The following is a 64,715-nucleotide window of genomic DNA, read 5'->3' on the forward strand; positions in this document are numbered from 1 at the left end:
CTTCTGTTGCTTGGGCGATGTCCAGGCTACTCGTCATGGTTGATACAGATGTCATCCTGCACTCCTTAGTTAGTTAGTTAGAGGGTTCTTTAGGTTGCGCTGTTGATGTTCCGAATGGTGAAAGAGACCGTTTTTATATGTATTGGTGCAGTCCTCTAGGAGGTGTCGTTACCGCCCCTTGGGGTTGGGCTTGTTTCAGGTGCCCTCTGAGATGCAGAGATAAGGTGTAAACAAAACAGTGATGCCATGTTTGGAGGATGGTCAGTAGAAAGTGTAATGGCATGATAAAAGGTGAAAGTGGCTCCGATGGACCTGACACCGCCGGCCCTCTGCCATAAGATAAAGGAGACTGTTTGTATTGAAAACTATGGCAGTACAATTGAGATGCTCTTGATAAGGATGACCTCTTCTGCTGACTGTAGGGGGGTCTAACTGTTGCAGAGTTAAGAATCTGAAGTATCAGAGCAGGAATGCCTGCTGTTTGTGGTATTCTGTTTGAAACTATTAACCTCTGTGTGTTTCAGAGCCCTAAAGAAAAAGCAAAATACCCCTAAAACTAGCTAAATTAAATGCTGTGTGTGAATATGTGTTTTTAGAAGGTGGAAAAAACTTTCTGTTTAAAAACTATTAGCCTCTGTGTGTTTCAGAGCCCAAAAGAAAAAGCAAAATGCTCCTAAAACAGTTAAATTAAATGCTGCGTGTGAATATGTGTTTTTAGAAGGTGGAAAAACTTTCTGTTTAAAAACTATTAGCCTCTGTGTGTGTTTCAGAGCCCTAAAGAAAAATACCCCTAAACTAGTTAAATTAAATCATCTATGTCTAAATAACAGAACTCTGAGACCTATACAATCCTTTAAAAAAGAGTTTAATTAAAACACATAATGGTTTCATTAAATAAAACGCTATTAAACACATGTAAACATACGATCTCTGAACTCGCAAGTCCGTTCGCGCGCACATGCACGCGCAAGGTCCGTTCGCGCGCACATGGACGCGGAGGGGGATAGGGGAGGGGGTGTGGGGTAGGGGTGGGGGGGGGGGGGGGGCAAAAAAGCTACAGGTATATTACTACTAAGACCTAATCAAACCAGTCTGAACAGCATGAGAGGAAGTAAACGTCCTCTACTGTGCTTGTTCTGATAACCTCACTCAGTGTGGGTGTGTCTGCTTTACAGCAAGAACAGATGATGATCTATGAGGTCATTCAGACAGGAAAGATGTGTTGAGCAACACCCTCCACATCTGTATAAAAGGCCCCAAAGTTAATAGGATAGTTCTACTGGTGTTTATAAGTTTATATAAGTTCATTTAATATTCAGTCTTCTCTCAGTTTGGGCCAGCCCACCGTCCAGTGACATCATCCGGTTAGTAAGGTGGGCAGTTTAATGTCGGATGCGCAGTGTCGGTCCGGAGGGGGTGCACTGATTCCTGGGGAATGTTATGTGTGCGTGAATGACAAGCGAGTATTGACCTGTGCTGTATTTTGCCTTTGTTTGTGTTGGCATTGTAATGTGTTTACCATTTAGGAGCTAATATAGTCCATAGTTGGAGCAGGGGCGGATCTAGAAGGGTAGCATGGGGTGGCAAGTGCCACCCTAAAATGATCCCTTGCCACCCCAAGTGCCACCCCAGTTTTGCATATGACAGTGTTGTTTATTAAAATAAGATAGCATTAACAGTTTGAGCGTAGTTACAGTCAACAGTGAATATAAATGCTAAAACTGAATATATTGCATAGTGTTCCCCCCCTCCACCATTAACAAATGGTTCAGCCCATATAGCAGAGACCGGCTTTTTTCTTGTTTTCAGTAGCAAGCGATGTTTATGATTGTGCCAGAGCACATTTTGAACAACACCATGGGAATTTCAGATTTTACACAGGTGGTTGGATGTTACGCTCCGGAAATGGAAGGAAGGTGAGTGTTATTAACCCTCTGTGGTCCACGGACACGCTGCACCTCCAAATCACATGACTGATGTAAGCTGACATAGCAACAAGCTGCAGCCGCTGAGTCTCTATTTCAGCCCACATTGAAAGTTCGGACTTCAAAGTTTTTAAATTTTAATTACAGGCCAGTAAATCCAGAGTTATGATAATATATATAACCCACGCTTTTTTCTAAATACTGTCATCACGTTTTTGTGTGTGTGTGTTTTAAGCGTTTTCTAAGGACAGCGCGAAAACAGTAAAAAGAGGAAAAAAAGCCACCGCTTTCCTATCGGTGGAAAAATGCACCATGTCGACCAATTAAAAAAAAGTCAACACGTGGGATTTGGTTGTTTAGGAAGAGGGGAAAGTTTTGGGAGTGACAGTAATGGCAGCGAGACGGAGCGAGCGAGTGAGAGAGAGAGAGAGAGTTTTTAGATGTGGGAGATTTGTGACATTTAGTGTGGAGTGTATACTTAGTGTGTTGTGTTGTCTTGTGTAGTTGTTCTGTTGTGTAGTCGTTTTGTTTTGTGTGTCAGTGAGGGCACTAATGAATGTCACAGAGGCACATTTGCAATGTAAACACTGTCACTAAGTAGAAAACCAGCGGAGTGATACACCTCCTGTTGTCAGGCCTGCAGGTTTGTCCCTGTGCTGTTCTTCTCTGTCTTTTGGCGGACAAACTTTTTTCTACTGGCACACATCATTTGTGGGGCATCTCATTGCAACACCTGATTGTTCTCTCATTTTAGTTTTAGTAATATTTTTAAATGGTTGTACAAAATGAAAAAAACAGCAGGTGTATTGGCTGCATTTTTAGATAAATAGTTGTATATGTTTACAAAATGTACAATTTATATTTACTCAACATGTCTGTGGGGTTTTTTTACAGTAAAAAATACTACTAGGATTTTAAGTTCTTTGTCTGATTTCAGATCAGTAATACTAATGCAGTTTGTCAGTGAAAAAAACAACTAAATTCAGTTGAGCTGAAAAGAATGATACCAAACAAGCCAAGGGGAAAAAAAATAAAATGAAACAAATACAAACGTAAACTCAAAAGGAGTCAAAAATGGCCGCTTGTATTTCAGACCTCAGTGGGTTAATCCAACAAATCATGAAAAATTAGGTTTAAATTTTTGTTCATGACAGTGCAGATTTCTGACATTTTGTGTAATTTAAGCTGTAACAATGTGATTGTTTTCTAAAAAAAAAAACAATGTGAAACTTAAGTTAGACTTGTGTTTGTAAACGAACCGCCCCATGTTGTGTAGCTTTCTGGATTTTATACTTATTGGGCTACATATTTATTTATTATACAGGCTATACAGTACATAGAATCAAAACTCACATGTTTTATGTAACTAAAGTGTGTAATTATGTGGGCTACAGACAATAATTAAGTTATAGACTAGACTAGACTATTTATATGAAAAATGTGTATACTTACTGCATTTGAATTATTTTAACCATATGTAACCACCTGCATATGTGTTTGAAAAAAAAAGCCTTGATTTTGCCACCCCATTTGATTTCTTTGCCACCCTCATGCCACCCTAAGAAAATTTCTCTAGATCCGCCCCTGAGTTGGAGCGGTAGCCCACGCATGCAACGCGTGAGGTCACCTTCATTTCATATGCTAATTTATGTTGTTAGCTTACCCCGGTTTAGCTTTGTTGACGCATGTACGGTCGCTCGTATGTCCATAATGTCATTCCTGTGGTATCAGACCTTCTCTGTATGTTGTATGTGATAATGGTGATTGTTTACTTTAAAGTACGGAGTTTGTTGCGGACAATTAGGTACGAGGATTAGTAAAATAGCGATCGTAGTTTGACAGGAAGTATCGCGTTCCCGCTTGCCTTTCACAATAAGAGCATTATAGCGGATTATAATGGGGACGCTTTTATTTTGTACAACTGCCGGAAGAAGTTCCTATGTCCCCACGGTAACTTAACCTCGCACTAATGCTGTTTAGTTGCATAGTGTGAGCAGTTTGAAGTGTACTAAATTGTTCTGATCTTTATATATGATTATGTTAACTATATTGTATTATGTTTATATTTGAGTATTTTACTTGTCTATTCTCTTTATTTATCGTTATTTCCCTTGTTTATTTCCTTTGTAGAAAACGTCTGTGAAGGTTCTCAGTCATCCAGGTCATCGTAGTCAAAGGAGTTTGCAAAGAAAAGCGTCTGGACTTCTTTAAGTTGCTTGAAGACGTTTCACCTCTCATCCGAGAAGCTTCTTCAGTTCTAAGGTCAAATGGCCGAGAGTCCCAGATTTAAACCCAGTGGGAGTATCCCCCCAATGAGGGACAAAGGACCCCCTGGTGATCCTCTAATCACATGCGCCAAGGTGTGAAAGCGGGTGTGGGACCTAATCAGCCAGGGTTTCGGGTGAGCCCATTGTGAAACCTGGCCCCACCTTGTCATGTGAATTCCTGAGGTCAGATGGCCCAGGATGTGAGTGGGCATTAAGGCGTCTGGGGAGGGAACTCAAAACTGGATTATAGTACTTCAGACCCAGCAACACACTCAGACACAAACTGGTTCACCCGAAAGACAAAACTCCAAAACACAGACTGAACAACGTGGTGTATGCTGTACAGTGCAGCGAGGAATGCCCAGACCTCTACATTGGAGAGACCAAACAGCCACTTCACAAGCGCATGGCACAACATAGAAGAGCCACCTCCACAGGACAAGACTCAGCAGTCCATCTGCATCTTAAGGATAAAGGTCACTCTTTTGAGGATGCCAATGTTCACATATTGGACAGAGAGGACAGATGGTTTGAAAGAGGAGTGAAAGAGGCCATCTATGTCCACTGTGAGCGACCATCTTTGAACAGAGGCGGTGGTTTACGACACCAACTGTCTGCCATCTATAATCCAGTTTTGAGTTCCCTCCCCAGACGCCTTAATGCCCACTCACATCCTGGGCCATCTGACCTCAGGAATTCACATGACAAGGTGGGGCCAGGTTTCACAATGGGCTCACCCGAAACCCTGGCTGATTAGGTCCCACACCCGCTTTCACACCTTGGCGCATGTGATTAGAGGATCACCAGGGGGTCCTTTGTCCCTCATTGGGGGGATACTCCCACTGGGTTTAAATCTGGGACTCTCGGCCATTTGACCTTAGAACTGAAGAAGCTTCTCGGATGAGAGGTGAAACGTCTTCAAGCAACTTAAAGAAGTCCAGACGCTTTTCTTTGCAAACTCCTTTGACCTTTGTAGAAAACCACACACATGTACACCCGCAACTGTTTTTACAGCCCCAGAAATTGAGTGGTGACAATAAAGTGCCTCAAACGGAACCTCAAGCTCCTTCTTCTTTCATACTCTGGGACAGTTTGGCCTTAAGTGGTGTTCTGGCCGACACACCGGGGTGACCGTAGTGCTCAAAGACTGAATCAGTGCCACAACCGTGCCTATCTTTGATATCTCCACTACAACATCAGGAGAAAAACAACTCTTTCTTTGGCCTGCCTTAAACTCTGCCAGAGAGCAGAGTTTAATCTACATTTACTGAACACATTATCAGGTACACCTTGCTGCTACCACACTGAAATTCAGATAAAAAGGATGGAAAACTGGGCCTGTTTTCCCCATAAAGCTTAGAGATTATGATACAGTGTGAATAACATATTCCACATTTTAAAAAAAGAAAAAAAAACCAGACAAGACTCATCATGAAATCAAGAACTGTAACCAATATTTGTTTTCCACATTTCTTTACAGGGGTCTTGACTGTGTTTTGGCCACATTTACAGTGCAGTAGATAAGTAAAGAAAATTAAATGGATACAAAAGCCAAAACATGTGTGTTTGTTGACATTTCATGAGTTCTTCATGTTTCTTGAGCCATTGAGGGTTTGGTTTTGGGGTTTTTTTTAACAATACTAATAATAATAATAATAATGGATTGGATTTATATAGCGCTTTTCAAGACCCTCAAAGCACTTTACAATTCCACTATTCATTCACTCTCACATTCACACACTGGTGGAGGCAAGCTACAGTTGTAGCCACAGCTGCCCTGGGGCAGACTGACAGAACGAGGCTGCCATATCGCGCCATCGGCCCCTCTGGCCAACACCAGTAGGCGGTAGGTGAAGTGTCTTGCCCAAGGACACAATGACCGAGACTGTCCGAGCCGGGGCTCGAACCGTTTTTTTGTTGTTTATTTTGTTCTTTTGTTTGTTTTTAATCCCATTAGCCACTGGACCATTCCAAGTTGAACACCAGCTCCTGCTTAAGAAATATATGTGCCAGTATTGTTTTGGTGCCTGCACTTTGTTAACAAACTGCTTTGTTTCAGATTTGTTCATCAGGATGGGGGGGGGGGTTATTCTGTTGCTTCTTACAAATCACAAGTGTAGCCATCACAGCAATAACTGACAGAGCTGCTATCAGTCCAAAATGTCCTCTACTGAGTCCTTCCTCTTTCCCTCCATCCCTTGTGTGTCCTTCTGGTAGACCTGCAGATAAAAGTGAGGTATTAGCTGTCAGACAGTGTGATGGTTCATACAAATAAAACCTGATGTTTCTCTCATAGCCTTTGATCACACAATCGACTGACTCACCTGGAGGAACAACACTCAGGTATATGGTGCTGATGGGCTGTACAGCTCTCCTCTTATGGTTTGTTCCTTTCCTGAAGATGCGACACTCGTATGTTCCAGTGTCGTTAATCATCACATCCCTCAGAATCAAAGACACGTCTCCATCCTTCATCTGTCTGTCCTGCAGATCCACCCGGTTCTTAAAAGATGGATGCTGCTCATCTGGAACAAACAGCTCAACTCTGTACAAAAGGACATATTCTGACTCCAGGTCAGCTCCACGGCACAGCCAAGATCTGGTCATTATTAGTTGGAGCTCGACATGTCAGAGTGATGTTCTGTCCAGTCTCAGTTGTGATGGTTTTCTGGTCTGAAAGAAGAAAACATTCAGAGCAGAGAGCAGAGAGGTTAAAGGTTAAAAGAAACCATAAATGCAAATCAGAGTGAGGCACTACAGAGTACGTAAAGCATCTGGTACACTAAATATAACACCTTTTTAAAAAAAAAAAAAAAAATTGAAATAAATATCATTAAATATCAGCCTGTCATTGAAAAAAATAATAACTAACCAAGAAACATGACTAATGATCTACAGGTGAGAAGCTGATGAAATAAAAACAGTGACACAAAAAAGCTTGAAAATTCTTATTTACAAAAAATCAAGCTGCTTCATGAAAATTAGTCTGCGAACACTGTGAGCCTTTAAGTGTCATTTCAGGGTCATATATCATGTCGTCATTTTCCCATCACAACCGTGTGTGTTGCATTACATTATATTCATTATATTTTTTACTGAATTTCGCAAAGGAACCCACCCGAGGGATTAATAACGTTTTATCGAATCTAATCTATACCTACTTGATATAATTTGAAACTGACAAAAGAATATAGCTGGTGTTTTTCAACAACACGTTAAGCTGTTGACTGGTCAGATTCAAGATTTTAGTTTATTATTTATACCTTATTTATTTAAAATATAGTTTTACAATACATTTGTTTCGATCTGACAGAAAAATATATATATATTTAAAGCTAAATTAACCCATCTTCATTGAGGAGTAAAAAGGGAGCTTTAAGCTTCACAGAAACTGATTCAATTTGTGTCATTATATATATATATTGATATCAACTGATATTAAAAAAAAATAGAATAGAAATAATATAAAATTTGCATTTTTTTTGGGTGGTAAAACTAAAAAAATGTCAATGTTTACATAAGTTTTTTCCCATTTGGTTCCATAATTTGTCTCTTCTCGTCCTCCTCTCTCCTCTCACTGATTCCACTCTCATGCTTCCTGTGCTGGTTCCCCAAGGTCATACACTTGCTGTACAATGAGCCTCTGACAGAGGTGTGTTCACTGGCTCTGCAGCAGAGGGATGATGCCAGGTGGAGGGGATTTCACTGATGAATGCTCCCCTTTTTGTAGTGACATTTGTCATCTGGGGGAAGGGTGGTTTTTCTGGAGTTTGCTTGTTCTGCATGGCCATGTTTAGTTGTTCTTTTTTTTATAAAAAAAAAAAAAAAAAAAAAAAATTCCCATGTTGAGTGTTTTGTTTTTGCTTTTATTGCATCTCTCTGAGGACCAGAGAGGTAGTGTGTGTTCTCATTCCAAAGCGTAACATACCGACACTATATGAAAAAGCGTAGGTATGTTATGCTTTTGGCCACCTAACAAACCTGGGGCCCGTTCTTCGTACCTCGCTTACTACATCCAAGATCAAATGACACATCCAAGATCAAATCATTGCGCTAACTTTGAGCTCGCTAATCCGGTTCTCCGAACACACCTGTTGTTGACGATTAGTATAGCTGGATGAAGCAATCTGAGATCACTGGGTGGCTTAAAAGGGGCTACGCATCGATAGTAGAAACATTGATCGGCAACCCTGTGATTGGTCGGCGAAGATGTCGAAGGAGTGCGCTCAGTATTTCACGGCAGCAGACCAAGAACTCTTGATTGAGGGATATCAGGAGTTTCAGAGTTTAATTAAAACGCAAGGGAACACTGCAAAGGCTGCAAAAGCAAGGAGAGAGGGCTGGCAGAAAGTTGCTGACAAATTAAACTCGTAAGTGATCCATGATATTACATTATATCATGTGATATTATATTATACCACATTATATTATATTACATCATATCCTCTTTCACATTAGAGCCACAACAGGACCCACTAACATGGGAAAAAGTAAAAGTGAAATATAAGAATATTCCACAGAATGGTAATATTTATCACTTATATTGCTTTTAGTCTATGACAAGAGACCCTGGAATAATCTGTTTGTTTGTTTATAACAGCAACCAAGAAAAGGGCAGAGCAAATAAAGACAGGTGGTGGTCCTGCACCCCCTCGTCACACCCCTTTTTGTACTGTGACATTTATTGACATTGTGGGTTTTTTTGTGTGTAGTTTGACATAACACTCCATCACTTTTACCTGTTCCCAAGGGGTGACTGAAGCATGCACAGTAAGTTGGGAGTAAGTATATACAGTACAGTAAGTATATATATATATATATATATATATATATATATATATATAGAGAGAGAGAGAGAGAGAGAGAGAGAGAGAGAGAGAGGGGAAGAAAGTAAATAATACCCTCACGGGAAAATCGATATCTCTCTATGAGCACACCGTCGCGCCGAGCTAAAGGATCCTGTCTATCCCGCAATATACGCTAAATTCTGTAAACTCTCCTTATCAATCTTGCACCTTCCGCAATGGGTTGCTCGCGTACAAACGGACAGGACATGGCACGACAGACTTCCCAAATCCACCTTCGCTTTTATAGCCGTGGTCTCTCATCTTGATTGCACGTAGTAATTTACTATTACTACTCTAAAATATGAATTACATCTGAAATAATCAAATACATGTAATAGAATGATTAATAGTACATTTCCCTTTTTTTCGGAAATGATCTGTATGTATCTGTATGAAATCAATAAAAGAATCAAATACTGCATTATCTTTAGTTACATTGATAATATTTATTTATGGTAAAACAGTGGCGAAATATCGCTGATGCTTTCATATAACTGCAGCGGACATACCTGAGTGGCCGCGATCTAATCCTGTTTACATAAAGTAAACCTGCTCCCGAGCAGGTTTACGCTTACGGATCTGTTGCTATGACAGCAAGTCCCAGATGAGCTTCGGAGAACCGAACGATCCAAGATCACGCGAAGTCGTCAACATTCAAATCCGGCTAACTTACTTAGCGAGGTACGAAGAACGGACCCCTGTATGTTATGTGTTTGAAAACATGAGAACCATTTGGAATGAATCCACACATGTACATTTATTTTGCTTTCACATGATGAATCGCTCAGGAAAACACTATTTAATACGATTAAGCTTCTGGTGAAGATTAGGATTAAGTTTAGGCTTTGGGCTGGAATTCACGGCTGGATCATGTGTTACCGCCAGGAGCGTCATTCTGTTGGAATCCATCCACAATCTGGAGCATATCATAGGGACGTGGAAGGTTTCCTTTCGTGTTACTATTAGACACCTCGGGAGCTCTTTGGCTGAGCTGCCAGGATGAAAAGCATCTAGTATTTGACACCCTGTAAAATTAAACCGTTGCAATACAGTGGAATGCTGTATGGGGGTATGGTGTGTCACAGAGCCATTTAAACTGCTAAAATCTACTTAGTGCAATCTTTGTGTTAAAAATTTTAAATATAAAAGACTTTAACCACTTAAACTTATCCCAACAAGTTGATTCTGTTCATCTGGACGTAGCGTTTTCAGTGGGAGAAACGTTTCATCACTCATCCAAGTGACTTCTTCAGTCTCAGCTGACTGCAGGTTTCCCCAATCTTATAAACAGTACATTTGCATAATGACTGAAACCAGCACTACTGGCGAACAGTTGTGATTGTAAGTGACATCTGTTGTTTTGTTTTGTTAAATCATGGTGCTTTTATTTTTAAGGTCAAGCTTGCCTAAACAATCATGATGGCGCTGCTGCTATAGTTGCGCAAGCCACCCGGCAAGCAAGTAGCAAGCATAAGCATGCAAGGTGCTCGTTAAAAAGTTAAACTAAGAGCTGTACTTTAAGTGGACAACTATACCGAAAGCTTAGAAGAATGGCGACTAATTCCCTTTGCGCCAAGTAGCCATTAGTTTAATTGTTTTTACTCCAGTAAATGCCATTTTACATCCTGTCTTATTTGATGTGAACCGTATTTATTATTCCTGTCTTTAGTTTTCGAATAAAATAGTTTAAAGAAAACAACAGGTGTTTGACTGTACTTTGAAGGAGTTACACACTTAGACTGTTAACTGATATGCAATTTGAAACACACAGACACCGTCCAGTAACCTTCCTAAATGAATTAAATTTAACTCCACTCGCTTAAAGATGAAACTTTTTTAAAGGTTTAAAAACATTTAAATAAAAGACCTGGGCACTCACCTGCACACACAGAAAGTAGTGACAAAAAAAGGAGAAATCTGACAGAAGCCATCTTTGACAAGCGAGAGGAGAGAGGAGAGCAGCCTCACCTGATCAGAAAGAAGCAGCTCACATTCCAAACCTACCAGCCTTTATTGAGGGAGGGTTATGTTTAAACCGAAACTATTTCAAATAACATCCACATCCACCAGAGCGTAGAAGCAAGTATAACCCTCACTTTAAGTTAATGCCATTTCAGACAGAAAAAAGTCAACAAATCAATAGCCCCCCCACCCAAAATCTATATTTATCTCCTATTACTTCAGCTTAAAGTTCCAGCTCTTATTTATGTGCATCTGAAAATGAAATTGGCTGCACTGAGAGCGCACAGTGCGTGATGTCGCCTGATGTGAACGTGTTCACAGCTGCAGTTGGTCTCATGTCTGATTTATATGCGAACTGTTCTCTGACAAAGTCTCAGTCTGAAGTATGCAGTGCTCAAACAGTATGTTACGGGCGCAGGAAGAGGAAAACAAAACACCTATTTGAGTGGCACGAATAGACGTAAATTTTAAATCCTCACAGCGACTCTCACTGACCTTTTGTTTTTTATGGAGCCAGCAAACAAAAGATGAAACCCGCTCCGGAGTGCCTCCACAGTCCGCGTCACACTGTGTGAAACTGGTGGACACGCCCACACAGAACCGAACGCAATGGCGCAGGTTTATCACACATGGATCTCATGAAGGCAATTCTTTTTACTACAGAAAGTTCCTGTAAATGCCCCACAATAAAAAGCCTCAGTAAGAAATACAACACAACTGTTTGCAGCAGGGTTTTAATAGTTTTGCAATTTTCATTAGTTTTTATTTTTATTTCGTTTTGACTTCAGATTTTCAATTTTATATTAGTTTTAATTAGTTTTTACCAATTGTTTGCTAGTTTAGTTTAGTTTTTATTTTTTGGAAAATCCTTAGTTTCAGTTTAGTTTTGATTAGTTTCAGTTATAGTTTTAGTTGTGTTTGCAATAAAGTGTAACAAAATCCCAGTTTCATCATATCAGTCATTCTCTTCTGCTTATCCTTGGGTATGTTGCTATTCCAGCTACCATACCCTGCACCCTGGACAGGTCGCCTGTCTGTCGCAGGGCTAACATGCAGAGACAGACAACTCACATTCCCACCTATGGGTTCTTTAAATAAATAATTGTAATGAGGGAAGGCTTTAGGACCCACGGGACCCAAGGGAGGGTATAAAAGAGGAAGTAGCAGCAGGTGCTCTTCATTTGCACTGACAGCGGCTGTGAACAATGGTTGTGTGAGTAGGTGAAGAGCCTGAGAAGTTTTAATTGTCTTCTACACACAGTTGTTTTAAACCTCTACAGCAGAGGTTCGAGGTACAGGCTGTTCTTCCTTTTAATGCTTTTTGTTAAATTTGTTGAAATGTATTTGATGTTTATTGTATTTTATGTTTTTAGTAGTGATTTTAGAAGATAAGCCAAGATAAGCCAGGTGTGCAGCAAACACAGTTGTCTGCTGGAGGTATGTTAACTTAATATATTTGACATTAAAAAAAGTATATTTATGCACTATAATCTAATTTATATTGTATTGCCTCCTGCAGGACAGGCTGCACATGTGAATTTGTCACTGTTTTTTCCTCCTCCTCTTTTTGTTGCGTTTTTTGGTTTTAGTAGGGTCACCCTTTAAAACTGTTTTTTATGCCGGGTTTGTTTTTATTTTCAACGGGCTGGTGCAATATTAGTCGGGCAACGTGCAACCCCTGAACTGGGCTCTTACCTTAGGGGAATTAGGTCTTTTAGAGGTGCTCTGTGTGGATTTGCAGTGAACAAGTTTTATTAAGAGTGATTTTAGTGCCACCAATCATTGCCTGGACTACAACACTTAGTGCATGCGATAAGTGTTCTGTTGGGCTCGTATTTATTTGGGGTGGATTTGTTTCTTTTAAAGTAACGAGCATCTGGGACCACTGGGGTAGAGCAAGCTCTCAGGTGATAGTTGCATTGCTGGCAGGTTGCACCAATAAGACTATCTTGTGGTCGTTTGTGACCTTTTCCGTTTTGATGTTTTAGTCCTTTTGCAAACCCTTTGTGTTTTTTTTAAAATAATAAATTTTAACATATCTGACTGATATTGACCCTCTTGTTCCGTTTATTCTGGGCTCGTTCCTGTGAGAGCTTTGGGCCTGAAAGTTTGCACAAGTCGTATAGAGGCCCGTAGCGAACACTCGGTGGCTTTTACTCGCTACATAAATAAAGGCAGATGAACAACCATTGATACCAGGCAACTATAAAATGTATATCTTGGCCCCAATGAGACTATTAACTCTTGCAGCACCGGGTGTTAAGGCAATTGACTCGCACAGTTATGTAGATATCCCAGTCCTGTTGTCTCGGGATGCATCACGCTGCCTTGCCTGGGGTTAGCTTCTGTTTCTGGGGATGAGGGTTGAATGTGCTCCCTTACCTTCTCCAGGTAAGCTAGGTTAGCCTTCTTGTGTGAGCTTTTCAAGTGCACTTTAAGGTTTGTGGGATTTTTTTCCCTTTAGAAATGTCCCTCATAATTTGTCTCTTTCCACTACAAGACACTTGCTTTCTCCAAAACACAGTCATATTCAAAGTAATCCCAAATTGGAAGCTGGTGCTTTCTCCAGACTTTTCCTGACATGATTCTGCGCGTGGACGGAGCAGCAACACAGACGACTCGACTAACGTACTGCCACCTGCTGGCATAATGAGACACAGCAAGAAAAAAACCTGGAAACTAAACTTCATTTTCACCCTTGACTATTGTATGACACATACACATCAACGAAAACTAAACGCATTTTTGCAATAAATTCAGTTAATTTTAGTTAGTTTTGTCAATACTCATTACAGTTTTAGTTTTTCCTTTTTTTGTTTTCCTTTTTATTTCCGTTAACGAAAATGTTTTTTCACTTCTAGTTTTCGTTATTTCGTTAGTTTTCGTTAACGATAATAACCTTGGTTTGCAGGAATACTTTTAATTTTTAACAAATGCCAGAAGTGCTACTTTTAGACAAAAAAGCATTTAGCTAGTAGCTACTTTCCGCTCTTCTCTAATCAAGAGAGTTAAAAAAGAAAACTAATTATGTTAAGGTAGTCACCAGTCTCACGTTGTGGACTTTTTTTCTTCTTAGCTGTTCTAAATGTTCTCTTGTTATCCAAACTAATCAAAGTACTTTAAATATCAACACGACAGCTTTAACTTTATGTTTTTGTGTGAACGTGATGCTCAAACTGCACCAGCTGAATCTGGTCTCTCACTTTAAGGGGAAGTGAAGTTTGACCCGTCAGCAAACACTTCAGTTTGTTCGGGATTCTTTGGCTGTGCTGGTTATTCCGATGTCACATTCACTGAGCTGCAGATTGATGCTTTAACACTTTCAAGCCTCCAGGTGGCAGCAGAGCAGCTTGAGTGACAACCAGGATCATCATAGAAGACACAAATATTCAAGATTCAAGATATGTATGGTCATATACACTGCAAAACACAAAGGGTTATGCTGAGCAATTAAATTCTTACTTTGTGAGTTCCCTTCACACAACTAAATAAACAACTAACTAAATAAAGAATAAACTTAACTCTAAGTATAGAAAATAATAAATAAAGTTAGATGAAAAGTCTTCAGTTAATCCAAAATGCTGCAGCAAGAGTCCTGACAGGGACTAATTTGAGAGAACATATCTCCTGTTTTGGCTTCCCTTCATTGGCTTCCTGTTAAATCCAGAATTGAATTCAAAATCCTGCTCCTCACATACAAGGTCTTAAATAATCAGGCCCCATCTTAATGACCTTGTAGTACCATATTGCCCTATTAGAGCACTTCGCTCTCGCTCTGCAGGCTTACTTGTTGTTCCTAGAGTATTTAAAAGTAGAATGGGAGGCAGAGCCTTCAGTTTTCAGGCCCCTCTTCTGTGGAACCAGCTTCGTTTGGATTCGGGAGACAGACACTATCTCTACTTTCAAGATTAGGCTTAAAACTTTCCTTTTTGCTAAAGCATATAGTTAGGGCTGGACCAGGTGACCCTGAATCCTCCCTTAGTTATGCTGCAATAGACGTAGGCTGCCGGGGATTCCCATGATGCATTGAGTTTTTCCTTTCCAGTCACCTTTCTCACTCACTATGTGTTAATAGACCTCTCTGCATTGAATCATATCCGTTATTAATTTCTGTCTCTCTTCCACAGCATGTCTTTATCCTGTTTTCCTTCTTTCACCCCAACCGGTCGCAGCAGATGGCCCCGCCCCTCCCTGAGCCTGGTTCTGCCGGAGGTTTCTTCCTGTTAAAAGGGAGTTTTTCCTTCCCACTGTCGCCAAAGTGCTTGCTCATAGGGGGTCATATGATTGTTGGGTTTTTCTCTGTATTTACTATTGTGCGATCTACTGTACAATATAAAGCGCCTTGAGGCGACTTTTGTTGTGATTTGGCGCTATATAAATAAAATTGAATTGAATTATGTACACAAGGATAGGGTTTAGTTAAACATTCATAAATATTCAAACATTATCATAAATTAAATCCAAATCAAAGAGAGTTTACTTTCCAGTTAAACACAAAAAATGTCTCCAAATGATCTTCACACAGTCAGAGGTCTCAGTCACTGTGTAAAGATATTCTCGCGTGTTTGTCAGTCATTGCACTTCTCGAGTCAGCATAAAATTGTCATAATCACACTTTTATAATCTGTCAAAAACATTAAAGCTTCGGCTTTCCTTTAGTTTGTGAGAACTGCCACTGAAATTAAATTGTATGATCACTGAGTCTGGTAGCATTTTTTTTTTTTAACTTTTTTACTTTAAATTAAGCTTTATGAACACAAGTGCACTCACACATGTATTCACACAGGTGTACAACAGGTAGTCAAACACTATTAGTAACGTGATCACCTGAAGTTAATGTGTTCATTTCCACCTTCATGTCTTTATTCTTAAAGTCTATTAGGACAAGTTTATGGTCCCCCACACTGTGCAGATGGGATAGATACATAGTAAGCAAAAGTTTATACAAATATTAGCCCTCAATGTGAAATATATGAAGAACATGTGGTATATGCCAGCCAGTCCTAATCAAATATATGTGTGTGTGTGTGTAAGACAGAAGCAGACAACTCTAATCAATCTATAATAAATAGTGATGACGTCACCTTCTGCTGGGGTAGCAAACACTCACAAGCAAGGATTAGGGTTAACCCTTAATCCTTAATGTCCACAAGAGGTTTCTGTAGACCATAAAATGGTATCCAAGGTTGCCAATACTTTAGTAAGACAGAGGTGGAAAAACGATCCAGAGTTATAGAGTAAATTAGTCCTTTTAGTTTTTCTCAATACAGCTGGATGTAATTACTGCAGGAGAGTCAGGAGGAGCTGGAGGCCTGCAAGCTCAACAACTTCATCTCACAAACACATTTGTCATGTGGTTTTATAAAGGGTCTCTTAAAAGTTGCACATTATGACACAAACGTTGTTGGTGAGAATAAACGAGACTCTTGAACTGAACATTTTTGAACTGAGACTTAAACATACACACTGTTTCTCCTCCTCATTCGTGTGCAGCCTTTCATGACGTGTAGATAACCTTAATGGTTTTCACAGAAACATCACAGCTATCACAAATCTAATGTGCATTTCTTCTTATGGAGCCACAGTTTGTTCTAAATCTAAGATGAACACTGACTCCCTCATAGAAAAGTTGTATCAGTATTGTTTTGGTGCAGTGTGAACAATTTCTCTGGAATATAAAGAAATCTTTCCTCTGCTGAGGAAGAGCTGAAGAGGACATGTCAGCTTTCTGCTGGTCTTCATCACTTTAATGTCAGACTCTGGTTGTTCTTCTGCTCTCACAGAAAAGTTCCCAGTTTCCTGTTTCAGACCAGATGTATATAAACTAGTTCCTCAAGATGGGGAGGAAGTGGGAGTATTCTTCTTCTGTTTCTTGGAGATCACAGCTATCACAGTGATGATCACAACAAAAGCAGACAGAGCAGCTACCAGTAAAAAGCGTCCTCTGCTGACTCCACCTGTCTCCTCTCCATCTGCTGTGTGTCCTCGTGATGCACCTGCAGATTAGACAGATGTGAGACATCAGCTGTGTGTCAGGTGATGACCTATACTTTTACTGAATATTATGAAGTAAAAGAAAATGCACTATAAAAACAATGTAATAAATATAGCCTTCTATTACAAAACCTACCCTTTAATAACTCACATGGAGGAACAACACTCAGGCTGATGGTACTAATCCTGTGGTTTGTTCCTCTCCTGAAGACGCGACACTCATATGTCCCATTATCAGCAGCTGTCACATTCTTCAGAATCAGAGACACGTCTCCATCCTTCATCTGTCTGTCCTGCAGATCCACCCGGTTCTTAAAAGCTGGATGCTGGTTGTCTGGAACAAAAACCTCATCTCTGTACAAAAGGACATATTTTTCCTTCAGGTCAGCTCTGCTCCACTGCACAGCCAAGATCTGCTTATTATTAGTTGGAGCTCCACATGGCAGCGAGATGTTCTGTCCAGTCTCAGTTGTGATGTTTGTCTGGTCTAAAAGAGGAAACAACACAGAACAGAGACAATAAAAGAAACATTCAGCACAACAGCCAATCAGAGTGAGGCACTACATACCTGAGCTCTGATTGGCTGCACTAAACCAAAGAGAGTAAAGACTCTGGTACACTGATGTTCTACAAACTGACCATCAGACCAGTTTATTGAGTTTAAAAACATATAATGAAACATCAGTTTTTTTGTGCAAAACTAAGAAACATGACTAACATGCTACAGGTGAGAAGCTGCTGTACCATACTTAGCTGTAAGTGAAGTGTTTTCTTTAGTTGAGCTATTCAGTGATATAATGTTTTGAGCTAAGTTATTGTTCTGTTTTGGCTGTTGTAAACAGGGTACATATTTCCCCCTCTCACCCCTCCCTTCACACCATCTTGAAATATTCTGCAATGCAAACAACATTTAATTCACTGCATGTCGGTAGGGGATGATGATCATTCTGTTCCGATTAAATTTTTCATTAAGCCAATAAGCATCACTGTTTCAGAGTGAAAAATACCATTAACCACATAAAGGGAATAGAAAGGTTTCGCTTTATGTGTGTGTGAACAACATACTTAATCATAGTATGGCGGGATCTCTGCGAAAGTCATGATTAGTACTTTAATAAGCAAAAGAAAAGTTACTTATTGGAGAACAACTATGCGAGGTTTGACTGACTGACACGACTGATGTTTATAACCGGTGCTTTCAAATATTTGGCCGAGGAAAGAAAGATTAGAAAGAGGCATACAAACACATTCATTACCAATTAATGTGACTTGTAAGTAAGTCATTTTACTTACTTTTATAGGAAAAGTCACATCTCTAATTGAAATCTATCAGACTGTTTGTGCAAGTTTAAAATTGCTGCTAACCATCAGCTAATGTGAAAATAGCCAGCTATAGTGAGTGGTGAATCATTTAGCAAAGGGCCAATGATGTGATGAGTACGCTCACTTTTCAGTAATCAGTCTGGATGAGGCTGAACTGAAGAGACAAGCCAAATGTTTTAGAGGAATTAAAATATAAGCATGTTTCACTCACTTGTAGATAAAACAATTAGAGGTGAATATAGGAGCATTATTAAAGAAGCCATTTATGACAAATGGATGGAGACAGTGGAGCAGTAAAGGCAAATGAAAGCTGTTGAGTCATAGAGGGAAGAACACGTGGTTCCAAACAAACAAAAAGGCAAAAAATGAAGCACTGGCAAAAATGATAAGCAAGATCTAGATCACGCCTCTATTCAAACACAGTGGTGATAAAACCGCCACATTTCAAAGTTAGCACAGAAAATGAGGAAATTTGTGTTTGGTTGATTATTTCTTTGTTCTCCATCTGTTAGAAACCTCTTCAACATCTTCTGGGGCACCACAAGTAACAGCATGCCTGCATGTCAGACTAAGCATAAGTTTGTGTGAAACTGATGCTTCCACTACACCAGATTAATATTAAAGTTTTCATAAAATTTTACAGATTTAAAGTGAAATAATATAAAATATCATGTTAATTAAACACTGGAAAGATTTAAAAATATATTTTCTCCACAAGGCAGTAGAAATATTGATGGGCCATTAAAAGTCAGAGGCAGAGAAAAGTTAATTTTTCTTGCTTAGATTTCATATATAGCATAATAGCATTCTGCAATTTCATAAAGTCAGCATCAAAGCGAAAAACACTGTACTCTATACAGGAGGCACAGACTCAGGATGTTTCCATTGTGGTTTAACCAGGAGTGTACCCAGAGGGTGTCATGGAGTGTCATCTCTTCTGCATAACAAGTACTTTCACTTTTAGCTAAAACGTTGATACTTTGGACTTACGTAAAGTCTAAAAAGTTTCTTTCAAAGGTTTGAAAAACATGGTAAAGCCCTGTGCAGACACTTTTCTGTAAACAGTCTGTATTATGGCTGAACGTGAGCCTGAAAAATCAAAGGTTTCCACACCATTTATCCACACTGCTGATTTTTGTCAGATCACAAATCTCCACAAATCCTGGAAACGCTCCCTGCGAAAGGAGAACCCCATCCCGCAATGAGTAGAGCAGGGGTTGGCAACCCTGGGCACGTGTGCCACAGCTGGCACGCGAAGGGTTAACAAATGGCACGATATAGCTGGACTGGCCATCGGGCATACCGGGCGGTAGCTTTTGTATTCATTTAAAGGCTTTATTGCTTTAAAACCCTCTTGTCAAAATGCCCGGGCTGCTTTTTGTCCCAGTCCAGCCATGGGCACGACACGCAGTGAATTAATCTGAGAAGGTGCATTAAAAAATAAATGGCCGGGCCAGCAGTGCACATCGCAAATTAGCTCACATAGACACATTAGTTGTACCGCTTCTTAATGACGGTATCTTAGCTAACAACCCCAACTATCAGATTCAACTTGTAATTGCTAGCTGGCAGTTTTTTCAAGCGATGTTGAAATTTCCACATTCCGACACTTCAAATGCTTCAGAAGCTGTCCGCTCAGCGCAGCATCAGCACCACGGAAATACACGGATACATCCATAGACTCGAGACAGAATTCACAATGTGTTTTTCGGGACTGTCAGGTGGACCAATGTTTTCTTTTCTCATCAAACCAGAAAGCTTTAATGAGCAGCTCGATTTGTCTCACATTAACTGGCTGGACACAGAGGACATCGAAATGCAGCTGACCGAACTGAAAAGCTCGACTCTGTGGGGGTCAAAGTTTGCAGAACTACAGACGCAGCTGTAATCCACAGCTGTGCGTGTTCATGGAGCTTGCATTTTCACCTGCTGGACATCACTACCTGTCAAGTTTAACTGTCTTCAGAACATTGCAGAGGCCTTATTGACAGTACTTGGCTCTACATATCTGTGTGAGCAGATTTTCTCTCACATGAGTGTCCTCAGGTAGCCGTCTGAATGCTGGACACTCGGAGACCTGTGTCTCTGAGTGGGAGACCAGAGATCAGATTAACATGTGTATCTCTGTATTAACAAACATGTCATATTGGCCCAGGTTTATTTTTCTTATCATTGTTGTGAGGAGACCATAAATAGCATTTGCATTTTCTGTTGTACAGTTCATTTGCTGTTATGGATAAAAAGTTTCTTTTTTTTGTTTCAAATATAGCTGACAACTATTCGCTGATAGCTGCCAACATCTGAAAACAAATATAATTCTATAAAGTGGTTCTATATAGTGTGTAACTGTCAATATAGAGCGTTATTACATTTATTGCTAATGCAATCATATGGCACACTGACTTCTGAGGAAATTTTAGATGGCACTCGCCATCAGAAAGGTTGCCGACCCCTGGAGTAGAGTCTACAACATCCACTATCTCATTATCAAACACTGCAGTGTATTAACTCAAGACTCTTCATCCAAGATCAATAAAAAGTGATTCAGGAAAAGAGGAAGTCATATTCTGGGTTATTTGGCTGCAACCTTTGCTGCTCCAAATAATACACAAAAATGAACATTTCACATGTTAAACAGATCACTCTGAATTATACTTATTAACCATTATTTAACCCTTATTACTCATAGGTTTCTTTTTAGTTCTGTGGGAATAAAAATACAAACAAATTCAGTTTCACTCACATGCAGATGCAGAAATTAGGGATGAAATCAGGAGGAACTTGAGAGAATCCATCTGTGTCCACAGCTGTGAGATACTGCAGAGGCTTCATCTACACTGAAAGATGTTGACAGGGAACAGAAACCTTTTATACGCAGAGAAGAGAAACAGAAAGAGAGACAGGACACTGTATCATAGCATCTCATAAATCCCCCTTCAGCAACCACAGAAGTAAATAAATAAATTGTTTCAGCAGTAGTGAGGCATATAAGCATCCCAAATTCAAAACAAATACAGTGAAGGGAAGGATGGAGTCAGTCAATCTAATAGTTTGCGAAACTGGGCAGACTGACTGAAAGAAAACTGTAACTGAATCAGAAGACAGAAGCAGTCAACTTTTTCTCTAACAAATTATATAATAAACTAGAAAGCGAAAATTTCGGAAGAAATTTTAAGTGTGCCTATGCCGCTGCTAATCAGTGTAGTTTGCCATTCATACGGCTGCTTAGGGCAAAACTCAGAAGAGCAGCCATTCTCCACCATGAACTATGGTAAAAACAAACACCGCTCACGCTTCACAGATGACAGCTTACAGTTTTGTGTAAAGATGAATTTACTTCGTACAGCGCCGATTTGCAGACGCTGTGCACACAGGTTCATGAGCAGAAGGTTCATGAGCAGAAGTCCCATTGTACCACGGCAGACCCGACAACAATCCGACACACACCCAAAAAACAGCTGAGAGAGCACAGACTACGCCCGAGAGGCGTGATTGCAGATGCCGCTCAGGTGGGTCCACCTCCCCTGCAACAGACCACGCCCTGCCACACACATCAAACACGTAAAATAAATATTTATGCACTTTTGCATTCACTTTTTGTTTTTTGTTATTTTTACACAGTGTTCTGAAAGATGAACAATGGTCTACAGCCAATCTTGTGTATTATTATACAAACTTTGGTTGTAAGATTCAGATAACTATTTAATAAAAGCTAAATAATTTATATGAGAGTAAGAAAGAAAAGTATATCTTTGTGTCCACCTTTCTCTGTTAATGCCCTACCTGGCCGTGGGGAGGAAGTAAGCGTATTATTCATCTTCTGTTTCTTGGAGATCACAACTATGACAGCGATGATCACAACAAAAGCAGGCAGAGCAGCTACAAGTCCAAAGCGTCCTCTGCTGACTCCACCCTCCTCCTCTCCATCTGCTGTGTGTGGTGGACATGCAGATTGGACAGATGTGAGACGTCAGCTGTCAGGCAGGTGATGACTTATACTATTACTGTGTATTATGAAGTAAAAGAAAATGCACCATAAAAACAACTTAATAAATATCAAAGCCTTTGACCATAAAATCTACCCTTTAATAACTCACATGGAGGAACAACACTCAGGCTGATGGTGCTAATCCTGTGGTTTTTTCCTCTCCTGAAGACACAACACTCGTATGTTCCAGTGTCATTAACCGTCACATTCTTCAGAATCAAAGACACGTCTCCATCCTTCATCTGTCTGCTCTGCAGATCCACCCGCTTCTTAAAAGCTGGATGCTGGTTGTCTGGAACAAAAACCTCATCTCTGTACAAAAGCACATATTCTTGCTCCAGGTCAGCTCTGCTCCACTGAACAGCCAACATCTGATTATTATTAGTTGGAGCTCCACATGGCAGCGAGATGTTCTGCCCAGACTCAGCTGTGATGTTTTTCTGGTCTAAAAAAGGAAACAACACAGAACAGAGACAATAAAAGAAACATTCAGCACAGCAGCCAATCAGAGTGAGGCGCTACCGAATTTCCCAGAGGAGCTCACCCGAGGGATTAATAAAGTTTTATCTTTTTTATCTTATCTCTTACAGAGAGACCTGAGCTCTGCTGAACTAAACCAGAGAGAGTAAAGACTCTGGTACACTGATGTTCTACAAACTGACCATCAGACCAGCTGATTGAAAAGAAACTGGACTAACATGCTACAGGTGACACGTGGTAGGTACCTATTTAAAATAGGACAGAGCCGTAGGCGCACAGTCAGTTAACAAGAATTTAATTTTTAATACAAAATAAAAGTAACAATGCAACAGCGGAACCTAAAAACGATTAAAAACTTTACCCTATTAAAAACGATAAAACTGTATGATTGACCGTGAGACAGGACAAGCGCTGCGGGGAACCATTTAAGAACAAATCGGCATAACACACAGGTTAAAAGGGGACGGCGACTCACACATGACCCCAAATGGACAAATCTTCAGTGCCGTCTTCACTCAGGCCCACCATTGTGCATGCAAAAGCGGTGAGAAAAAAAGGATTTGTTTTCCCTGCAGCGCCTTCACCGTTCGCGACATATATATATATATATATATATATATATATATATATATATATATATATATATATATATATATATATATATATATATATATATATATATATATATACATACATAATGTATATATATATACACATAATGTGTATGTCACATACAGGTGAGAAGTTGCAGTACCATATTTACTGAACTGTTTACTTTATTTGAGCTATTCAGTGATATAATGTATTGAGCTAGTCTGCTTCCAGACTAGTATTACTATAAAAAAAGATCACTATAACATGCAAATATTGTTTCTGTTCTAGTGTGAGCTCCATCTTTTGTAATTATTCCTATGTGTCAGGCTCTGACAGCGGTGCAGTGGTTAGCACCGCTATACCACAGTGAGAAGCTCCAGGCTGAATTTGCTGTTTTGTGAAGAGTTTGCAGAGCTGTTATGTTTTTGATAACCACAGAACAATTTATTATTTCCTATTTTTCACTTTTAAACTAGAAGTCCATGTTGCTTAGCCTCCTGGCAAAGCTGCTATCAATAAAAGCTGTAAATTTTCTTTCTATAAAATCATATTTCTGGACATGTTAAATCGACTGCCTCTGTATTACTCCGGACTGGAAGCTGCTTCTTATTTGTTTTAAATATGAATAATGTCAGAAAACCAACAACAACAGCAGCAAGCCCAACAAAACAAACAACCATTATAACAGTTGGAGTTACTATGTCTCCCACATCCTGCATGTTTCCAGCTTCACTTTCCACGAGTTGCTGCTGCAACAACTTTTCATCTGTTTCACCTGCAGAGAGAACATCAGCTGTCAGAGAATATTTCAAGAGTGGTTTAATGTTTAGCATCTGCGTTAGCAGCATGCTAATGACTCTCCCCTTCACACTTCACACTAAAAGAAGTGAGCAGAAGAAACTGTGGATGAGTTTTAGCTCACTGGCTTTTGTTTGTCTATTTGCCAAGTAACAAATAATCAGTCATTAGATTTTTAGTTTATAATTTCATGCTTTTATGTTTTCGGGGTTTTTATGATGTGGGATCTGAGTGTGAGCTCCACAAACTCACCTGTGACAATGAGGTCAATGAAGTGACTGATCTCAGTGTGAACTCTTTTACTTCTCACAGGGTTCCTCACTGCTACGTGACACTCATACATCCCAGTGTCATTAAACGTGACGTTGTTCAGGATCAGTGAAACGTCCCCATCTGTCATCTCTGGGTCCCTCAGCTTCACTCTTCCATGAAAAGATGGATGTTGGTAGTTTTCATAGGAGCGTTTGTTCCTGTAGAAGTAGACGTAGCCGTCTGTGTTCAGGTCAGCTCTGCTCCACTTCAGCACTGAGATTATTTCATCTGTGGTAATCTGACACTGGAGAGTGATGTCCTCTCCAAGCTTCGCCTGCAGATTCTGCTGCAGAGCTGAAGGGAAGAAAATAATCTTTTTTAAATGTAACTCCTTTTTAAATTTTTAAAACATTTTTAACTGTTAATGCCACTTGATAAGAATTTGTGGCTGAAAAATCAAGACAACAGCAAAGAGCCTCAAACAGCAGTTCCTCTAATACTCATCAGTCCTCACAGAGCACCATGTTAAAATGTTTATGGTCTATAAAACCAGTTTTGGTCCCTGTACCTAATTTCCCGTTCTGTAACAGCTTCGTGTGGGCAGAGGCTTAAAATCAGAGACATACTTGATTACGATGAGCCCTAAAACAGGGCTGTAGCTGCTGGCTGTCTGCTAAGCTTCCCTCAGTTAGTTGTAATATTTTTTGGCGTCAAATAAACTCCAACTATGTTTACTTGACTCTGTAAAAAACAGTCTCAAGGTGTAATTCCGTTAATTTAAATGTAATTTCAGAGTATTTTAGCTGAATTATGTTATTATTATGTACCTATACTTACAAATCTTTACCCAGTGCACTAAAATAACACACTAACAAGTCAAAATTTTACAGGAAAGAAAGGCGTAATAAGTACCTATAAGCAGAGTGTAACTTTTGGCAACTTTACTTTGTATTTTGTTGTCTATTTATTTCAAAGGTACCTGATTGTTGTGCAATTTTATTGTCTATCACACGAAAAAATAAATATTATACACCCTTATTAAACATAAAGTAATGATTTTAATTAAAATGCAACTGAAACATGTAAAATACTTTTTTATTTATTCGAATAATTGCTCATTTAGAATGTGGCCAGTGTCACATTTAATGACAGTGGGATTTATGAGTGCTTGGTATAAACTGAATGTGTGCTAATCAAGTTCATTTCATTTGACTAAATTCCATTAAATCGAACATTTAAATTTAACCTATGTAACAAAATTACATGAAAATATATAAATATATGTATATATATATATATATATATATTGTAAAGGAATTTCTTTCACTTATGTATTAATCACATTATTTTATTGTAATGCCTTGGTGCCACTGGATTTTAACATGTCTGACACCCATACTGTAAGACAAATGGTGGGGGTCTAGTTAGGAAGTTGGGGGAAGCAGACAACTCCACAGGAAGAGTCTTTTGTCTCTTCCAGGGAGTGGTGAATCTTAAGGTGTGAAACATCTGTGTACTGCCTTTTGTTCCTGGAGAAGGTATTTAAGTGAGAGCCACACTACTCTCAGTGAGACTCTGCTGACCCTGCCCCGTGGTCATGCAGGCTCTCCACCAAGCTTGGTTTTCTGTTCTTTGTGTGCTTTGATTAAAGAATGTTGGCTACCGCTCACCGCTCATCTGCAGGCTTTATTTAAGTGGAAAAACTTCCACAACAGAATGGCGCTGTGAGCAGGGTGGTCCGTGTGGTCGCTGAACAACGGTTCCGTGGATGGGCTGATCACCCCTGAGGTAAAAGGTACCTTTGTCCTACCGGCTGTTGAAGCAAAGGAAATGGAGGAGTCACGGAGCCGCGTGTTTCAGCAACCACCGAGACCATCGATTTTGAGGGGACTCCTGCAGATGGGTGAGTGATAGCTAACTTGTAACAAGTCACGAGAGTTTTGTGTCTGGCAAGAGGTGAGCGTGTTGCAGCCTTCGGGGAGCCCAAGAAGGTGTGTTATGACCTTCCAGGGCAAGAGCTCCGAGGGAGTCTTCGTGTAGAATCACGGAGTGACATCTCTAGCGTCTTCTAAAAGATCCTAACTTCTTCAAAGGAGACTGGGGGTGGCGGTGTTCGTTCCTTGGTCCGTAGAAGGCAAGGAACCTCACGGGGGACGCCTCGTGTAGTAGGAAGAGAATCTAGATTCCAGGGGCAGTCAGCGGAGCCGGATTAGCGGCTCGAGAGGCGACTGCGGCAGACGTTCCACCAGGCGGCCAGGGACAAAACTCAAAGTGTGACTGTATGTTAAGAACTGTGGGTAAAAGTATGTTGTGAGATTGCAGAGAATGGTTGTGTGGGAAAAGTTGATGTGTGTGTAAAAAAAAAAAAAAAAACAGTGAAAAATGGGGTTCAAAATGTTGAAAATAGGGAACAAAAACAAGAAAAAAAAAAAAAGAGAGGAGTGTAGAAATGTGCGTAAAGGTTGTTTCCAACTAGCGGGAGACGGTGGTACTGCAGGCCACCAGCTCCCCTAGGGTGGGCACACACACAAAATTAGCAGAATTGTTGATGAAAATAAGTAAAAATAGGAAGAGGGTTTGGTGATTTTCAATGTAGAACAACTACAATCTCTCTGGGTTTTTAAGAAAGGGGACTTCAGAACCAGAGAGGGGAGACGTGTTTCTTTAAGCAGTGATAAGAATAATCAAAATGTCTCAGTGTGTCACTTGCAGGTGAAGAGCAGACCCTGATCAATTTTTCACGTGCAGCAGTCGGAAGAAAATTGTAGGTTAACATCATTTAGAAACACTCAAGCCAAGTTTTGGCTGAATTGTTTTACAGCTTAACTTCCATGTGTTTGTCACCCTGAGAACACAAGCTCCAAGAATCTCTCCCTGAAGACAAGAAATGCAGTTCCAGAACAACGAGATGGATATCAGGAGCTCACAGCAGTATCCTGAGCAGTGAAGAAAAGGTCCAGCAGCAGCAACTGTGCAAGACAGCGACAGCAAGGAGAAAAATGGCATCATCATGACTGGATGGATGGATGTGCATTTCCAACGAGCTGCAACTTCACTGTGTGTGAATGGACCTTTGAAAAGACTGTCTGAGTTGGACATTTGCCACTTTTGGAGCAAAATGGCAAGATGAGACAGTGGAAAACACAGGACAAGTGACTCTCACTGGACTGCTGCAAGGGGGGAGAGATGAGATGAGACCACAGTGGAAGGAGCAGGGGAGAACATGGCTGTTTTAGTGTGGGAACTGAAATTTGGGTTTAGGAAACTGGGAAGAAAAAACGACTGCCTTGCGTGAAGAATTGAAAAGTGTCTGGAGAACCGCAAAGAGGAGAGGTACACAAACATGAAAATGCATTAATCCTACTAACACAAACACACATGCAATGAAGCTCATGAAGACCAAATAGCATTTTAAGCATGCATTGCTGTTACCATCATCTTGTCCGGTTCACTTAGTGGGTTAAGAAGTGATACATAGACTAGTGAACTAGTGTTATTTTGGGGAAGGATGATTGAATTATTGCAGGGGTGAACAGAGTGCTGCAGGGGGGTCAGATGAGTGGAGACTAATAGATTATTGAGTTTCTTGTTTCTGATGTGTGGGGGAGGTCTTATCATGGCACACATCTGGGTACATGTGGGGAAAACAAAACTCATTATCTAATAGAATATTGTTGTTGTGTGAGATGTGTGACTGGTGGATGAAAGTTTGGGAGATTTACTGATGCATTTTCTTTTGGTACCACTTTGAAACTGCCAATTAGTTTTGTTTTGATCTATCATTCTAAGAATATGCTTAGACAACTTCTAAAAAGAGGCCTTCATATTTTTTATTTTTAACAGTGCACTGAGATTTTTGTTTGGCAATTTCCTCTTTCCAAGCAGGCCTGCAAGATCGGGATCGAAAGCGCTACACAACATGTTGAATAATCGCAAGTGAGTTTCTCCAAAAATTAGAATGGGCTCGGGAGAAAGCCACTTATTTGGGACAATCAGAAAACAAGTCCCTGTCAAAACGGATTCAGCGAGGTAATCCGGTCTAAATTCTTTTTTCTTTTTTGAAATGACGTCATTGCTGGCAGTAGAAACTTATTGCGTCACGAAAGGTTCTACTGTCAGTAAATAAAAATGGGGACTGACTGTGGGGACTGACAAAAGCTTGACTGACTTGACACCAGTGTGCAAGATTGCACCTCCACCTTGACCTGACAAAAGGGTGGATGTATGTATGTATGTATGTTTCTTTTTACAGGAGCAGAAAGGTGACAGCAACAGGTTGTAGGGGCTTTTGGGCCATGCTGACTTAACCTTTTAATTGCCACTTTCTGTGTCTTTGAATTTACCAGCAGTGTGTTATTCATGACCTTGTATTGTTTACAGTGCAGAGGTCACTGTGAGAAAGTGTGCATACAGATGCGCTGCGCTAACATCTATTTTTCCACAGCAAAGGGTTAATCGTGGGATCTAATCACATGATTTACAGCAGGACACACCACTGGCTAATGTTTTCTTACGACAGGGCCTGGAGTGAAACTACTTCAGAGGAGAATCCCTGGGAATTTTTAAGAGACAATGCACAACTTCATTGTGCATGTCTAATTGTGCTAAGCTGACATAGGGCAAAAGAGGGTTTTCCGTGGAAGCTTTCATTTTTAAATTGCAGAGACCGTGACATGAGGGATATGGAAGGATTGACGCAGATACAGACCACGACCGGGAGAGAACGCTTCAAGAGGACCAGTGAGAAGCAGGGACCATCTGCAGGACAGCAGACAAACGACAGTGGGCTGCACCACTGGGCTTCCAAAGGATTGTCATGAGGAGATTTTGAACAGCAAAAATCTTAAAATAAAATGAAAGAGTTTCGCCGTTGACGTTGAGGAAGACCACTAAGGTGTACGACGTGCTCTGCCTTAAATCTACAGCTGCGTTGGAACAGACATCGAGGGATGAAGAGAGCGTGCCAAGCTCCAAAAGTGACAGCGCAGAGGGAGATCAGTGTTGGAATTATAACTCTGTAAACGGCACAGACACCAGGAGCCATGACTGGGACTGGGAATGACCATCCAATGCTTTTTCACTTTGCCATGCAAAGTACTTTGACACTCTGGAGAAGACCTTTCCTCTGTATCATTGTTGTTGCCATTTGCATGTGAGAGCTTAGATTGGGGGGAAGATTAAAGATGAACAAAGGGTGGTGGGAGAACAGTGCAGTGAGGATACACAGTGTGAAACTCCTTTAAGTGTAAAATAATGTTGATGTAATATACAGAATGTTGGGAAAGAAATTCTGGTTTTAATGTGATTCTTGATTTGAGAATCAAAGGGTGGGATTGTAAAGGAATTTCTTTCACTTATGTATTAATCACATTATTTTATTGTAATGCCTTGGTGCCACTGGATTTTAACATGTCTGACACCCATACTGTAAGAAAAATGGTGGGGGTCTAGTTAGGGGGGGAAGCAGACAACTCCACAGGAAGAGTCTTTTGTCTCTTCCAGGGAGTGGTGAATCTTAAGGTGTGAAACATCTGTGTACTGCCTTTTGTTCCTGGAGAAGGTATTTAAGTGAGAGCCACACTACTCTCAGTGAGACTCTGCTGACCCTGCCCCGTGGTCATGCAGGCTCTCCACCAAGCTTGGTTGTCTGTTCTTTGTGTGCTTTGATTAAAGAATGTTGGCTACCGCTCACCCCTCATCTGCAGGCTTTATTTAAGTGGAAAAACTTCCACAACAATATATATATATATATATATATATATATACATACATACATACATACATACATGTGTGTGTGTGTGTGTGTGTGAAATGAAAGTAAATGAGTTTAAGTTTAAATATATCACTCAGTCAGTGACAACCTGAGCTGAACCAAGTGTGTCAACATTGTAAACTTTCATATAAATAAAGCTTATGTGTTCAAGTTCAATAAAAATGATCTTTAGTCAAACATCACTTCAGACTCCCTCCACCTCCCTGCATGGGAGCTCTGAGTTTCATGAATTTACAAAAAAGAAAAAAAAGAGACTCAAATACACAATAATTAAAGTCACAAGTTAATATAATATTTTTTTATGTTGTGGAATTATTAGAGGCATATTTGGAATGCACTTCTCTACAATAAATCTGAAAATCTTATATGTTAGCACAAAACACTCTCAGCCCCACTCATCACATATGCAAAGTCCAGAGCTGTCCTTGTCATGTTTTAATTCTGGCAGGTCTCACATTGGAGCTATGTGACATAAATGATTTCCTTAAAACCCAAAGCAGAAGTGAAAGGAGAAATGAAAGACTCCCAACCAAAAGAGAAAGTCTTGGATTGATGTTTTGCTTTCACTTCCCATTTTTACTTTTTTTTTTTTTTTTTTTTTTCACTGTTAGACTCAGTTGTAGTGGGGAAAAAACGTTAAGATAAAAATGCAAAGTTACACCGTTAAACACACTTTAAAAGGAAAAAGTTGTCCAACATCTCCTGTAAGTAACATCTCCTGGTGTCCATTTCAGACCCTGGAGTGACTGATGCTGTTCTCATCGTGCAGCAATTCAAAGAACACACAAACCACAAAGTGGCTGCTGACTCAAAACACAATCAGCTTACAGCAGCCAGATTCAGGTGAGCTCTGGGACTTTAAAATCCCTCCACCCCACCCCTGGATCTGACATCAGCTGTTACATCATTAAACATGCTGCTGTAAAAATGCTGAACAAAATGACTACAAAGAAACAGAGGAGCTCAACCTGCAAACAAAACATGGGAATCAACATTTAACCTGTTAAACACATTACACAGATTTAAACTTACCTAATAAAATATATTTTTTAAGAAAACTCTTTCACTCACCTAAAGAGCAAGAAATCATGAACAAGAAGACTATGAGGGACTCCATCTGTGACTGCTGTGACTGGAGGCTGGGAAGTGAAGTGTCTGTCTGCAGCCTGACCTGCAGTGAAAACAGAGTTGGTTTCATTTTACTTATGTTTCACTTTGTAAGAGAGAGAGGGAGAGAGAGCGCATAGATGAATATAAAAAACTCATTCTTTATTGGATTATCAAAATCTGTGATCTCCTTCAGGAGAAACTTGGCCTTTACATTTTTGGAATCAACAAATACATCAAATTAGCGTTAGCATGCAGCATCACAGTACACACATGATGGCAAAATATTACACAGATGCTAAATGATCCTCGGGGCTTTGATTTTGAGTCAGTTCTTCAACATTTTACTGATGAAACTTTTATCAGTGTGATGTGGAGCATTAGCAACAAGATGAGTATTTACAAGAAGGCCGAGCAGTTCTGAGAAGTGTTACAGTTTGCTATGCTTATTTTAACCAGTAGATGGCAGCAAAAGTCACAATATGAGAAATATTTAGGACAATAAGAATAAAGTGATGAAAGTCGTAGCAGTGACTTTTATGATGTGTGCAGACGAATGCAGATTGAGGCACAGAGACTGTGGCTGCAGAGAAGACTTTTCTTCTGCTTGATCAGTTTAATCCGTCACATTTTATATTGTTATTCAAATAAAACGGACTGCAGTTTGCAAAAAATGAGAAATTGTGTAAATAATAGAAGCCAAATATTATGTCAAGTCTCATTTGTACCACTAGCGCAGCATTTATCCTTGTATAATTAAAAGCTTGACTTTATATGAAGTGAAGTAGGGGGTGCTCAAACGGTCGATTAAACGCACAAGAGAAAAACAAAACGGCCTGTTTTTATGTCAGCGCGCAAAGAGAGAAGCACAAAGTCTGCGCAGGTTTTTAACCTCCTCACACCGTCTCTGACCGAACGTTTTGGTTTTTTGGAGGCAGCAAACACAAAAGAAAATGTGTATTTAACCCGCTCCAGAGTTACTTCAGAGTCTGAGCGGAAATGATCCTTAACTGTTTATCTGCAGTGAGAGCTGGCAGGTCACATGGTTCACTTACGCGCAAGTTAACAAATCTAATAAATATGATCGAACCTCTTAGTGTTAGTTCAAACTCACCTGCAGACAAAGACGGTGAGTGCAGCTCGGAACCTCGGATGTCCGAGCAGCCATTTCCGTCTTATTGTTCGGATCATCCTACTTTTCAAAGTTTGCTAAATATCCAAAGGATGGTGAGATTACCCGAGAACAGGAGATCCCGGTTTTTCAATAAAGCTGAAAGTTTCCAAGCGTGAAAGCGGGTGTGTTTGTTTTCAAGTGCACGCTCAAGTGTCTTTTAAAGGAAGAAGAACAAACTGAGGGCGGGGTCATAAACCTTGGGCAAGATACTAACCCCAAGTTGCTCTCGGATGCGTCCATCAGAGAATGAATGTTAAATAGAAAGCACTTAAAGCATAGAAGAAAGTTCCTGTGTGAATGTGGCATGTAGTATGAAGCGCTCTGAGCGATCCGGGAGAGTAGAAAAGTGCTATGTAAGGATCAGTCCATTTAATTTACCAGTGAACAGAAGTTATTATCAGCAGAGTTTAAGTTTAAGTTACATGTAATTTCAGTGTCACTGAAGCTTCTTTTGTTTGATGATTGAATATAAAGAGTCTACCCAAGTGCTTGTTCACAGCTTGATTGTTGGAGCTTTCTTTGCTATTGTTGGGTGTTAACCTGACAGCATAAAGCACCTTGAAGTCAAACCTATTGTGAAATGTGACTATATAAATAAAACTGAACTGAATGTGAACACCAGTGCTGTTTCTACATTAAACAGCTGATTCTGGTATCAATACAAGACCTTTGTTTTGAGCAGCAACTTATCCGAACTTATCCATATGAACCTTTGAATGCAATACATGAGGGTGCCAATTCTTGTTTCTACAGGGACCATGTTTATCTCCTTAATAACCAAGCTGTTAGCTGCTGTTAACAGTTCGTTGCTTCACTTTGCATATGCAAGGACAACATTTATCTTGACTTACAGCTGTCAGCAACTCTAAAAGATTCTCAAAGGGGTTCGGGTGAAGCACACACAGCAGAGATGCAGTGTATATGTAAATAATTGATGTACATTGAGATGTAACAAGAAATTATCCCGAGGGGCTCTTTATTGCATCGTAAAGAAAGTAACATTTCAGGCCATTTCCTCACTCTCATCACTAGGCTTGGCTATGAACTGCTCCTTATTTCTTTTAAATCTCAAAAATACCATAAACCCAATGACAGTAGTGACGAGAACAATAACAACAACAACAACAATAATCTGAACACTCAGAGTTTCTGCTTTTCTATCATACATGTTTCCTTCTGTAGCTCCTTTTTCCTTCAGCTGCTTTTCCGACATGGTTTTATCCGTTTCACCTGCAGAGAAAACATCAGCTGTCAGAGCAGAAAGTAAGACTCCAACACAGCAGGGAACCAACAGGTGAAACTATCACAAGCAAAAAAAGCTGTTTAACATCAGTTTAGGGACCCAAAAAACTGAAATGTGATGCAGTTTCCAGGGCGTGTAGACAAACTCACCTGTGACTGTGAGGTTGAAGAAGTGACTGATCTCAGTGTGAACTCTTTTACTTCTCACAGGGTTCCTCACAGCTACATGACACTCATAAATCCCAGTGTCATTAAACGTGACGTTGTTCAGGATCAGAGAAACGTCTCCATCCTTCATCTCTGGGTCCCTCAGCTTCACTCGGCCATGAAAAGATGGATGTTGGTAGTTTTCATAGGAGCGTTTGTTCCTGTAGAAGTAGACGTAGCCGTCTGTGTTCAGGTCAGCTCTGCTCCACTTCAGCACTGAGATTATTTCATCTGTGGTAATCTGACACTGGAGAGTGATGTCCTCTCCAAGCTTCACCTGCACATCCTGCTGAAGAGCTGAAGGAAAGAAAAGAATCAATCTTTTTTTCCCACTGTTGGAACAGGATATTTAAAACTGAACACACCACAGTTGTTCAACAAAAAAAACAACAACCCTGAAATGATGTCAGAGGAAAAAGTACATTTTTAAGGGTGTTTGTGGTTCCACGTACCACTGGTGTGAAAATGTCACGGAAAATTTTTTTTTTTCCAGTGCAGGCAGGTTTTTCTTTTTAAATGTCTAAAAGTACACTGAGACATCTTGAACATGATCATTATGTATTATTTGTTTAGTTTTTGTATTTATTAATTTATATTTAGCATTTGTGTAAACTAAAAGTACTTGAATTAAAGTTCTAAAAGTACTTGATTAACACGGACCTGATTTAAAACACTCGTGAACGATATTTGCCCAGATAATGAAGCACTGTCATCAATCAAACACTCCACTTTGATATTATTTTGTCCTCTGACACCAAGCATGTGATCACAAATGTCTTGTAAGGCTGTCACATGGTTTTCACCTGAACGCACATCTGTGATGATGTGTTTGCCGTCCAGTCGCTGGTCCCTCTTTGCTTTAAACTACCTCCTGCACAAAAGACAGTGACTGATGTCAGACTGATGTTAATGATTTTCATTTCACACACAGTCGCTGATATCCTGAGCTGAACCGAGAGCAGCATTAACAGTTTAAACCTTTGACGAAATGATTCTTCTGTGAGATATTTTTCATTTCCAGGTAGTCTCTTAACACGTTTAGACACAGGGATCACAAAATGTTAATATGATAGTTTAAGAAAAACATGTTTTATCATATTACAGTAAGATTTTTAATCATTTTGATCACCACAACTGTGAAAATCCCACGTGTTATCGTGAATCACTCTAACATCAACTCATCATATAGCAAAACCCCCCAATACCATTGGAGATTTCCCCAGAAACTCTAAAAAATCTCCATCTTTAGGCCTGTTTAGCACTTCCTGCTTGAGCTTTCATTTCATTTTTGGATTGAAAAAAATCACAGTTATGGTTGAAATACACAGTTTACCATGTTAAACACACTTTAACTGGCAAACTTCTCATACTTGATACAATCCTCTTTAACATCTCAAGCAACAGGACAAGCAACAATAAGCCTGTCTTCATGGTGTTGATTTCAGACGCTGATGGGCTGCTACTGAACTCTGTCACAATGTCGTTCAAGCATGGTGAAAATTTGCACTAAACAAGTGTCAGAAGTGTCAGACTTGTAAGTAGGACTCAACCGCAATATATAAGTTGATTCATCATTAATTTATCAAGTTGGTTCAACTCAAGTACATTAATAAAGAATGCTTAAAAAATAAAGCAATTTAATAATCATGGAAATTCTTTCCATGATTTTTTATGTTCATTCGAAGAGTTATTTTTTGAGGGTGCTCTTTCATTGTTAAAGACTTGAGTGTACTGAACTCATTGCATTAATCAAGATATATGAAAAGTGACAGTGAAAAGACTTTTAGTCATGTTTTGAACAACTCGAATTAAAGTTTTTGTTTTTCTAAAGAACAGATAAACTTACTCTTATTAGTTTAGCTTTGAAGTTTGACACGAATTAAAATATAAACATTCTCGGTTTCACTCACCTATAGATGAAACAATTAGAGATAAATACATGAAGATTATTAAAGAAGTCATCTAAAGTATGATGGGTGGACGGAGACGGCGGAGCAGCTGAGCAGAACAGGAGGACTAAAGCAACTGAAGTCACGGGGCTTGAAAAAAAATGTTATTCAAAACCAAACAAATCACACCTCTATTTATATACGAGGCGATATACACAATCCCTTCCGTTAATTTCTTTAATGTAAAGTGTCAATGATGCTGCATTTACAAGAACTAAAGGCTGCTTCACGGAAACGATATCGATTGGCTTGAAAGGCAGCGGTTCAACCCTAGCCACGGTGAAGCGCATTTCCCCTGTCCAGTCAAAAAAAAAAAAGCAAAAGAAAACATAAGCTACTGAAAAATTGACTAGAAAAACCTAATTTTATCAACCTCAGCAGCTCAACGTGACTGCGCCCGTCTATTTCAGTCCGATCTGTTTAAATAAAAATATCAGGACTTCATACAAGTTTAAAATGAGAGTTTTATGTTGAGCTTTAATGGATTAATGTGTTGCCTTCAGGATGGGTGTATGCCCGGATACATGCTGCGTCCTGTGGAGCGACAACAACAGAAACAAGAAATCCTCAGATTTTGTGTTTTAAATGTTCTGACAGCAGCAGACAGCGAGATGGATCTCCAGTGGGTAGCCACAGTATCACTTCTGACTTTCAGGTTAAAATCAGCTGTAATCTTCAGTTTCCTTTCACCTCTCAGTGTGTTTTAGGCTGTTTGTAGATTCGGTGCTGTAAAGACACGGTTTATAATCTGCCTACTGAACCGTGTCTTATGTTTCTCGCTCAAAGTGTGCGCGCACAAAGGCTTCTTGTTAATGCCCAGCACTGCTCTCACATCTCATTTGCACCACTAATGCAACATGTTTCCTCGTATATTTAAAGGCTTTACTTTGTAGCTCTCTGTCAGCTGTTCTCTGATCCTTTCTAACATTTTGAGTTGTTTTCCAGAGTCGGAAAATCAGCACTGCTCAGTGTTAGTCGTTGTAAATCTTGTAAATCGTATATTTAACACTCAGAGGAGTGGACACATAGATACTCTCTAGTGTTAATTTAACACTTGGGAGGCGCTCAAACGGTCGGTTACGCGCACAAGACAAAAACAAAACGGCCTGTTTTGATCTGAGCGCGCGCAGTGAGAAGCAAGCAGTCTGCGCAGACGTTTTTTAACCTCCTCACACCGTCTCTGACTGAACGTTTTGGTTTTTGGAGTCAGCAAACAAAAGAGAAAATATGTATTTAACCCGCCCCGGAGTTACTCCACAGTCTGAGCGGAAATTAGGGTTTCCTTAACTGTTTATCTGCAGGCAGGTCCCACGTGGTTCACTTACGAGCAAGTTTACAAATCTAATAAATATGAACAAATCTCTTATGTTAGTTAACGCTCACCTGCAAACACAGACGGTGAGTCAAGCAGTGACGCTCAGATGTCCGAGCAGCCATTTCCGTGTCAATGTTCTGATGATCGGACTTTTCAAAGTTTGCTAAATATCCATAGGATGGTGAGATTTCCCGAAAACAGAACATCCCAGTTTAAACCCTACCAACGAGATTAAAGAGGAGTTTGTAAATAAAGCTGAAAGTTTCTGAGTGTGAAAACAGGTGCGTTCAGTGACAGGGCTGCTTGTCTTTTGAGGAAGAAGAACAGACTGAGGGTGGGGTCATAAACACGTGCGTAATAACAAAGGGGCTCAAGTCAGTGAGCTAAACGTCTGGATTTCGCTAAACAACAACAAAACTCATCACCAATCTATTATCAGTCGAATTAAAACCATCATAGAAGGTGTTTAATAGAATCTAATAGATTCATGCTCAGCTTTAAGTAGATCTTCTCTGACTGTGACCTTCCATACTGACACACACTGTTAGCCTTTGCAGTAATTTCCATAGCTTAGTACTGCAAAATCAACACTAAAAAACTCTAAAAGATGTTTGCAGTTTATTACCTTGCAGCGGGCTTACAGTGACATACCGTGAATAAAGGGTAGTATACCAGTTTCTTAATCACAGTATGATGTTACTTTGTTGACGTAATTTATGACATAACGGTACCGTAAAATAAGCTACGGTGCGTTACCATAATTTGTCCTAGAGTATTATACCACAACAGCAAAAAGCGGTATCATCCTGCAGAACGGTAAGCTACCGTAACACGGCGTCATACAGTGATGCCAGTATGTTACCGTGAAGTGGAGACGAAAAGTCTAACAGTGCAGTGGCCCACACTTGATTTGCTCTACCCTGAGAAAATGAACATGTCTGCCAAGAAATGTGTGCCTAAGAAAGTGACGTGGAGTCAATCATGAAGCTCAAACAAGATCTGCAGTTACAGTTTAAACCAGTGGTGTCAAACATGAGGCCTGGGGTCCAGAACCAGCCCACCAACAAGATGAGTTTCAGCCCGCTGGAGTTGGAGTGAAAAATTATACAAAACTAAAATATTTCCAGATGTAGATATAAAAAAAGAAAATCATCATAAAAACTTGTAAATAAAAAAGAGATAGAAAATGTGACTCACAATAAAAACCAAATTTATTAACCCTTTAAGACCTACCATAGAACCAAGTCCTTATCTTTATTTTACATGCTGTAGTGCCATTTTTGGGAGCATTTCAAGTTGCTATACATCAATACAGCCTTTATAGCCCAGATTCTAATGATATGTATTCATTAAGTCCATAGTAATTACATAAATTGCAAAAAAGTGTAAATAAACTACAAAAAAATATTGAAAACCGTTTTGTTTTGTTTTTTTTACATATATTTCTAATTAGAAACATTTAAGAGACTTATCCCTCAAAACTGCAAATACAAAAAAGTTGCACAAAATAGTTTCCCACCACTTGAAATTTATTTTGAGTGTCTTCATAGTTTTATTTTTGAGATACACCAATTTTTATATACTGCAGGAAAAACTAAAATAAATATTATAATGCAAATTTTCCAAAAAAACTGGATATGCAACAACAAAAAAACCCTATTTCCAGCAGTGCAATTTGAGAAGCATCCCAGAAACTATTCAGAAAAGTATAAAGTCAAACAAGACTTCTAAAAACACCAGTATAGGCTTATAAGGCCCAGAAGGTAAAAAACATTTTCCCTGAAAATAACATAACTTACGGTTACGAGCAGGGAATAGCGGACATGCGATAGTTCGCGCTGATGTTTATTCAAACTTAGTAAGTCTTACAAACAGCTGATTAGATCGGCAAAGCGTGTTTCTGGAATATTATGTTTTTGTTGCTGCAAGTGCTTTTGATGCATTTTTTTTGCAAAGATATATATGGAAGGAAACCGTGACATAGAACAAGCTGATGGCATAAGATGTAAGTACAATTCCTCCGGTTTTATATGCAAAAAAAATTATTGCGCTAGCTTACGTGGTTCTAGTTCTACTGGGATTTAAAAAATCTTAAAGGGTTAATGAAATTGTTCAAGTTGGGTAAAGTATGTTTTTTAATTGGATTTATGTTTTAGCTTTTTCTTTTCCCCAGTGTCTCAGTGACTATTTTCAGAACATAATTCCCTAAATTAAAGTAAAGAAAGTACTGCAGGGTGCACTCTACTAGTTTAAAAAAACAAAAATAAACTCATACAAGTGTTCAGTCAGTGGAGTACTGACACCGACACATGCTTTCCATTCACAGTTAGCATTATTTATTATTAATAAAACACTAGTATCAGCACACCAATAAAAAAGTTAAAACAAAAAAAACGGAAACAGTTTTTTAAATTTTACCAGGAGGAAGTAGTGCAGCTTTGTATTGTACACCATAAACTGAACAGTGTAAATGTCAAAGGGCGCTGAATTAACCCTTAGATGCACAACCTACCAATACCTACACTCTTCCACAAGTGGGGTCAAAAATGACCCCAAATAGAAACAATGCATTTTGCTATAAACTCGGTTGTTTTTCTTCAAAATCTTTAAAACAAAGAGTTGTAATATTTTCATATTTGAGTTATTCCTCATAAAACATGTTTGTGACATGAGGCCCTTTGCATTTTTATTTATTTTTTCATTAATTTTAAGAAATTGCAGTTTTTGTATCACTTGTATCACTTTTGTATGCTTGCTCTGCATATACTGCAGAAGCTGGGTCTTCCCTCTGAAAGGCACAAGTTGTTCATCCACTGTAACACAATCACTGAGGATGAATTTCTGCCTGCAGTTGACCAGGAACAGGTCCCATATGTAGTGGAAAGCTGCCATGTGGTTTGTTTTCAGTCGGTAGCCTCTGGTCATCTTGTCATCAAAGTGCAAGAAACAGCGAATATGTTCAAATCTTTGAATTGACATAGTGGCCTTGTACAATGGGATATGCAGATGACTCCCAAAAAACACATCAACTGGTACATCCCAGTTCTTCTCACTTCCTGCAAGAATGGTCAATCAAATGAAGGCCAAGAGCTTAAGTTTGATTACATTTTTCCACTCTTTTCCCCTGTCTGTGGCTACTCTTCGTGCCTCCATGTTTGTGTATGACAGCACCTCTTCTATTATATTATCAGACATGAACATCTTCCATGCATCTATTGGGGAGACAGTACTATTCCCAGGTGCAAGCCCTGGCCGACTAATTCAGAATATTGTGGCTAGAACAGTAAGAGGGGCTCATTCTGTTAGTCTCAATATCCATTTCCTCTTCAGAGGACTCATCAGAGGACTCCCCTGTATCTGACTGGCCTTGTTCAGTGGGGGGGACAATAGTCTGGGTCCTCTATATCTTAGATGTCAGATTCGGAGTAAATGCCTCTGATGGGCTCTTCATCCCATCCGTCCAGGATCATTTGTAGGTCCACAGGGATCCTAGCTGGCCTCATAGCAGCCATGTTACTTTTGATATAAAAAAAAAACCATCATAAAGTACAATGTTTGAAATGCACAGGACACTATATACAGGGCTGCACATAAATGGTTCGCAGGTGTGCATTCGCTGTCAAAATAAAAGACGCGTACGAGATAAGAAGTTGGAACGCTCGTTTGCATACATTAGATGTTCTGGAGGAGGACAGACATTTGTTCGGAACTCTTAAAGATGCTGAAGAAGCAAGCTCCGTAAGCAATTACTGTGGTGTTCCTCCACCGCAAAAGAAACGCGTATTCTCTGAATTTCAGGGAATACTTTTATTTTGACAGTGAATGTGCACCTTCGGACCACTTATGTGCAGCCCTGACTATAAATCATGTATGTTACTGTGTAAAAATTAACTCTTGATCCATCAGAAGTGTAAGTGGGACAGTCAGAGTTGCTAAGAATGAAAGTTTCATAGAAGATTCCATAGGAACTGCTTGGGGTCATTTTTGACCCCACTTGTGGAAGAGTGAGGTAGTGATACAAAAACTGCATTTTTTTTAAATTAATGAAAAAATAAATAAAAATGCAAATGGCCTCATGTTACAAACATATTTTATGAGGAATACCTGGAATATGAATATATTACAACTTTTCATTTTAAAGATTTTGAAGAAAAACAACCCGTGGGGTCATTTTTGACCCCACGTGTGCATCTAAGGGTTAAAAAACAGCTCTAAACTGTGTTAGCATGGAAAAATACACTATCTGCTTCAGTTTTCAAAATAGCTACACAATCTTAATCTCAACAGTGATAAACACTGTAACATACATGTCTGTGGACACACACAGGAACATGAGAGTAAATCAACACAGAGACCAGTAACTGTAAGGTTTAAAATAAACCATCTCTGCCTGCCAGTGGTTGTTTTGCTACACTAACATTTGCACTTCTTAGTGGAAATATTTTGCTAATTTCGCCTGAGTACTTGTATTGTGCCAGAGCTACTTATACCAGAGTAGCTTTGCATGCAGTTCAAAATGGGAAGCCCCTCTGTGTATCCCTTATCAGATAGTCTATCTACCCTCTTAAGCATAGCTTTCATCTGATTGGGTGAAAGAGTTAAAAAGTGGGTAGGCGGGGCTTCTGCACTGCAGGAGCTTTGTGCCCTCACACCAGTATCTGTGAAGAAAGAGGAACTTAACATCGATGACGAGATGAAAAAAGTTAAAAACAGTTTTTAAACAGAACAAAAAACTGGAGAGCTGAAGGGAAGTGGTGCTGCTCAACTAAAGAAATGATCAGAATACTAAAAATATCTGCTGTATCTGAGCAAAAATACAGAGGAAGTTGAACCTCAACAACTAGTAAACAGTACACACTCTAAATGTGGTTAAGAAAAAATAAGCATGCAGATTTGCGTGCAGACATAAACATATAAATTTTAAAATCCAGCAAACAAAAAGCTAATGGTCTTCTCTCAGCACATTTCAACCCGTAAATGATGGAACAAACACTGAATCACAGAGAAGATGAGCTTGTTGTCCTCAGTGTCATGTTGGCAGTTTTCTCCATCTTCCTCCCACGTCTCCTTTTTGTTCTTTTGTAAAAGTCTCCATATTTTTACTTTTTAAATATGCAGTTATAGTGTCAACATTTAAAAACTATATTCTCTTTTTCAAAAATGTCCTCATTTACTGAAGTCATACATGAGGAAACTGGTGATGTCATCTTCTCCAGCTTCTTCTGGTAAGCTGGTTCCGTAGAACCAATGATAAAACCACAACACAGACTGATGCCGCAGTCAACAACACAGTGAGAAGAATGGAGGCTCCAGAAGGTGTGGTGGTGTGTTTCTCTGAAATAAAGCAAACACAGTCATTAAGTTGTCGTCACATTGTGAATGTTGAAAGCTGCAGAAACACAGACAGGTGAGTGTGTCACCTGTGACAGTGATCCAGCTGGATGGAGACTCTCCATGACCGCTGATGTCACACTTGTAGAGGCCTTCATCAGACCTGGAAACATGCTGGATGGTCATGTGACCTGTAGGCTCTTTCCCAATGAAGACACCATCTTTATAGAAAGCAGCTGGGAGGTTGGAGGGAGTGGTCTTTGTTTTACAGAGCAGAGTGACGTCATCTCCCTCCATCACAGGGAGGACAGGACTCTGCAGGATCACTGATCCACCTCAACACAGAGACAAACTACAGCATTTCATCCATTTACACACAGCTTCATCAACACTAACTCCACACACTCAGCTTACCAGTGACTGTCAGGTTAACCATGTTACTGATGGGACCCTCTCTGGACTCACACCAGTAAACTCCACCCAAAGGACAAGGAAAGATGTTTGATGATGTTTTTACTACAACAAGCTGACGTCAGCTTGCTTTTATAGCAACAAGTTGATGTCTGACCTTTGACCTGTGGCCTTGAAACACACTAAAATGTATATATAACACACTATAAAAAAACACACACACACTACGAAAAAACACACTATCTATCTATCTATCTATCTATCTATATAGATATAGATATATATAGATATAGATATATATATATAGATAGATGCACACATGCACAATTGTGGTTGGGTTTTTTCCCATCCCAGGTGCATTCCAGTGCAGTATTACTAGATCCTGACTGGAAATCACTGGAAGCAGATTATGTGAGCAGTTGAATATCAAATCAGAACAGGAGGATGGGTAAAAAAATAAAATAAAAAAATAGTATGAAAAACACAGACAGTGGTCACAGTCAACACTTTTCATTGTTTTTAGCCCTTTTTTTCACTTCAGCTCATTTTGTGTTTGAACGTCGATCTTCCCCCTGGCTGGCTGACAGACCATCAATACTACAAGCAAGACTGGCCCACTATTATACTTTGGTATATTGCCTCCATCTGGCAACAGAGCTCATTGCAGGGAGACAGGCCATCCCCGAATTGGAGCGGACAGTGAACATGCTACCTGCTCGACAATTAAAGCAGCTTAACTCCACACACTCAACTTACCAGTGACTCTCAGGGTGAGGGTGCTGCTGGTTGCTCCCTCTCTGAACTCGCACCAGTAATCTCCACTGTCCTGTGTTAGGATATAGGTGATCTTACAGGCAGAAGCAGTTGCTTTCCCCCACCCATCTCCACACGGAGTCATTCGCTTTTTACTAGTGTTTCTCCTCAGAGTCCATCCAACATAGCTGTCGTCCTCCACGCAGCTCAGAGACACAAAGTCTCCTTCAAACAGCTGGAAGCTGCTGGGACTCACAGTCAGACGAGCTGTGAGGGCTAAAGTGAAAAACATGGAATCATTTTGATACCAAAAACCATCTGGCCTTTTTTAATCTTCTTCATTTCCATCAGGAAATATTATATAGCATCAGTCGTCTCACATAAGTGAGTTATCTGTGCAACTTGGAGGAGATGAAGCCTGGAGAATAAAAGAGCAGACTAACATGCACGTTTCTCACATGAGGGTTTGAAGAGGATTCATGAAAAAAAATTCACAATTAAATTAAATCTATAATCCATGTGATGTGTAATCACGATCTGTTGATACACCTCTGCCCATTTATTTCCATTCCTTCACCCCTAACCTGTGGCAGCAGATGGCTGCTTCTCCATGAGCCTGGTTCAGTCTGAAGCTTTTTCCTGTTAAAAGGGAGTTTTTACTTCCCACTATCGCCAAGTACTTGTTCAGAGGGGATCATCTGACTATTGAGGGTTTTTTTTTTAACACTGTAGGGTCTGTATCCTACAACACGAAGCCTCTTGGCGCAACTGCTGTTGTGATTTGGCGCCACATTAATACAACTAACAGAAGTTGACTAAACTAATAATTAACAGATGATTTATCTCAGTTCATGCAGCAACATGCGTCTGTATCAAAACAAAGGACTACAATTACAAATCTTAGAAATAGTGTCTTAATGCTGTAATGCTGTCAGTGTGGTAAAAGCACAGCACTAAAACAGCACTGAAAAAAGCACTAAAACAAAAAGACTACTTCTTAGACTTTATGGTGGCGAATGGAAACATGTGGACTCCTCTATATGTAATAGCAGGTTGTATGCAGCACAACTGTGTGCGTGTATGCTTTATTTGTCTTGCTCTAAGCTCATAGTTGAAGAATTTGACCGCATACACAAACACAAACAGCGCTGTTTCCTCCTCTGTGTGTGATTTACCCATGGTCAGGCTAACACGGTGGGCAGTGAGAGAGTTTGTTGTTATTACACACGAGAAACACAGCTAATGGTTTCTGTGCTAGATTTTTTCCACTGAATGAACAACAACAAGAAAAAACCCGCTCCTGTCGAGAGCTCATAGGTTTTGATTAAACTTGGGAACAACCTGTTCTCATCCTCATTTAGTGTTTGTGGAAGCAGCTGGTGAGGCTCATGTATGCACATGGATTAGTTTGTTATCTGTTCCCTGACAAACATCAGCGAGACGAGTCTGTCTCTCCCAACTCGTCTTTACACTGTTAGAACCATCCTTTACTAACCTGTCAGAGAAATAAAAGTCAAACACTGAAACTTATTTAGGTCACCAGCACCAATCCATTAATTAACTTCCTTTATGATAGACCATTATCTCTGTATCCTCAACACCATCGGTCAGGCCATGGACTTCACAGAGATCACCATCATCTCCTGAATTAAACTTTATTTATATAGCACCAAATCACAACAACAGTCACCTCAAGGTGCTTTATATTGTAAGGTAGACCCTACAATAATACATGCAGCTAAAAACTAACCAATCATAGGAATTACAAAAACATGCAGGATCTCTGATATGTGCCACAAAACAATTATACTATATATTTAAAAAAAAAACTTCCATCACTTCCTTATAAACTTTTGTCTTTTTAGTGCTTTACTCACCACAAATCAGAACCAAAATCAGGACGAATCTGAAAGAATCCATGAATGACGAGTGCAGAGCGACTGCAGCAGGAAACCAGCTTTACATTCGACACTGACAAGTGTTTATACAAGGAGGCAGCGTCATTTAAAGGAAGGGTTTGTGGTTCTCAGAATCGAGACCAGAAGCAGACAAAGAGAGATCACACGATTACACAAAAGTAAATAAATGTAAAGATCCTTGTGACCAGTGTGATTATTTAACTAGATTAAAATCTCTGGCCTCAAAACAGAGCACACATGCACCGTCACAGCACGACACACAGCATAAAGCAGGAATATCACAGGATGTCAAAATAAAGCTGCTCAATGTTCCCTAACAGTTCCCTTATCTTTTATTGACATAAGACAATGGAAATGTGTCATATAAAACGTAAGCAATGTGAAATAAGATATAAGGAACATGAGATATAATATAGTAGCATAACACAAACATCTGATAATACTACAAAATCATTAGGACTTATATTGTAAACACTGGGAACAGATATAAAACATCAGAAATATGATATTTAAAAAAAAGAATAGAAAAAAATGAGAACAAGCACTGTATGTCAGTAAAGCTTATTTCATTCAAACGAACCATGTGTCCATATAATCAAGGCTGTTGTACTGATATTTACAGTGTGCTTGTAGAGTCAAAGCACATATTAAAACAGATATGTAGGACTGCTTTATTCCATTTGAGCAAATACTGTAAAATTAATCTCTAAAATCTCTAACATCAAAAATCTTAATCACTTTATACTACCATGTCACTCCATCCCAAACTGCAGGCTTACCTGCTGAGAGGCAGAGCCTTCAGTTTTCAGGCCCCTCTTCTGTGGAACCAGCTTCCAGTTTGGATTTGGGAGACAGACACTATCTCTACTTTCAAAATTAGGCTTAAAACTTTCCTTTTTGCTAAAGCATATAGTTAGGGCTGGACCAGGTGGCCCTGAATCCTCCCTTAGTTATGCTGCAATAGACGTAGGCTGCCGGGGATTCCCATGATGCATTGAGTTTTTCCTTTCCAGTCACCTTTCTCACTCAACATTTAATAATAGACCTCTCTGCATTCAATCATACTTGTTATTAATCTGTCTCTCTTCCACAGCATGTCTTTATCCTGTCTTCCGTCTCTCACCCCAACCGGTCGCAGCAGATGGCCCCGCCCCTCCCTGAGCCTGGTTCTGCCAGAGGTTTCTTCCTGTTAAAAGGGAGTTTTTCCTTCCCACTGTCGCCAAAGTGCTTGCTCAGAGGGGGTCATATGATTGTTGGGTTTTTCACCGTATGTATTATTGCAGGGTCTACCTTACAATATAAAGCACCTTGAGGTGACTGTTGCTGTGATTTGGCGCTGTTTTCCTCCTTCACCCACAGAAACTCACATTTCTTTACTTCAGCTGCTGCACATCGTTGTACTTAGGCTTGATGAACTCATTTGCTTCTATTTTAGAAAGTTTCGCGCTCTGTGTTCCAGTTTCTGCATTACACTTTTTACGTTAACTATTGGCTGCCTCTATGCATTTCATATTAAAAGTTGTTCAGCCTTTCAGCAGAGAGACATCCCTCATTTTATAGTAAGAATTTATTTTGAAACCTGAGCAAGGATGTCGCAGTGGGCAGAATTGGGATGATTTAATATCTGAACGTCTGTACACATCAAGGTCAGAATGGAAAAAGAAATATTTACTGAAGTCACACAAATAAATACAAACTACGTGAATTTGAAAATGCTGGTCTGTGTATGTGAACATAGAAAAACAGCACAACCATGTGTAAAACACATAAAAGGGGAAGAAGTGCAGAGACAGCAGACTGGAGACGACCACATAAGGACATCTCTCTTTGACATCACACCGGCCAAGATCCACCCAACCCTACAGCATTTCATCCATTTACACACAGCTTCATCAACACTAACTCCACACACTCAGCTTACCAGTGACTGTCAGGTTAACCATGTTGCATTTACAGTTTATATGTAAAGGGGGAAACTCAAAGTGCTCATTTAAAAAGTATATTTGCTTGTTTCCGTTGCTGTTGTACCATAAAAGTACACACCAGTAATATAAATTCAACACAATAAGACTTTTAATGGAAAAGCTAAACCAGACCTACAAAAAACGTAGTTCATGGAAGAGACCAAAAACCGCAGCAACATATGGTCTCATCTATACGTCAGTGCGAGTGTTTTTTTACTGTGTGTCCGTGCGTGTGCATTTTGTTTGTTTTGCTATGAGCTGAACATGTCCACGCAGCCGTCTGTTTCCTCCTCCGTGTGTTTACATCTCTCACAGTGAGAAACGGGAGACGGGCTTTGAGCTGTTTATCCAGTCAGACAAGCCTGACGTCTGACTGGAAATGGAGGGATTTCTCAATTGGCTGAGCATAAACTAAAAACATTGTTTAAGAAACAGTTCACTTTGGCCTGAGCATCAGTGTCTGAAACAACTTGTTATCTGTGAGCTGTCAAGATAGATTAATAGCTAGGTAGGTGCCACAGGTGCCTGCTAAGGGTCTTATACTTTACTATGCAGGGATTTAATAAAACATTAAGTAAAAGTAACTTTAACATTGTGTAAAATTAGAAATAAATAATATGTATACATTAAATCTAAGAAAAACAGCTGCATGGATACAATAATATAATACAATATGGTAAGTAGTTTGATATTATAGTAAAACACAGATAAGATTGGGACATTATGGCTGGCAGGTGTCACTTGTCACAGAATGAAGAGTTGTTATGCAGTTTCATAAAGAATGGTAGGAATGATTTCCTGAAGTGTTCATTAAGGTAGCGAGGTTAAATCAGTCTGAGGGAGAAGAAGCTCTGCTGCCTCACTAGTGTGGAGTAGAGCGGGTGGGATGGGTTGTCCACTTCAGTTTTGTGACCTCTGACCCTCAATGACTCAAACGCCTCTAAACTGTGACCAATGTCGCTTCGAACCTTTTGATCCCTTTGCTGATCCAGCTGGCTTCTCTGGCTCTGATACTTCCCCCCCCAGCAGACAGCAGAGCAAACAGCAGTCGCTGCTACAGACTAGTAGAAGATCTCAAAGTGTTGCATTTTTTCAAAGCAGCCATTGGTGCTCAGTCATGCACACAGTGTGCATTGTTATCTAAGCCCTGCACTGTAGGTTATAACATCAGTGAGATGGCTCTGTCCCAACTTGCGCTGTATCACTGAGCAGATTCATTGCTGGGAAGCATTTAAAAGAAAAAATAACAAAAACTTATTTTCTAAACTTAACTGTTAAAATAAAACGCAAGAGAAAAATCAAAGAAAGAGGAGAAAATAAAGAACAAAGAGACAACCTGGGGTCTGACTAACCTGCAGTTTGTGCCACTACCACCTCCTCTTTTTTACCCTAATGCAGTGTTTATGGATCACCACTGGCACAGCTGGTGAATCAGGGCACAAACACAGAGAACCACAAATATACTGGAGAGCAAACCACTTAACCTTGGATATCCTCAAACATTAGTCTCAAAACTTTTAGAAATGTGTATCATATGATCCATAAACATAAAGTTCAAATGTGCAAAATGGAGACTAATTTCACTCCATAGTAAACACCAACGCACCAACATACAGAAATAAAGACAACAGATTAGTCAGAGTCAGGTTTTTTCAGTAGATCACTTTTAAATTTTTAGACAACTTTACACAAAAACACACATATCAAATGTTCGCATGTTTTTTTTTTAAGTTTTCCAAAACCTGTACAGACGGCTCTTGTTTCAAATACTGATGAATATATATTCATTGACTGTCAACCCGAGAGCTGACATTCAGTTGACATTCAGACGAGCTGTAAGGGCTGAAATCAAACATTAGAACATGTAGGCAGATGTAGAACGACGATTAGTATAGATGATTATTAGAGCAGTCAGTGTAACAATAAACATTTGCACAAAAAAGCTGGTCAGCTGTTGTTTGTGTCAAAATATTACAAATATAAGTATAAAAAATGCTGCTATAGTCAATACGATCAATTGCAGTAAAAGGTTGGAGATGTTACCAGCAGGGGGCAGAGAGGGGATATTTGTGAGTGCATACATTATGTTCAGCATGCAACAACTTTGAAAAAAGTTACACGTAATTAAACACAATCTGTATGAATCTTAAACAGTCAGGAGTGCAGTAGTCTCTGCGTGTGAATACATTATACAGAACAATGTAGGTTAAAACGCATAAAAGGGGAAGAAGTGCAGAGACAGCAGACCTGAGATGAATCTCCTGACATCATTCAGATGAAAGAGGAGAGACCACTGAGTGTTCACAGGGTTAGTTTTACGGGGATTACTCATATACACTAACCTCAGTATCTGAAACACTGAAAATGTTTAATATGAACGTCCAGTGAGAAACTTTGGAGGTGGAGTAAAACACTTCAACTTGAATATCCTCAAACACCTCCTGCCTGGAACTGAACCTGAACGCAGCTAAAAACCTACTTCTTACAGGGCTTGTAGTCTGAAACACGCTTGATCTCTGATATATAATATAATATATTAAATGTGCTGGGAGGAGGTCCCGGGACAAACACAAGACATGTTGGAGAGATTATATCTCTCGGCTGGCCTGGGAACACCTTGATGTTCCCCCGGACAAGCTGGAGGAGGTGGCCGGGCAGAGGGAGGTCTGGGCTTCTCTGCTTAGGATGCTGCCCTTGCATCCTGGGTCAGGGGAAAAATGGATAAACATGGATGCATGGATTCACTGCTTCAGTCACCTGCAGAGCCAGAAATCAGAGCCAAAATGCATGTGAGGGAATCGATGAATCATAGCAGCAGACAGAAGTGGCTGTAGTCTGTCTTAAAGCAGGTGAAACAAGTTTCCACTCAGCTGTCTCCATAATGAAGGGAGGGAGTGACTCCTGTTACTTAAAGAGAGGTTTTAAGAAAGCGAGAGGAAGCACTTCTTCACCAGTGTGAACACTGGATTAGATCACTGGGAGCAGTTGTTATGGAAGTTAAATCCTCTTCCTATAAGACATCTGCAAGCAACAAAATCACACTTAAAACCAACACGATGACACTGAGACATGAATTGTGAAATAAATAAATGTTTATCCAACATGAGCGACCACGCTACCTTCACTATATTAGAGTTCAAACAGCTGTGTGTGCTGTCCAAACTTTGCTCAGTAATCACTATTAACATATTATTATTGAAAATAATGATACTGATTAATCAAGTCTGGTGAGCAGCTCTCTCTCACTTGCATCATACAGCAAGGGTGCAGTATACACAACTGTCACTGATTATTGAACAAACAAACACACTTATCAAATGTTTAAATGTTCTTTTTTTATTCTAGTATACTTCCAAACATGTAACACACACAGCTGGTGTTTAATATACAGATGACTCGATGCTAAAGCAGATCGTTTGAACATTTCTGGAGCAGGCTTGATATCGGTCTTCAGGGTATCCATGAACAGCATCAAGATGCAGGTCCAGATCAGGGTTTTAATAGTTTTGCAATTTTCATTAGTTTTTATTTTTATTTAGTTTTGACTTCAGATTTTCAATTTTATATCAGTTTTAATTAGTTTTTACCAATTGTTTGCTAGTTTAGTTTAGTTTTTATTTTTTTGAAAATCTTTAGTTTCAGTTTAGTTTTGATTAGTTTCAGTTATAGTTTTAGTTGTGTTTGCAATAATTAAGTGTAACAAAATCCCAGTTTCATCATATCAGTCATGCTCTTCTGCTTATCCTTGGGTATGTTGCTATTCCAGCTACCATACCCTGCACCCTGGACAGGTCGCCTGTCTGTCGCAGGGCTAACACGCAGAGACAGACAACTCACATTCTCACCTATGGGTTCTTTAAATAAATAAATAAATAAATATATAAATTAGGGCAGATGAACAACCGTTGATACCAGGCAACTATAAAATGTATATCTTGGCCCCAATGAGACTATTAACTCTTGCAGTACCGGGTGTTCGTAATTTTGGTTCAAGTGAATTGATAAACCTTTTGAAGGCAATTGACTCACACAGTTATGTAGATATCCCAGTCCTGTTGTCTCGGGATGCATCACGCTGCCTTGCCTGGGGTTAGCTTCTGTTTCTGGGGATGAGGGTTGAGTGTGCTCCCTTACCTTCTCCAGGTAAGCTAGGTTAGCCTTCTTGTGTGAGCTTTTCAAGTGCACTTTAAGGTTTGTGGAAATGTCCCTCATAATTTGTCTCGTTCCACTACAAGACACTTGCTTTATCCAAAACACAGTCATATTCAAAGTAATCCCAAACTGGACTCTGGCGCTTTCTCCCGACTTTTCCTGACATGATTCTGCGCGTGGACGGAGCAGCAACACAGACTAACGTACTGCCACCTGCTGGCATAATGAGACACAGCAAGAAAAAAACCTGGAAACTAAACTTCATTTTCAGCCTTGACTATTGACTATGTGCACGTTAGCATATGCTACTTCCGGTGCAAAAACTCCTGTGGGGAGCTTTGTTTCCGGTGTCCTATTCGCGCCCTGTTTAATGTCCAAAAGAAGTTAACCAAATGAATGAATTAAGCGTCGATTTACATTTCTATAGATGTCTTGGTCATTTACCCAATACAACTGTAAATGATGTTCATGGACTTGTCGATATTTTGCCCCCACGCCTCAGAGCAAAAGAGAAAAGGGATTCAAATGTTATATTTCTCAGCTGTCCCTCGTTTATTGCGGGTGTTATGTTCAAAAAATAACCAGCGATGGGTGAAATCAAGTAGCCAATTTTATTTTTTTGATGCGTGGACATCGTGGACATCCAGTACTGCACTTTTTAATTTAGAAGGTAAGTCACAACATACCCTTCATACATACTAATGTATAGAAACCCTCACCAGCAATCATTCATTTTTTGTGTGGCTTTTTTCACGGTTTGTTAACATGCTGTGTAGGTGTGGACATAACGGGAAACATCTGTGACTGTTGTTCATCTGTAGTTTGAATGCTGAACATTTGCCTGTTTAAAGAATAAGACCAGTCACTATACAGAGATGTGCTTCTGAATGTGGACGATGTGTCTTATGCTGCAGTGATGCAGTTCTGCTTGTGTTGAGTGATGCAAACAACCGATCGATCTAAACTCTTTAAACGTCAATCACGTGGTTACCGGCTACCGGCGAAAATAATCGGGACGGTAAGCCAATTTCTGTCTTAGAGCATTTGCGCCGCTGTGTGTTTTTGTGGTCTTCTTTTGCGGCTAATTCAGTGAATTTTGGTCTGATCGTGGTGAAACTTGGTGTGTGGAGTCAGTGATAGCTCTGGGAGCTAACCAGCCTATCTTTAACCGGTTACTTATATGAAGTCTGAAGAATTTCTGGTTCGGTTTTGTTTGTTTAGCGGACTTCTGCGCATTTACGTAACTGCTCGTTTAATCGCGGCTTATTTTCGGTGTGTTTGGTGGTTGTAGAAATGGTTTATATGACATTTTAGCTGAGATTATGAGGTTTCTGTGGATACCACACATGTCTGGACTTATATTTCTCAACCCGCGTTATAACCGATTAAACATGATCTCCTCCTTTTTGTCCCCGGTACCGGAGACGTGGGGCTTAAGTGGTTAAACGTCAAAATCTATCATTAGATTTTTTTGTGACACAACAGTGGTGAGTGTTCCCACCTTCTGCTCTTTGGAACTTAACGCAATCTTTCCGTTTTCAAGTTTTGGACATGATTTTGGAGTATATCTTCGCAGTAGCGATTTACCGCAAAGTAAAGCTACCGGAAATGTGCAACCCCACATCCGGCCTCAAACCAGGAAGTTAGCATTTTCTCGTGCACATAGTCAATTGTATGACACACACACATCAACGAAAACTATACACATTTTTGCTATAAACTCAGTTAATTTTAGTTAGTTTTGTGAACACTCATTACAGTTTGTTAGTTTTCCTTTTTCGCAAAGTCTTGTTTTTATTTTTATTTCCATTAATGAAAATGTTTTTTCACTTCTAGTTTTCGTTATTTCGTTAGTTTTCGTTAACGATAATAACCTTGGTCCAGATGTTTCTGCTGTGATGTAAAAATGCTCTCACTTGCCACGCAGGTTAAATATGTGGTTCTTAGCACTGTTGCCTCACAGAAGGAAGGTTGTGCATTTAACTTCACCATCATGCCACGGCCTCTCTGTGTGGAGTTTGCATGTGTCTGTGTGGGTTCTCTCTGGGCACTCTGGCTCCCTCCCCTGGTCTAAAGACATGCAGTTAATGGAGTTAGGTCAACTGGTGAATATAAATTACCCATAGGTGTGAATAGTTGTCTGTGTCTGTGTTGGCACTTTGACAGACTGGCAAGGGTGTACCCCGCCTCCCACCCTGGTAGCTGGGATAGGCTGCAGCCATCCTTACAATCCTGACAAGGATGAGTGGAAGAGAATGGATGGATGGATTAAAATATGTTTATGTGAGATTTAATTCATCTGAATTTTCAGTTTATGAAGATTAACTTTGATCTTGGTGAAACAGATTTGCCCTGGAAAAAATGAAACACTGAAATAAACCTGAGAGGTGAGGGTGGGGGATCCCCATGGTGTTGGTTTTGCACACAGAAAAGCACAGGCGTCAAACTCCAGGCGTCGAGAGCCGGTGTCCTGCAGGTTTTAGATCTCACCCTGGGTCAACACACCTGATTCAAAGGATTAGTCCTTTACTAGGCCTCTGGAAAAGTTGAAGACTGTGTTGGATCAAGGACACATCTAAAACGTTCAGGACACTGGTCCTCGAGCCCTGGAGTTCCCCACCCCTGCAGAAAACAGTCATAGAGCAGGGGTGGGGAACTCCACGCCTCGAGTGCTGTTGTTTGTGTGTTTTGAGGGCTTTATGTGATATATTTAGGCAAAGTTTGCTTTTAACCTGGTAAGTGGAGGTTTTGTTGGAAGTGGCTGTGTAGTTGTGACTTTGTGTATAAAGTTTTAGGAGACATCATTTTAAGAAACGAGTCTCTGCAATCGAGAGAAACAGTAATAATAATGTTATTGATAAAAATGTCCTCATAGACGGTGAAAATGCATGATGGCACTGGTGATGTTGTCTCATCCAGCTCCTTCTTGTTTATCTGAAACAAACCACAATTTTTTAAAAATTATTTAAGAAATTAAACATTCAAGAAAATTTTGAACTGTGGTAAACATAAAGTTTAAAACAACGTAAAATCCGGAAGTCTGAATCTCACCTTTGAGTTTACTGTAACCGTGTCATCTCAGCATTGCAGCACAGACTGATGCAACAGTCAGCAAGACAGGAAGAAGACCAGGAACGAATGATGCAGAGGACGATGTAAGTGAAAGTCCAGATGTAGGTGGAAGTGTGTATATAGGGGGAGGTGTGGATGTAGGTGGAGTTGTGAATGTAGGTGTGGTGGTGTGTTCCCCTAAAATAAAGCAAACACAGTCATTAAGTTGTCGTCACATTGTGAATGTTGAAAGCTGCAGAAACACAGACAGGTGAGTGTGTCACCTGTGACAGTGATCCAGCTGGATGGAGACTCTCCATGACCGCTGATGTCACACTTGTAGAGGCCTTCATCAGACCTGGAAACATGCTGGATGGTCATGTGACCTGTAGGCTGCTTCCTGATGAGGGAGCCATCTTTATAGAAAGCAGCTGGGAGGTTGGAGGGAGTGGTCTTTGTTTTACAGAGCAGAGTGACGTCATCTCCCTCCATCACAGGGAGGACAGGACTCTGCAGGATCACTGATCCACCTCAACACAGAGACAAACTACAGCATTTCATCCATTTACACACAGCTTCATCAACACTAACTCCACACACTCAGCTTACCAGTGAGTGTCAGGTTAACCATGTTACTGATGGGACCCTCTCTGGACTCACACCAGTAAACCCCACTGTCCAATGGGATGATGTGGCTGAAGTTACAGGAAGAACCAGCAGCGTCTGCCCAGTCTCCACACTCAGCTCTGGTGTCTCTGCTTGTGTTTCTCCTCAGAGTCCATCCAGCAGAGCTGTCGTCCTCCTCACAGCTCAGAGACACAAAGTCTCCTTCAAAGAACTGAGAGCTGCTGGGACTCACAGTCAGACGAGCTGTGGCTGAAATGAAACCATAGAACTTGTGGGCAGATGTCGTTTCAACAGGATGTAGAAGAGCACTGTAGGAATGAACATCTGCACAAAAAATCTTAACCTGCAGTAAAATAAACTGAAAATAATGACTAAGCACATTTAATGTAAACATTTATCCACACTCAGCGACAACTTCTCTTCCAGCAGAGATTTAACACAACATTCAATCAGTAATGATTTATCTGAGTGTTAGCTACAGAGGTAAGAGGTAAAGAAAACCTAGAAAGAAATGAACTCTTTATGGCAAAGAACAAAAACAACACAAGCAACATAATGACTCATCTACATGTCAGAACGGGATGTATGTGTTTGTCCACACACATACACAGTTCTGTTTCCTCCTCTGTGTGTTTGTATTTCTGAAGGTGGGCACTGAGAAACTCTGGAGGCGTGCTGTAATCCGCTGATCCAATCAGTCAGTCAGAAACAGTGTTTCATGTTTCCTCTGTTATTTTTTTCCACCGGATGAATGGAAACAAGCCACCATTTGGCTGGTCTGAGCCCACTCCTGCCTACAGATACATCTATCAACTGTATATAAAAGATGGATGTGCAGTACTATGCAAAAGTCTTGAGCCAGCCCTCATTTCTTTATATTTTACTTACAATTTACTTTCTTAGAATTTATTAAAGTGGTCTTCTGAAAAGTGGCTTTCAAAGTTTTTCTTTGGACACCTGCTGCTTTTACATTTATTTTCAGTCCAGTCCTTTTACCGGACCATTTACAGTCAGATGTTCTTTTTCTTTTTCTGTTTTTTGTTTTACCACTTAACACTGATCTATGAATCACTTGAGCTTAAGGGTCACCTGACTTAAGGGATGAATTAGTATTGTCCACACTTAAAAGACATCTTAGACTATTTTTTAGCAGCATGTTTAAATTTAATTCTAAAAAAATTCCAAATGTAAATGTTTCATATACATAAAATAGGATTTTGCAATGACACAGTGTGAAATTGGACCAACGGAGAACAAAAAAAGAAGCAGCGGGCCTAAAAAAACTCTGCAGGAGATGAACAGTGTCTGAAAATCACATACTTAATAAATGTGAGCAGTAAAGAAAAGATGCAGAAATGACCTGATACAGGACCTCAGTGATTCATCAGGACCTTCAGTTCATCTAAATCAATAAATCAGCAGAAAAAGCCAAACAGGCAAACAAAGGTCTGAGAATTCTGTAACTTATGCCACCACCAACACCTCTTTAACATCCTAACACCGTCTTTCTTGAAAGCACTGCTATTACAGTTACTGTAACAGTAACAGATACCAGCTATAGTAAACATTCACCCTTTACTCAGACAAACACATCATTCAAAGGCTGCCCACATATTGACTTTTGTCTTTAACCCTTTCATGCATCAACTTTCTTATTTTTATTCTTCTTTAGGCATAAAAAATGATTTTGAACTTAATTTTTTAAACATGTACTTTTCAAAGAGTTTTTTTACATGTTCACTTAGGTGGACAACTGATGTTATGGCGAACCGCTTCACTCACCTGAAGACCCAGAAATCAGAGTCAAAATCAGGATGAATATGAAAGGATCCATGAAGGACAGGAGCAAAGATGAGCAGCTGTGGTCCACCGTGACATGAAGGACAATAAAGTTAGACTTAACACTTTAAAGAACTGAGAGAATGCCTTTTGTATTTCAAAAAAGGATTTTCAGTTCTCCAGAGCAAGAGGAAGAGAAATTTCTGAAAGCACTTTTAAGATGTAAAGTGTCTAAGATGTAAAGTTCCTCCTAGTCTATGTGCACGTTTGACATGTGGGAATCTGAGAGATTAAAGTCGACGTGTCAACTCACAAACACAACTACAGTTAACTGCAGCGTCACATTCAGCACGCAGAACGCAGCAGGAACACCACAGCATGCCAAAATATTACACATATTCTAGATGATCCTCAACATGCTGATTTTTATTCATTTCACTACAAATTGACTAAAAATCGTGAATGGTTTTACTTTAAAAAAAACCAAACAGCAACAAACACTGCAAATGTTTTATACACTCCCTGGCCACTTCATTAGGTTCATCTGCTCCACTGCTCGTTAATGCAAATATCTAATTTTCTGCATTTTTCTGCATTTTCTTGCAGATTTTGGGCCCCTTAGTGCCAGCTGTGCATCATTTAAAGGACATGAGCTACCTGAGTATTGCTCCTGACCAAGTCCATCAGACCACCATAGTGATGGCTGCTTCCAGCAGGATAATGCACCTCAGAACATCAAAGCTGTCAAAGCTCAGAACATGTCAATGAGTTCAGTGCACTCAAATCACCTCTGATTTTAATCTAATTGGGATGTGGTGGAACACAGGGGATGTGCAGCCAATAAATCTGCAGCAAATGTGTGATGTCATCATGTCAATATGGACCAAAATCTCAGAGGAATGGTTACGGTACCCTGTTGAACTGGGGCCAGCCCAGTATTAGTGGGGCATCAATAATAAAATATGTAGGTGTGTAAAGTCACACACTAGTGGTCATGAGAGGACGTGCAGTGTGCTGAGACAAAAACACCTTCATGTTGTCAGACTTTTTGTACTTCACGCATGATCCATTTTACATTCTGCTTTGAGAAGGTCTCACATTCAGCTCTGCATCTAGGTTTGATTCACAGTCAGTATGTCATGATCTTTATATGACATCAAGCCACCGACAAGACTTTTTGTTTGAGCTAATAAGAAGGCGCACATACTTTCTGACTTGGCAATGTCACATTGATTCTTGCTTGGCACATATACGTTAGCTTCAGATTAAATTTATAACCCATCTCCAGTTTTGTTTCCAGCTGCAGCTGATATCTAAATCCTCTAAGACTGATCTGAAGCAAGCAACAGACTTACAGGTTCTCAACTTGAGATGTTTTACAGATTTCTGAAGAGAAGATGCGCAGATGCAGGAAAAAAGTGTACTTGAGAGCCCCGGGCTGGCAGTTTAACACATTCATACAGCACACATGCCGCAGTCTGTGGTGTGAATGGCTCCTAACGTCTGGCTTACCAGCAGAGACTCAAAGCTCAGAGGAAACGCACAGGAAATGATCACAGAGTGTGATTATGTCACACGATTATTTTATTCAGTGTTGTATTCTTATATGTTTTCAGCTGTAGAAAGATGCTCCAAAAGTTAACATGTAAGTAAGAGTAAGAGTTCTTTATGAGGGCAGAGTTTCATTCAAAACCAAACCAGACAAAAGCATTTTGTAGTTAGGTTTCACTCTCACTTCGTCACACATTCGGGTGGTCTCTGTGCTGAGAAACTGAGCCACGTCAGATGTTTTTCCTTTTTCCTTTACAGCTGACAGAAAACCACAGACACTTACACAGAAGTAGGACACTGTTTTTGGGGTGTGTGTAACTGAAACAAATGCACAAATAAAGATGTGAAACAATGCCGAGAACATCGCTCCTGCTGCCGCTCTGTAAGTACAGCTTTTCCAAATATGAAATAATAGAAATGGGAGCATTAATGGAAACACGAAAGGTCACAGGAACAAGTGTTATGTGGGCAGATTGAACGATCAGACAAATGAGTGAAATCCTGTTTGACGCTGAAAAATAGCAGCTTTTAAATCAAAGTTTTAGATTTTGCTTATTTTTGTTATAATGTAAGGAAATATTTGCTGGAGACAGATTATAACAAATTGCAATACTGTACACTCAACTCGCAAAATGTCAGAAATATAAAGTGAAACAAGGTTTTACTTTATATTTGACACTGTTTAACTTTAATGGAGAGAGAGAGAATATCAACCAGAGGGTGAAACGTCTCTCGTTGGTGGTCAATGGGTTTGTACAAACGTTTGGCTTCCTGCTCTCTACAAAAACTCCAAATGCTTTTGGTTTCTCAGTTGCTTCTTCTTTAGCTCCCTCCACAGATTTTCTTTAGGACCGAGGTCTTGAAACTGCTCCATGACCTTAATGTGCTTCTGCTTTAGCGGCTCCTTTGCTGTCTTTGCAGTATGTTCTTGGTCATTGTCATGCAGCCATAACCCATCTTCATTTTTCTGGCTGATGGAAGGAGTTTCATTCATTTTGTACCTTCAGCAGAAAAAGAGCCTCAAAGAATCTTTAGGGCATTTCTCTTCTTCAAACAGCTGATAGCAAACAGCTTGACTTTACTTTCATCTGACCACAGGATGCTCCCAAATCTTCTCTCAATCATTCACACGTTTACTGGCAAACTTTAGATGGGCCTGATTGATTGGTTACCATCTGTGTGACACATCCACACACAGCTGATATGTGTGAGCCAGAATTCTGGCTGTGTTGTTGCAGATCACATACTTATTTCACTCAATGATGTGAAAATCACTATATTACTTTTATGTATTGCGATTTTCTGGATGTTTGGATCATATTCTGTTTGTCTGTTTGTTACACAAAATAACTCTACCATAATTTTATTTTAGATATTTGTAGCCTGTTTAAGGTCACAGCAAAGCACCTTAATCTGATTTAAGTCCAGACTTTGACTAGGCCACACCAAAACCTTCAGTTTGCTTCATTAAGAATGAATGAATGAAGCCTTTATTTGTCACTTGCAGCTGCCTGCAGTGAGATTGTACGCCTTCTGACTATACATATATTACACGAACATCGCTTTGGGAAGGCAGGTCAGAATAGGTAGCATTTATGAAAAACATTTACAATGCACAACATCGGGTACAGGAGGAGAAAAAAAGGACTACTCAGACTGGGCTCCACTAGGAGAGCAGTTTGAGAACAGTAAAAAAAAACATACCTCAGCACATAAAGCTGTCACGGTTCTGGGTCCGTTGGACCCAGTATTTTGAGTTTATTATATTTTGGTTTACTTTTGCATTATGGATTGTTTCTTATGTTTCTCTGACACTTTGTGTTTCAGTTATCTTGGTGTTTTGGATTTTCTCATTTTGTGGTGATGATGGTGATGATGATTATTGTTATTGAGTTCCATGTTTCTGTTTATTGGTATTTAGGATTTGTGTTCTCATGTTTTGTGGGTTTAGTTCCATGTGTCATTTTCTGTCTGTCTCTCAGTGTCAGGTCTGCGTCTTGGTGTTGTGTTCTCATTTCCTGTTTTATTGTGAAGGTCCGCGTCTCATGTGAGTGTGTTCAGTTTTACCCCTGTCTCGTCTTGTTGATTATTCCCAGCTGTGTTCCCCACCTGTGTGTGTAATCTCCTTGTGTTTCTCTGTGTGTATTTAAGTCGCGTCTTCTGTGTTTGTAGTTGCTGGTCCGTCTGTGTATCCACCCTGCGTCATCTGTGTGTCTCCCTGCCGTCTTCCATCATTCTGTCTTCTGCTATTCGTGTTCAGGTTTGTGCTCTTGTTCAGGCTCCGTAGTTTAGTTTACCCAGTATAGTTCAGTTCTCCGTTTGCTGTTTTGTCCATTTCTTTTGTGTTTAATAAACCACCCTCTCACCTGTACAAGTGCCTGCGTTTGGATCCTCCTTTAATTTCCACACGGCCCCTCTCACTCGCCGTGACAAAAGCACATGATTCTTCACATCTTACTCCATCAAAACACATGACAAGCAATAAACACAGTCTGAGTACTCAAAGCCCTGTCAACCGTCAATCATCTCGGCCACCCTTGTGGGGTTTTGAACAGCTGTAGCCGCTTCTTGTTCTTCGATAAGCCATAATCAAATCCATAATTCTTTAGGTTTTAGAGAACAAGATTGAGAGACTCTCTGAGGTTAGAGTGAGACGAGACTAGACAAAAGACATGAGAAGCAAAGCAGCAAAGATAAAAGGGGGGAGGGAGAAAGATGCAACCGCCTCCGTCAGAGCCAAATGACAAAAAAAAGAAAAAAGAAATGGACTTGATGATGTATTTTGGATCATTGTCCTGCTGTATAACCCAAATGTGCTTGAGCTTCAGAGCACAAACTGATGGACGGTCATTCTCCTTCAGGATTTTCTGATACTAAACAGAATTCATGGTTCAGTCACTGCAAATCGCCCTGAAGAAGCAAAACAGTCCCAGACCATCTCACTACCATCACCATGTTTGACTGATGTAACAGGATTTAAACCTTCATTCAAGAACTTTTGTCTCTTCAGTCCAGTGAATATCGAATGTTTTCCCTGGACTGAAGAAAAGTCAAGATGATTTTGGGCAAATGCGAGATGAGCCTTTGGGCAAAAATGGCAGCCATGTGGAAGCTCCGCTGCTTACCAAAAAGAACACAGTCTCTTTCTAATTGTTGAATCATGAACTTTGACCTTTACTGATGCAAGTGGGTTCTTTTGTGACCTACTGGATGAGTCATCAGATTCAAGATTCAAGAGGTTTATTGTCATGTACACAACAAATCATAAATGGTTACACAGAACAGTGAAATTTTTACTTCCCTGTACGCGACTAAAGAAAGTTATAATAAGTAATACAGTAAAACATTGCTTTGTAGATCTTGTTACTTATGTGGGGGTGTAATCAGATTTTAAAGTGCAAGTAGTTGCAACACTGTCACAGTTATAATATATATACAAAGTATGCAATGTTAAGGTGTATATGTATCAATATGTACAAAAATTGCAAATTTACAACTGTAAATTCGACAATAGTCAGTGATTCAGTAGCCTGATGGCCTGTGGATAGAAACTGTTTTTTAGTCTGGTTGTGCTTGCTTTCACACTCCTGTAGCATCTGCCAGATTGCATGAGTGTGAACAGTGTGTGCTGTGCGTGGGTGCGATCCTTGATGATATTGTGTGCGCTTTTCCAGACCCGAGTGTTTTAAATGTCGTGTAGTGGTGGGAGGGGCACTCCACAGATGAGCTGTGGTGTTTTAATGACAGCTGGCGAGCCTACCTGTCCTGAGTGGTGCTGTTCCCGTACCACACTATGATGGAGTTTGTCAGAATACTCTCCACTGTGCATCTGTAAAAGTTGCTGAGAAGTTTGGAGGCTAATCCAAATTTCCGCAGCTTCCTTAGCAAGAAGAGTTGTTGCTGTGCGCCGAGGAATTTGAATCTACCTGAGTCCCGTTGATGCTTAGTGGGGTGTGCTGATCTCTCCTCATTCTTGAGTCAATAATCATCTCCTTACTTTTCTCAGCATTTAAGAAGAGATTATTTTGCAGGCATCAGGACACCAGCCGAGTCACTTCTTCCCTGTAGGCCGTCTCCTCTCCACCAGTTATCAGGCCAACGATAGTTGTGTTGTCAGCGAACTTAATGATTGAGGTGTTGCTCTTGGAGGGGACACAGTCATAGGTGATGAGGGTGTACAGGAGTGGACTGAGCACACAGCTTTAGGGGGTCCCTGTGCTAACTATCTCTGTACCTGATGTCCTGGTACTGACTCTGAATGCCACCTCAGGCACCTCAAGCTGCCTGTGAGGAAGTCCGAGACCCAGCGACAGAGGGGGGGACATTGATAGATGCCAATTATTTTTTTTTTATTATTTTATCTTTTTTTTAGATTGTAGCATGATGTGTTGCTTTTTTTTTAGAAGATATATTTTTAAACTTCCTTCACTTTATCAAATAGTCTCCATTCAAGTCATTTCTTGACCAAACATTCAATTCAATTCAATTCTATTTCATTTATACAGCGCCAAATCACAACAATAGTCACCTCAAGGCATTTTATATTGTAAGGTAGAGTCTACAATAACACATACAGAGAAAAACACAACAATCATATGACTTATGACTAATATAAACAAGCACTTTGGCAACAGTGGGAAGGAAAAACTCCCTTTTAACAGGAAGAAACCTCCAGCAGAACCAGGCTCAGGGAGGGGCGGCCATCTGCTGCGACCGGTTGGGGTGAGAGAAGGAAAACAGGATGAAAGACATGCTGTGGAAGAGAGACAGAGATTAATAACAGATATGATTCAACGCAGAGATACTGAAAAGGAAAAAACCCAATGCATCATGGGAATCCTCCAGCAGCCTACACCTATTGCAGCATAACTAAGGGAGGATTCAGGGTCACCTGATCCAGCCCTAACTATATGCTTTAGCAAACATGCCTGACAGTAACGTGTCCTGAGTGTGGCTGGCCAAATTGAACCCAGCTTTCCAATAACTTTTTCTCACAGAGCCAACGGACTATGTTTTCCTTAATAAATGAAATCATCAATTAAAAACTGCTTTTTGTAAGCGTTTGTAATATGCAAAAAACAAACAAACAAAAAAAACACAAAACACAAAGCAAAACAAAACACCCGCCCCCCTCCCCCCCCCAAAAAACATAAAACAAACAAACAAAAAACAAAGCAGTTAAAGGCATTCCACTCGTTTCCTTTTTGAATTTAACATCAACCTGTGTGTCATTTCTCTTTAGTGCTGACTTCACTGATGGGCTGCAGACCCTCCCAAGGTTGGTACATTTTGCATAAACATGAATAAACCACACAGCACTTTGTTTCTCTGCAACATTTTTTTCCACTATGGCTCCAGCCATCAGTGGTCTGTTTGCTCTCAGTTTGCAATATTACTCACACCATCTTACATGCTCTGCTGTATTTGCTGCAGTCACTCTGCCCGTTGCACTCTATACGTCCACCCAAGACTTTTAGCTGTTAAAAACAATCATTTATAAAAATAAGTATTATTTTTATGGCAATTTTTTATTTCACTCAACTTGACTTCAGGTCTGTGTCTTGCCATCAGTGCACATCTGTTCATTGGTACATTTACATGCAGGTGACCTATTTAACTTTCCCCGCTTACTGCCTGTTCATACTAAACAGTCAACATGGCTAAAGTTTCTAATAACGAGATACGTATAAGTAATTCATTTGAGCCAACATCTCAGGCTTCAGACTGCACTAAAAACTCAGTTTAAAATAATTTCTCTACTCTTGAATATTTATGATATCAGAGAGAGCAGATACCCACTGATATAGTCATTTGGGCACAAAAGCTCACCTTCTGGTCCAGCCTTGTGTTTGTGAGGAGCAACCAGTGAGAAGACAGATGACTTCTTGTTTCATACATGCACTATATGCACCAAAGCCCACGATCACAGACCATGAATTGTAAGCTGTGCAAAATTAATTGCCATTTCCACGTTTACAAG

The 64,715-nt window shown here is 39.9% G+C and overlaps 1 protein-coding gene and 2 long non-coding RNA genes across 4 annotated transcripts in view; all 3 read right to left on the reverse strand.

Moving 5' to 3' along the window:
- Window positions 1–454, reverse strand: part of LOC109199312 (uncharacterized) — a 1,857-nt gene extending 1,403 nt beyond the window's left edge. The window contains exon 1 of the mRNA XM_019354607.2: window positions 1–454. This exon is cut by the window's left edge and continues 6 nt beyond it. Within this exon, the coding sequence (XP_019210152.1) occupies window positions 1–55 (55 nt within the window). The 5' untranslated portion in view covers window positions 56–454.
- A 16,783-nt stretch (window positions 455–17,237) lies between these two features.
- On the reverse strand, window positions 17,238–37,524 carry LOC106098947 (uncharacterized). 2 transcript variants are annotated; one of them, XR_003219379.1, is made up of 10 exons: window positions 37,266–37,524; window positions 34,737–34,804; window positions 33,877–34,230; window positions 32,425–33,714; window positions 31,275–31,374; window positions 24,431–24,784; window positions 22,416–22,751; window positions 22,102–22,248; window positions 21,062–21,155; window positions 17,238–17,482 (listed from the first exon to the last, which is right to left on the reverse strand). It is a non-coding gene; the product is annotated as an uncharacterized LOC106098947 (long non-coding RNA). The 2 variants fall into 2 exon arrangements; XR_003219380.1 differs by lacking the exons at window positions 17,238–17,482; window positions 21,062–21,155 and having other exon boundaries at window positions 22,202–22,322.
- Window positions 37,525–54,562: 17,038 nt separating this feature from the next.
- Window positions 54,563–55,118, reverse strand: LOC109199338 (uncharacterized). Its single transcript, XR_002059760.2, has 3 exons — window positions 55,063–55,118; window positions 54,779–54,976; window positions 54,563–54,661 (listed from the first exon to the last, which is right to left on the reverse strand). It is a non-coding gene; the product is annotated as an uncharacterized LOC109199338 (long non-coding RNA).
- Between the last annotated feature and the right edge of the window lie 9,597 nt (window positions 55,119–64,715).

This window comes from Oreochromis niloticus, linkage group LG3 (genome assembly GCF_001858045.2).
Source record: "Oreochromis niloticus isolate F11D_XX linkage group LG3, O_niloticus_UMD_NMBU, whole genome shotgun sequence".
Taxonomy (NCBI): domain Eukaryota; kingdom Metazoa; phylum Chordata; class Actinopteri; order Cichliformes; family Cichlidae; genus Oreochromis; species Oreochromis niloticus.